Here is a 63,488-nt window from a genome sequence, read left to right on the forward strand (position 1 = left end):
ACTTACTAGGGTATAAATTTTTAACTTATTGATTTCGTTAGCGGTGCCGCGATTCGGCACCCTGTCCTCCGCGACGAGAGGCACTGACAGCTCAGGGTAAGTCGGCGGGATTATCCAATCAAGGTCACAGGCGTAGGAACGCTTCAAAAAGGGGGGTGCCAAGCTCAGGGCGCACTGCAGGATTTTTTGGACAGCAAGCCCGATGACCGGGGGAGGGGTAGAGATGATGGCTGTTACCGCTCTTCAGTTAAATGTCACTGCTGCTATGCTGGAATGCTGGATATGCATATGGATATGCTGGATATGCATCTAGAGCTATTTTTACTGTCGCGCAATCTTGCCTATTCGACTCATCTGTGTCATTCGGCAGATAAGGCTATCCCGCTTCCCGAGATCATTCGTCCATTTCAACATGTAATTTCCTGGGGACGCGAAATTCCACGCGTCGGTAGGCATGTTGGGTCATTGAGGAGGCATCCACCTTCACAGGGTAGATGCCAAAACACGGCCTGGACATTGGCTGGTGAGAATTTTAAACGTAGGTCGATTGTTCACAGTGCCACAGGTTTTTCATGCGCCTTCATTTCGTTGCTTTTCAAGAGATAAAGCTTGGCACAGCATTATAGGTGGAAATCACCAGATTATAAGATACGTAAAATCGTAATCATTATAAACACGTAAAACCACCAGATTTGTTCCATGTTATTGTGACTGACGCCAGCTTTCTTCATTTGCCATCATCATGTCGACCATGCGTTCGTTGAGGGGTCCAGTAGATTGGGCACTCAGGAGACCCCTAACGTTGCAGACCCCTAACGTATGGGACCCCTTTCGTGGACAGGGAGCCCCGTAAGTAGAAGACCAGGGGGCCTCATTGCCTTTCCCGGTCAGGGGTTAAAGAGGATTTCCGTTCCAACCCGCCACCCAGAAGCCCAGAAGCCCTGGGGGATGTGAAGTGGTTAATGTGCCTGTGTTAACCATAGCGAGTCTGAGAAAACACAGGTGCAGGGTTCGATTCCCGCGGTGCCCGCCCCTTCCGCTGGGATGAGAGGCTGGCGGCGCCACATAGCCTCAGCAGCAGAGTGCGTCATAAAGCCCCAGTGACACGCCTGTAATCTCGGGGGAAAAGGATAGCGATGACTCGGGTCACAGTTCTCGTAAAACCCAACAGCGTTGATCCCTGCAAGTAATGCCGGGGCGGGCGCCGAGCGCGCAATAAGGATCATCGGAAAATAAGGCTTCTGAATTTCTTTCGAAAATAATTCATACAGTTAGAGCATTACTCTGAGAGAATCTATTTTACAATCTTGAAGTTGTCCTCTGGACAGATTAATAGTTCCAGCAACGCGGAAAATAGAGATTTTACCTTTACTCTTTCTGTTTAACCACCAGACTACAGCACCACTTCGCGGTGTTGTAAAGACCAATGCGTTATCGTCATCAATTTAAAAACTGCACAGGTGAAATATACGTCAGGAATATCTCCAAATGTACCATGTGTTGTTCAACAGCATTCAAGGATCGCCTGTTCGCCTGTTCGCCACGGGCTAGTGTTGGATTTGGGGCCGACGCTGCGTGGCCAAAGGCGGCTGCCACGCCCGCGTCGAGGTTTTTGTTTCTACGATTTGGGAGCCCGCTTGCTCAAAGGTACGTTACATGATTTGTGCCACTTATCAATTCTGGTGTATGTTCAACATATCCAGGCCAAGAGGCTTGGCTATGTTAATCCAAACTATTCAACCATTTTTATCAAAGCTTACATTCGCGGAGTCCTCGCTGTCTTTGTTCAACCCAGATAAGAACTCTGACAAAGTCTCTGAGGTCTGTCGGTTTAAACAGAGTCCTCTGGACCATTTTAAAATAAAGAGCTCCAGCGATTTGCTTCATGTAGCCATTTAACGCGTGATGTTGCCAGTTGTTTACTATAAACTTAAGACAGAATCGATCTCGCGGCAGCGTCGGGCCTATAAGGTACCATGTGGTATGGAGGGCATAATGTGTGATCTATATATATATAATATATATATATATATATATAATATATATATATATATATATATATGTATATATATATATATGTTTAAAATTATATTATATATATATATATTATATATAATATAATATAAATTATATAATATATATATTATATATATATATATAATATATATATTATATATATATATATAATTATATAGAAATATATATATATATATATATAATATATATATCAAATATATATATATATATATATATATATATATGTATATATATATATATATATATATATAATATATATATTATATATATAATTATTATAATATATATATATATATATATATATATATATATATATATATATATATATATATATATATATGCATCCCTCCCTAATAAAACATGTCATCAACAAAAATGATCAGCATCCGAAGATTTTGTTCGGGGTCTTCTTCTATCATGGGGGCCCTTTTTTACCCTGTGCCCCTTGCCAAGATTCTACCTGCGCTCCTGGCTTCTGGCTACCATCATAGTTAAATGTAGATGGTAAAAATCAGAAATATAAAAACAGTTTTCATTAACAAATGGCCGTACTTGGTGCTTTTTTTTCTAGGAGAGAGGCATTTTACTACCGGGGGATCATTTGCCATGTGCCCCTCCCTTGCAAAGACTCAAGTTTTGCGCTTGTACTGAAACATAGGGGCCCATCGGTTTGGGAGGCCCTTGGTAATGTACCCCCTCTCTCATTCCAAATTCGGATGCGTCGTCTCTGGTGAAGAATACGGTATTTGCGTGATATGTCTTGTGTTTGAAGTACTCGTTACTGTAAACGTGGGGAGAATGTTCTGAAAGCAAGAGCTTGTTGTGAGCTACAGCAGGGGAGAGGGCGCGAGGCTTGGGGTGAAGTGTTGTAGAGGCGCTGAAATCACGAGCAAACCGCGATATCAGCGCCTCCGCGTCCCGCAGCTCGCAACCGATGCAACTAACATTGTGACTGTCAATGTGATTTACTTTGTGATCATCTGCTTTCTCAGTTTGTACCATGTTTATTGGTATGAAAGCCCGTGAAGGTTTTGATGAAATCTGTGGCTTTGCATGCGAAATATATCGCTATGTTTCGTCACTGAGTTGGCTGTGTTGTCATAATGACGGTCACGCGGCGTTGGTTGGCTGCGCTCGTAATTGCCTGATTTGGCAAATTAAAGTTGGGGCGACGAAGTTCGTGATTTTTCCAATCAACACAATCATAAACTCCCTCCAAGGCGTAATATTTATGCACCTTGTTTCGAAGGGTTGTTGGAAAATACTGCCGCCGTTCCAGTGAGTTTGGCTGGAGGGGAATAATGACCTTCCGTGAGGCTCCATTAGGGAAACGCAATGACGTGTCAGACTCCTTTATAGGCCCGCCCTGACTCTGTGACGGGCGCAGGTAGTGACCTGATGATTTGTGTAGGCCGCCAGGTCACGTGCCACTGTGACAGAGAGCAGCAGCACGGGCGGGGGGAGAGGATGAGCGAATCTCACAGGATTTCCGACTCAACATCACCCCTATGGCTTTGGACGCCAAAAAGCACCTAGTTTTCTTCCGCCCACATTGGTCACACGCTGACCCCGTCGCCGGCTTTAGTTGACCCGTTTGGCGGCCTCCACTGAGACGTGGTGCATGAGCGGGCTGGCGACCGCCATCAGGTTGTAGGTGTAGATGATGGCCAGGTCGACGTTGAGATAGGCCATCGTCCTGCCGCCGATCAGGTGGATGTACTCCTCCAACAGCTCGGTGGCGCCGTAGTAGCCGAACTCGCCTGAGCCCCAGCTGGCGAAGACGGGCGCAAGCCGCAGCCGCCAGTCTGTCAGGCAGGAGGAGGCGTTTGGTCTAGGCGAGGGCGGGCTGGCAGACCAGAGCCTGGCCATGTAGCCACACTGCTTGGTGGAGCACGTCCTTGTTTTGGTGTGTTTTGATGGTAATGCATCCAAATGAAGGGTGGCCCAGCTTTTTTCACGCCTCAATGGTACGCCTTTAACCTAAGCCTTTTGCTGCGCGAGGTGTTGGGAGAGCGTGTCGGAAGTCTTGTTTGTAGTTTGTTACATGGTAACGCATGGAAAGAACCGACTACAAAATGGTTTTTTGCACCGCACTTTCTGAAATGTTTGTTTCGTCTATGAATAGCAGATCTAAAGAGGATATGGACGCCGGAGTGTAGAGCTGTGCGTTTTTGCAAGCTGGTTATAATGCCCGTACCTACCTAACGCATTCCACTCATTAAACCGGATTGAGTTAAGGGAGATGATGTCTTTGGGTGGTGATGAAAGCTGATGTGATGAACTGATGCCGACAGCGACGTAAATGGTATCAAATGATTTCAAACCGGATTCAGAGTACGGAATGCGGTACGACTTCGTCAGTATTTCAGAATAGTGCTGCAATGTTAAGTATAGTTGTAAGTCAGTTTTGTTTTCATGTCCTGTTTATTCGAAAAATGATTTTAACATCCAACTCCGACGTCTTTTGGAGAAGATGCTCCGCGTCTTTCGTCCAGAAAAGAAATGGAAGAGAATGTCAAGTTTATGGCACTATGCGTAGGTATTCATCGGAAGACGCCTGCCATAACTGAGCACCAAACAAGGGATCCTCAGTGTAGGGTCCTCCGCAAATGGAACAAAAGGGAAAGGACTCCAGACCAACGTCGAGGGCCCCTGAGTGTCGAGTGCCTTGGTGTGTTAACTTATATGGACCCCAACAGCAGCGTGGGCACTTCCGAGCACGTGAATAGAACGCGAAACTAACGTGAAGGGCCCGTGATTTACCGAGAGTGACCCAGCAGGTAACCAATGGGTTCCCGGCAATAGTGTAAAGAGTCTTTTGGGCGAACGGCAAGAATCCGTGGAGGGCCCCTGACCGATCGGAAAGTTGACAATTAAGGCCTTGTAAAGGCGTGGGGCCCTCTGAGCAGATGCAAATAGACCACAAGGGCAACGTGGAAGGCCCTAAGCGATCGCATTGACCCGGTAAGCAGACATATAGTGTCAACGACAACAGCGAAGGGCTTGTGGACATCGTAAAGAGTTTCAAAATCTCACCAATGCTACCCTCTTATAAATGAAGAACTGCATTGGTCTGCTCATGGGCCCTTACTTTTGCTTGGAGCTGTTCTTGGTTGCCTGGAGGCTCAAAGTCGCCCAATTTTGTTCTGCTTTGTTTTGAAAAACTTGTCCGGCTGGTTATGGCCACTTTAGAAGGTTAAGGGTCCCTTTGGGCCAAAGAGGGTCATGACCTCGTGCCCCCTGAATCTGCCATTGAAGCAGTCCGACTCGCTTGATAGGTGCGCTAAGAAGGAAAAGACCGCGGCGCTCAAGAGTAAAAGTTTCATCCATCCAGACGGCACACCCTGAGTGGCTTTCTGGAGGTGGGCAACTCTTTTATGGGAAGCTTTATGTTGCATGACCACAGTGCCGACGAACGTCAGCTGCATTCATTCACATACCACAATCGGCACGGATTGCATCAGGGAATTCCCGTACACTTGTAAGAAACCTGCTACCGGGAAATTTCATCAGTCTGGGCACTTGCCATGCTGCCGTCACATGATGACCAGCCGTTGATAAGCCCGACACATGCAACGCACTACGGACCAGAGGTGCGCACACCAGCGGTGCATTGAAGTATAAACAATGGCTTATACAGACGTCATATCACTGGAAGCACCGCGCCAAAGCGCTGCGGAATCTATTGAGAGGATGGGCACAGAAACCCAATACAATACATCAACATAGATCCAACGCACAAATTACAGGCTTGACAGGCATCACTGTTAGCACAAACACAGGGCGCTTGCCTGAGAGGCTTGAAAGCATCTTTGTTGGAGACGGTTTTTTGTGCCGATATTTTTGTGGAAATGACTCGGTTTAGGTTCGAGATGTCATTAAAAAAGATTCCGTTGGTACATTGCACAAGCAGCAGCGCGTCTCTCCGTTGGGCATATGAAAATGAAAGCCAGTGAAAATGTGGCAGATACAAAGCTTTTAATGTCATGACCGACTGCACGCAGCCAGCGCCCATACGGCATGCGCATTCCAAAAACGCGGGTGACTGAGTTGTTTGACAGAATAGCAGCCTCAACCTTCGGGACGTAAATTTCTTTACCTACGGATCCAGCTGTCCAATACACACAATAGTCATGCACTAACTGAAAATACGGCCTTTACAAATGCAATTTCAGCTAGACTGTTATAGGCACTTGTTCGTCAACACGCCACGGCAAAGTGGCTTATGGGTGAATTAAGCCGAACAGTGAAGAGACTCCGCACCAGCCAAACTGCTCCAGAAGGCCGACGGACAGCGAGATCAGCAACCCCCGAGAACATGTTCAACACCTGCTGTGTCTCTCTAATCGCTTTGCAGTTTTGTCTTCTGAGCGCCTGGTAACAGTCTCCGGCTGGCCCCCACGTCTGCCATAGAAGAATGATGGACGCAATGGACGGGAACATTCGAGTGAACTGCGCTGTTTTTGTATACCCATATCACACAGAGCAGGTGATTACCGGCACAATGATTATAGTATGATATACGGCCGGCCAAATGCCGAAAGACCTGATTTGGGTTCTTCATTCAAGAGAACTCAAAACGGATTTAACACGCAAATGACAAGGGTCGTAGAAATATCTCCTCAAGTGCCTCGTATGTAGACGCTTAGATGTGCGTCTGTTTACCAACATGCACACGTCATCCAAGCAGCGCGGTACCTACTGCAGCGCATCACATCACAATGAAACACCTTTAAATTGAACGACTGCCCCTCCGCCTCCACCTCCGCGTCGCCCCAGACGGGGTCAGACGTCCGGCGATTAGGAGAGGTGGCCTTCGAGTCGACAGCAGCGCGCCGAGAGAGAAACGATTCGCTGAAGGATTTAGATCTGTGTTGCGCCCCAGCTTAAAATGCGAGTCACGAATCCCAAGCCTCTTAGCGCTGTCACGTGCTCGTCCGCTTTCGCTTCCAAAGCGGATAATCCCGTTCATAAAGAGCGAAGTGAAGACCTTGCACGTGGTCCGCAATCTCCACATTCGTCGCCTTCCGTAGTAAGCAGAAACCGTTGGCCGGTCAGCGGCATGGCTGGTATTCAAGTGAATTTAAAATTCACTTCAAATGTGCACCCATCCACCTGGTGGGCGATTATCTTTAGAGCATTAAGTAGATAATAGGCTTACGGCTGGGCACGTTAGTGCACCAAACTGATAAAGTCTTTGCACACCACGCACAGCCAGTGACACACTACTCAATGAGATTGCCGAGGATCCAGTCGATGTAGAAGGACACCTTGGTGTACAGTGCCGGGAAATTTCCAGGGTTCCCACAGCCACCGCCGGTGGAGACGATACCAATGAGCTGGTAGGAGGCGTCGGCACGCTGGACCATCAGCGGACCCACCGAGTCTCCCGACACGCGTCCCGTGGCTTGTCGTCGCGGCTGTCCGCGCGGGTCTTGGTACCTTGAAAGCCACCGGGAAATGTCATGTTGACTACCGGCGCCCTGCGGTAGGCGTTCTCACAGACGTCCTCGTCGACCACGCGCAGCGGCACCTCATGCAGCACGTCGGCCGTCTCGCCGCTGAACTCGACCAGGCCCCAGCCGGCCATCTCGACGTCCTGGCCGTGGTGTTGCGAGCCGGCCGGCGGCAGACAGATGGGCCGCACGGCGTCTGTCAGCTGCACCGGCGACTGCAGCCGCACCACCGCCAGATCCTTCTGCGAGACGTGGTACTGCGGGTGCCGCGCGATGCTGGTGATGTTACGCTCCTGGTGACGGACGTCCTCGAAGGTGGTGAGATCATGATCGCCGATGCGGGCGACCACGGTGGCGGCCTGCTCGGGCCGCATGCAGTGGGAGGCCGTGAGCACGTGTCGGTCGGTGATGAGGACGCCGCCGCAGAACCACTCCTGCCCGCCGGCGTCCGTCTGCCGGCGGGACAGCACCATCCACGGCCACTTACCGAGTAGAGCGTCAAGGCCGCCAACACTTTGTACCATAAACACAGGACCTAGGAAATCCTTGTCGTCCATCACTATGTCATGTGATGCAATGACTGTCGTGTCACGGCGGAAACGGATAAAGGCAGTGATTGTTCTGTTAGGGTCGCCGCATTCTTCGGGCAGCAGCTCTGTCGGGTTTACACGCTCCGGTGAAGTGGCTTCAGTAGACTCGCAGCAGATGAGTGGCGTCCGGCCCGAATTGGTCTTGTGTTGTTGGTGTTACGGCGCTGATCATTGCAAACAGTAAGATCACGTGACGCGACCAGTCCTCCATGTTAGCGATAGTCGCGTCGCCATCTCGCACGACCGCTGTCACCTACTCTCGTCGTCGCCTGGCCCGGCGCAGTGGAGCCATCTGGGCCAGCGGCAGTGCCGTGGCGGTCGTCATCAGGGGTGGGCCCACGCTCCACAGGCTTTCCGAACGGATGTCGCCGCACACATCGGATACAACTGCAGCCGACTCCCGCGGAATTCTGGTGTAGGCAGGCAAACAACAAGATAGCGGTCTCACCATTGCTCAGCGTGAGCACAGCGGACCTTCCCTGCAGGCAGCGGTCGTGGAGGTCGGCCAGCGGGACTTCTCCATACAGATAGCCTCATTGATAAGCGAAGTACAAGACCTAGATGGTTCAGGATCGTTGACATATGGCCTTATCTTGTTATGGCCTTTTCGCAAGGGCCATCCAACAAGCTGTCGGCGGCCATACCTTCAAAACCATTTCCGATTTAATCTTTGCTTCCGCGATCTTGCACAGCGATTTTCTCGCCCCATGCATTGCGCCGGCTTGCCAAAGCGAGTCTATGTTTTCTGGTCTCTACTAACATGGGCGGACGGCTCCACCTACCAACAAGCTGACCACTCCATTCACCTGTCCTTTCTAGTCCGCATATGTATGACCAGAACAATAACTGTGCCCCGTTTCCGCCCGTAAGCAAAAAGCTATTGAAGCACACGACACACTTCTGGAAGACACGGAGTTCTTAGGCCTTGGGTCCATCCAACAAGCTGTCGGCTGCTTCAACGCTGTTCCCGGTAAGTGGCCGTGTATGGTGCTGTTCGGCCGGCGGACGGACACCGGCAGGCAGGAGTGGTTCTGCGGCGGCGTCCTCATCACCGACCGACACGTGCTCACGGCCGCCCACTGCCTGCGGCCGAGCAGGCCGCCACTGCGGTCACCCGCATCTGCGATGATGACCTCACAGCCTTCGGGGACGTCGGCCACCAGGGACGCCACATCGCCAGCATCGTGCGGCACCCACAGTACCGTGCTCAATAATAATGCATCCGGTTTCCTGTTTTGCTCATCTGTATGTTGTCAGCAGTTAAACGGCGGAGGTGGAGTACCGTAGTTAAGGGCGAACCACCGTTTACCTGGAGACGGCCGTCCATGGTGCCCGATCGGACCTACATCCGCCAGTAGTACGTCGGTCACCACCTTTATCCTAGCCCTGTGGCTCGCAAGTGTGTGTTGATGTCGGGTGCACAGGAGTCATAACGAGCCGAGTCGTGCGTGTAATATCATCTGGCTCGTGTGACTGGCCCAATGAGCTGCGTCATTATAAATTGACTCTTGTGAGGGAGGCATGATAGGCGGCAGGCGGCGACGCAGAGCATCAACGCCGGTTTCTTCGCGAGTGCGACACAATAGCGATTGTGATGGCAATACGATGCATTCCATTGTTGCGGGCACAAATTGGTGACGAATCGTAATATGTATTGTGCGTGAAGGTCGATTGTTTGCGGGCACAAATTGGTGCGAATCGTACATGTATTGTGCGTGAAGGTCGATTTGTAGGAATAAATGTCCGACGGATCGGTTTTGTCAACGTCAGGTTTTAAATAAGCAACAAAAACCATTGAAAGGGCGGAAACGTGTCCCGTCGCTGATTTTCATGCACACTTTCGGGTTACTGAGTATATAGGTAGCCACAAGAGATATGCCATGAGCCCAACCACCGCAGGGGGTTTTGATAGCAAACGTGCTGGTGAGCGTTGCTGTGCACTGCTATTCGAAGAAGTGGTTTTCTTATATAACCAATAATTTATTTTTCTCGGAAGGACGTTTCCAACTCAAGACAAAGCGCTGGTCGCGCTCTCTTAAGGCGGCCACACTGGTCACAAGCCTTTGTCTTAAAACTCCTTCCAGTTATCAGCATGCCTGCTAAGGAACTTGTGTCAGTCGTGATGTACTATTACATGCAAGAACCGTCTATCAGTCTACACAAAACGATGTCCGTAAACTCTCGGCCGCAGGTACCGGGCCATGAAATTATCATTATCACTGTTTGTGGTTTTCTGTCTCGGACCACCATCAATGATGGATAAATAAATAATTATACAATGATAGTTATATAAATAATTGAGGGTAAATAACAAAACAATAATTTCATCGATCAATCAGGCTGCTTCACTAACAGATTGTTCAGTGAACAGCAATATATTCTACGTTTCTCACATAACTGCACCTGCACGTCAGCGTGCAATTGGCATGGCAATGGTAGTACAATGCAGTGCAATGGACAAACGATAGTGCAAAATGCAATGAATGCTTCGTCTAAGGCAAAGCTAGTATCCGAAACGAAAGAAAATATCTTTGGAACCCAAAGACGTAACATATGGAGGATAGATCAGGGAGATATCAGGTTTGGGGGTTAGCGAAGGTAGCCCTGTCGCGTTAGACCCCAACACCCCATCCCACCAATCGCTTTTTGACAGTGACACCAAAGATTAGAAGGAAATAAAAAATAGAAAGACAGCTTCGAAGATGACTCATATGAGAGGAAACCAACAGCATCACGCCCCGTCCGGTATAAGTTGTGTTTAAACAATGGCATGAGTTCCAACCATATGACTTGCAAGATCACGCTCTTGTCTATGCATGCATTATTGTGCATGGCTTCCATGAGGACATCAACTGCCACACAGCGTAACACCTAGGCCGTGCATTTGCTGGACGTCCCCGTTCGACGACGCAACCGCCCGCCAGTTCCAGGCGGTAAAATCCACGACTGAAATGAATGGCGGCAGAGGCGAATCCTGGTAATTATCCAGCCATTATTCACGCGGCAGATCAGCCAGTGACCTCACTCAGGATTTAAAACGGACAGCCTCACCGGCGGTGCAGCTCAGAGTGAACCAGCACACTATCCGCATACAAAAGACGTGTACGCAGCGCTGGCGGCGCTCGCTGGCGCCGCGCCAGACCGAGCGGACCAGCAGGGAGGCGCTGTGGAGCCACACAGACGGCCCCCACTGCGCCGGGCCAGGCGACGGCGAGGATGGAGGTGACAGCAGTCGTGCGAGAGGTGGCGCCGCGGCTATCGCTAACATGGAGAACTGGTCGTGTCACGTGACCTTACTGTTTTGCAATGATCAGCGCCGTAACACCAATCGAGTTTTTGGACCGGTCTTGTACGCTGCAGTGGTGAGGACCAACAGTGCACACCATCCTCGACTGCACCGCCTACAAGACAAGAGCGGACATCCTGAACAAGCCACCGACGCCCTGTGGCTTTTCGGGCCGGGACGCCGCTCATCTGTTGCGAGTCTATTGAAGCCACAACGTTGAAGCGTGTAAACCCTGAAACAGCTGCTGCTGGGGGAATGCGGAAACCCTAACAGAACAATCACCGTCTTTATCCGTTTCCGCCGTGACACGACAGTCATTGAAAAACCTGACCCACTTCCAGAAAACACGGATTTCTTAGGCCCTGGGACCATCCAACAAGCTATCGGTGGTTTTGACGCCATACTCGATAAGTGGCCGTGGATGGTGCTGTTCGGCCGGCGGACGGACGCCGGCAAGCAGGAGTGGTTCTGCGGCGGCGTCCTCATCACCGACCGACACGTGCTCACGGCCACCCACTGCATGCGGTCAGAGCAGGTCGCCACCGTGGTCGCCCGCATCGGCGATCATGATCTCACCACCTTCGACGACGTCATTCATCAGGAGCGTAACATCACCAGCATCGTGCGGCACCCGCAGTACCACGCCTCGCAGAACGACCTGGCGGTGGTGCGGCTGCAGTCGCCGGTGCAGCTGACGGACGCCGTGCGGCCATCTGCCTGCCCGCCAGCCGGCTCCCAGCACCACGGCCAGGATATCGAGATGGCCGGCTGGGGCCTGGTCGAGTTCGGCGGCGAGACGGCCGACGTGCTGCAGGAGGTGCCGCTGCGCGTGGTCGACGAGGACGCCTGTGAAGACGCCTACCGCCAGGCCGCCCGCGTTCAACATGACATTTCCCGGCGGCTTTCAGGGCACCAAGATCTGCGCGGGCAGCCGCGACGGACAAGCCACGGGACGCGTGTCGGGGAGACTCGGGGGGTCCGCTGATGGTCCCAGCTTCCCGACGGCTCCTACCAGCTCACTGGCATCGTCTCCACCGACGTCGGTTGTGGCAACCCCGATTTTCCCGGCATGTACACCAGGTGTCCTCCTACATTGACTGGATCCTCGTCTTACTGAGTAGTGTGCCACTACTGGCTGTGGCATTGTGTGCTAAGCCTTTATCTTTTTGGTGCACCAATGTGTCGAACCGTATGCCCAGGGTCTACTTGATGGTGTAACAACATACTGGTGATTGCCGACATACTGGTGGTTGTGTAGAATTCGAAATGACTCAAACCTGGCCGATATCAAGCTTGCTTCAACTTTCAATGTTTGTGTGGTACACGATAATCAACGGCGACGTATTTTTCTACAGCGCGTGGAGTTTAGTAGCTGAGAACATAAAAGAGGAAGTCGGAACTACACAAATAGCATGATATGCCACAACATTTGAGAGTAACGTAACGTTATCCAAACTCCTCTTTTTCTTCGGTGCGTTTAGGTCACAACCCATGAAGATCCATCTTCCTGTCTATGTGCGACGTAATTCATTGACGACCGTTTGCACGCGGCGGTGTATAATCCAAGCGAATCACGCAGACTGTGCGATGGTACAGCCGTTTTGACTTGGGAATTTTCTTCATCACTTGAGACAGGAAGAAACAGTTTTTACAATAGCTCTCAGGTTTTGAGCAGCATCCGCAGCGCACGCTTTAGCACAAAGAAGGCAGTCTAATGAGACGAATCTATGCATTTCAAAGACATATGGGTTCATTACTTATTCATTTAACCGAAGCGTCTGGCTGCACCCATACTACAATGCAGAGATGACCGTGATGTCCCGACACCGTGCAGATTGCATGAGTCAGCTTTGCCGTGCTGTGAAAAGTGATAGGGCAAGCCGAACAGTGAAGAAACTGCCGCACCAGCCACTGCTCCAAGGCCGACGGACAGCGAGATCAGCACCCCGAGAACATGTTCGACACCTGCTGTGTCTCTCTAATCGCTTTGCAATTTTGTCTTCTGAGCACTGGTAACAGTCTCCCGGACTGGACCCCGCCGTCTGGCATAGGAGGATGATGGAAGCATGGACGAGAACGTTCGACTGAACTGCGCTGATTTTTATAACCATATACTCACAGAGCAGGTAATTACCGGCACTACGATTATAGTATGATATACGAAAGGCTAAATGCCGAAAGCTCCTGATTTGGGTTCCTCATTCAAAAGAACCCAAAGCGGATTCAACACGCGAATGACAAACATTGTAGACTATCTTATCAAGTGACTTGTACGTAGAGGTTTAGACGTACGTCTGTTTACCAACATCACACGTCATCCAAGCAGCGCAGTACCTACTGCAGCGCATCACACCACAATGAAACACCTTTAAATTCGGTTACCATGCGTGTGAAACTCACACGAAGCATTAAACGGGTGTGAGCCAAAGACTGATTGTGACTGCGACTGTGACTGACCACACACAAACATGACCGACCTAAGGCAACGACTGCCCCTCCGCCTCCACCTCCGCGCCACCCCAGACCGGGGGCAGACGTCCGGCGATAAGGAAAGGGGGCCTGGGAGAGCGGCGGCGACCGCAGCGCGCCGGAGGAGCGATTCGCTGAAGGATTTAGATCTGCACTGCGCCCAGGCTTAAAACACGAGTCACGAATCGCAACCCTCATAGCGTTGTCATGTGGTTGTCCGCATTCGCTGCCAACGCGGGAAATCCCGGTCATACAGAGCGAACGGAAGACCTTGTAAATGGTCCGCAGTCTCTAAATTCGTCGCCTTCCGTTGTAAGCAGGAGCCGTCGGCCGGTCAGCGCGATGGCTGGTATCCATGTTAATGTAAAATGTTAATGCTCAAAACCGTTTGGAGTGCTATAGTGTTTCAGATAAGCCCGAAGTTCAAACGTGTTTGAGTACAGACACGACGTATTTATAAACAAGCTAACTTTAGATCTTTGTCGAAATTTCAAAACATCTCAATTATACAATACCTCTGAGACTGACGCATGTTTCTTTTGATACTCTGGCGCGGTTAAGGTGGATTTTCGAAAGATAAGACAGTGGTATTAACCTTATTTCTTGGCAAAAGCTTGGGATATGGATATAGTTAGGTTGATTTCGATCATACTGCAGTACTATGCCTTTCTCGAAACAGTAGCAGAAGACGTCTGCTGTGGTTTGGAGCAAGGCATGTTGCCAAAATAGCAGCCTAACTATATCTCTATTTTCCTGTCTTTCGAAGATAAGGCTTATACTGCTGTCTTATCTATGTCAACAATGCTCCTCGCTATTGCACTGAACAACTTACGCAATGGGTTTTCGAAATCATGACCGGCAGATGTGATCCAATGCAAGCTGGCATCTAAAAGGGTGAGCAAAACCCTGAAGTGTGTGCCAAACAACTGAAAGGGTGCATGAATTTTCACAGCCGTCTGGTATGTTCAATTTAAAACCTACCTGGCCTCAGTATATTTGCTTTCAGTCCTAGTCAAAACTATGCAAAGTCAAGTCTTTCTCTCCTGGCATGACATCAAACGTGGCCGTTTTTATTTGACACCTTCCACTGAACTAGGGCCCAAACAGACGTTACCATTTTTGGGACTGCACGCCCAACAGAGCGTTACCAGGAGGGCGGGGGGGGGGGGGGGGGCGCCACACATAACTTTTCTTGTATTTCTCATGCCGGCTGAGTCGAGAGCATCCTCCGCATGCTCACAGCGCAGCATTTGAACCGGGATTGCACGAACAGAAGTCAACGTCGTAGGCTGGCGTTGTCGAATTTCTTATCTATGTCCTCAGCTGTTTAGCTCTGAGCGCTGTGAAACAGGAATGCATTCCAAAAGATTTTCGTATAAAGCGCCCAAGTTGGAATACTGAGACAAGCTGGTGTAAGGTAGCTGTAATTTTCTTCAAATGTACACCCATCCACGTGGTTGGTGATTATCTTTAGAGCAGATGCTAGGTAGATACTGAGTAGATACTAGGCATGCGGTTGGGCACGTTAATGCACCAAACTGATGTGCTCTTTGCACACCATGCCACAGCCAGTGACACACTACTCAGTAGATTGCCGAGGATCCAGTCAATGTAGGATGACACCTTGGTGTAGCTGCCGGGAAATTCAGGATTGTCACAGCCGACGCCGGTGGAGACGATGCCAGTGAGCCGGTAGGAACCATCGGGCAGCTCGACCATCAGTGGACCCCCCGAGTCTCCCCGACACGCGTCCCGTGGCTTGTCGTCGCGGCTGCCCGCACAGATCTTGGCGCCCTGAAAGCCGCCGGGAAATGTCATGTTGAATGCCGCCGCCTGGCGGTAGGCGTTCTCACAGGCGGTCCTCGTCGACCACACGCAGCGGCACCTCCTGCAGCACGTCGGCCGTCTCGCCGCCGAACTCGACCAGGCCCCAGCCGGCCATCTCGACGTCCTGGCCGTGGTGTTGCGAGCCGGCCGGCGGCAGACAGATGGGCCGCACGGCGTCCGTCAGCTGCACCGGCGACTGCAGCCGCACCACCGCCAGGTCGTTCTGCGAGGCGTGGTACTGCGGGTGGTCGCACGATACTGTAGGTGTTGCGCTCCTGGTGATGGACGTCCCTGAAGGTGGTGAGGTCATGATCGCCGATGCGGGCGACCACGGTGGCGGCCTGCTCGGGCCGCATGCAGAGTGCGGCCGTGAGCACGTGTCGGTCGGTGATGAGGACGCCGCCGCAGAACCACTTCTGCCCGTCGGTGTCCGTCCGCTGGCCGAACAGCACCATCCACGGCCACTTGCCGAGTATAGCGTTCAAGCCGCCGACACCTGATACCTGAAACCCAGGGCATGGGAAATCCGTTTCGCCCATAACTACATCACGTGTTGCAATGACTGCCGTGTCACGGCGGAAACGAATAAAGGCAGTGATTGTTCTGTTAGGGTCGCCACATTCCTCCGGCAACAGCTGTGTCTGGTTTACACGCTCCGGTAAAGTGGTTTCAGTAGACTCGCAGCAGATGAGCGGCGTACGGCCCGAAAAAAACCACAGGGCGTCGGTGGATTGTTCAGGATGTCCAGTCTGGTCTTGTAGCCCGGACAACCGACGATTGGTGTGCACTGTTGGTCCTCACCATTGCAGCGTCCCGACCGGTGCAAAAACTCGATTGGCGTTACGGCGCTGAGCAGCACAAACAGTAAGATCACGCGACACGACCACCGCTCCATGCTAGCGCGAGCTGCGGCGCCACTTCTCGTACGACTGCTGCCACCTCCTCTCGCCGTCGCCTGGCCCGGTGGTCTGTGTGGCTCCAGCGCCTCCCTGCCGCGCCGCTCGGTCGGGCGCGGCGTCAGCGGGCGCCGCCAGTACTGTGCACACGTATTTTGTATGCTAAAATCCGCTAGTTGACTCGGAGCTGCTTTGCTGGTAGGCCTGTTTGTTTTATGCTGAGCGAGATCATTTGCTGATATGCCGCGTGCAAGGCTGGATCATTACCATTCCACAATCGACCCGCAATCGTCGCAGTCGAGTTTTACCGCCTGTCACCCTGGCGGACATCGACTTCGAAGAAATGTACGGCCTCGGGTGATTGCGCTGTGTGGCGGCTGGCGCCAATGCCAACCTGATGGTCCAGTACTGTTCGCCTCCTCTCAGGTGCCTTGCATTTTGGCCTTTATTTTTAATCATATTCATTTTGTTTTATGGTGTCACTCTCCATAATCGCTTGTAGGTGGGGGGGGGGGGGGGGGCTGATTTCTTTCAGGATTTCGTCCCCTGTAAGTTGTTTTCCAGGTATTCTAGCGTTTTTGTTTCGTATGAAACCTAATTTTGCTGCTGTCGAAGGAGCCATTTCATCTTGCACTCACACTTGGCCCTGCATTGCACTGGACTTACGCTTGTTTGCCGATTACGCGCCAATGTGAAGGTACAATTACGTGAGAAACTTATCAGCTGCATGGCTTGGTGTGATTGCTATCTGTTGCGGTTGATGTTAATTGATGCGTGGACAATAATGCGTGCAATAATAAGGAAAAATCACCTGACGCGCGGCGAACCGGATGCATGATGGTGCGACATGCGCAAATGATGTGGTTGTAAATAATTTTGTAATGAAAACGCAAAGCTACATAGCCTACGTGATGCTGGCTTCCTCTCAGAGGCTGAGCTGCTAAAAACGGTGAAATGGGGGGCGTGGGCAGCCGGCAGGGCATACCTAATCTGCTTTCAAACTCTGATTCCTTCCTGGATTTACGCAGGTGTCAGTTGCGTCCCAGGATTAAAAACACGTGCTATGAAGATAGTGTTCATTTCACATTGCAATGACAATTGGCCACTGTTTTACATCGCACTTGCCTTCGCATGCCAATTACACGCCGATGTGAAGCTGCAATCTGCGCGAAGCTCACAATGAGCTGTAAGCTACCACAAAACTTGGAAGTAAAACGGGACTGATTTATTCAATGAAAGTTGTTCTCGTTTATCGGTCATCGATTGTGGTCTGAGATCCAGAAACACCATCTTATTGACATGTAGATTGCCTGGCATCTGCGGCCGAGAGTTTACCGAAAACGTTTTGTGTAGTTCGATAGTAGGCTCTTGCATACAAGAGTACATCAGAACTGGCACAAGCTCCTCAACAGGCATACTGATAACTGGAAGACAGATGACAGACAAAGCAATGGCTGGCGACCAGTGAGACTGGTTTGAAAGATCGCGGTCGGCGCTTTGCAAGAGTTTAAAGTGTGTTTTCCAAAAAAAAAACTGTTGGTAATATAGGAATCGTCACGTTGAATAAGATCCAAAGCAAGCTTTATCACGTTGCAATAAAACACCCAGCGATGTGGCCTGCTGTATATCTCTTGCACTATATGTGGTCAGATGCCCAAGTTTGGCATGAACATCAGGGAGAGACACTTTCAACCTTCCAATGGCTTTGCTGCTTACCTATGTCGGGTCGCTGACTGTCCTCATCCGTTAAACATTGTTTTGACAAACTGGCATTTACGCAAAATTCAAACACAAGTCGCACAAAAATTGTGCAGGAAACGCTGGAACCATCCTATCGCATCGCAATTAGCCTTTTACCACGCGGAAAACCTATGGAATTTGTGATCGATTTTTGACCCACCCCAGTTATCCTCTCATGCTTTTATTCAAAGACAAACGACGTCTGATTGATAACAACGACACAATTAGGCAACAGGAAACTCGGCAGTTCGCGTAAATTTATGATTCGGAGACAGAATCTGGAGATGTGGGCTATGCCAGCTTGAAAAAACGAGTTCTAAATCTCAGACCTTCTTGGTGCGTTACGTGATCTTCCGCTTCCGCTTCCAACGCAAAAAATCCCGGTCATAAAGAGCGAACTGTTGACCTTGTACATGGTCCGCCATTCCGGCAGCCGTCGCCTTCCGCGTTCTTTCCGAAGCAGATTGCATACGTGCAAGTTTAAGAACCAGACGCCGATTTCAATGTCAGCTCTAGTCACTAGCCGACGGAGAACGCTCTGGCTATACCCCCGCGTACCCCGCTTTCAGCGCACCGACGATCGTCTCCATCCCCGCAACGTCAGCCGCATCCGACACAGCCACCCACCAGTGGCGGAGCGCAGGTGACGCTGCCCATGGCTAAGATTGGAGAGCAAGTGACGCTGCCTATGCTTCAGGACTCGCAGCAGGTGACGCCATCTAACGTCAGAAGCGTGCAGCAGACTGCGCTGGAGAACCCGCACGTCAGCGCCTGCGCACCATCAGCGGCATCCACGACCAGTCATAATCGCATGCCGTGTCAACCGATCTGGTCTTCTGACATGGGCGCCCCTTCAACATAACAGCGGGCAGATCATCTGGCGCAGGTGAAGGCAGCGTTAACGCGTGTGTTTGATACAGGCCCTGGACGGTGCACCACGGACATGCAAAGTCGTGGATAACATCCTTGCGCATGATGACGACTGCACTACTCATGTAGGCCAAGTATGGACAGTATTGGAGTAGTGTGATGAAAACGGCATCACATCGAGCCCTGCCCAGGTGGAGTTCGCCAAGACGGAGGTTGGACTTGGTCGAACGAAAAGAGGAGCGAGGCAAGTTACGTACTGGTCAAACATAGACAACGACATGGCCAACATCGTTAGCTCGTGTTGTGACTGCAGGCCACTACTGTCCGGGAACAAGAACAATAAATGTTTGACGGACCATCTACCAAGCAGTTTTCTTGTCTGTCTCAGCTGACTACTTTCAACATGCCGGCAAAACCTACCCTGTGTATGTGAATCGTTTATCCAACTGGTCCAACGTCACTGAGTGTCGAGGAGAGGCGACACCACGTCAGCTGGTCGAAGTGCAGCGTGACGTGTTTGCTGGGAACGGTGTGCCAACTGTGCTCCGAACTGACGCTGGTCTTCTGTTCAGAGCCAAAGGACGGGAGATTTTCCGTCCAGATGGGGGGGTGGGGGGGGGGGGGCCCTTGTCTTATCTAGCCCCCATCACTCACAGAGCAATGGACACGCCGAATCTGCAGTGAAGTCGATCAAGCGGCCCATTGTGAAGGCAACGTAGCACGTCGACCTCGACAGCAATACATTCGCCTCGGGTCTTTATTTGCCGAGCCTTTGTTCACCCCTCTACCTTCCCAAAAACATTTACGTCAATCGACGCCCTTCAAAAGACAACTTGTATTGACATTTTTAAAGTTGGATGACATCCATGTTCACAGTAAACGTTGGAAGAAGTTGTAAACTCAATGCATTACACATGACAAATGATAGCATTATGCAACGTCCCGACAGATCAGTACATGCTGGATCGTTACCACACAAGTAAGCGACATGGAATGACATACTTATCATCATAGGTGGTTTAGACAGAGGCTCCTATGAACACACCCGGGCTGCAAAGTAACTGTACGCACCTGCAAATCTTTACGCAAGGCCCGTAAGTCACCCGCGCGTCAGAAACTTCCGCAAGCTTAAATTACACATGACGTGCACGAATGTAACAACATCCACGTCGTTGAAGTTATGTTGCTGGTAGGTTATGTAAATGCGCCTTATGTTACCCGTGTGACGCATAGACATATAGACTGTCTGTGAGGCTGTGACAAAAGTACTTCCACACAAGATACCAGCCGGACGTGGACGTCTTACCAGTGGAGGCGTCAAGGCAACGGTGGGGTCGCCTTAGTCCCCAGTCAGGCCCGCCTCAGTCCCCGGTCAGGGCCGTCGCAGTCCCTGATCAGATTCGCCTCAGTCCCTGGTTGGGGCCGCCCCAATCCCCAGGGTCGCCTCTGTCTGTGGCCAGGGTCGCCTTGGTCCCTGGTCAGGGTCGCCCCAGCTCTGGTCAGGGTCGCCTCAGTCCCCTGCCAGGGCGGCCTCAGTCTCTGGTCAGGGTCGCCCTAGTCTCTGGTCAGGGTCGCCTCAGTCCCCTTCCAGGGCCGCCCCAGTCCCTGGTCAGGGCCCGCCTCAGTCTCTGGTCAGGGTCGCCTCAGTCCCCTGCCAGGGCCGCCCCAGTCCCTGGTCAGGGCCCGCCTCAGTCTCTGGTCAGGGTCGCCCCAGTCTCTGGTCAGGGTCGCCTCAGTCTCCTGCCAGGGCCGCCCCAGTCTCTGGTCAGGGCCGCCTCAGTCTCTGGTCAGGGTCGCCCCAGTCTCTGGTCAGGGTCGCCTCAGTCCCCTGCCAGGGGCACCCCAGTCTCTGGTCAGGGCCGCCTCAGTCTCTGGTCAGGACCGCCTCAGTCTCTGGCTAGGGTCACCCCAGTCTCTGGTCAAAGTCGCCTCAGTCCCAGTCAGGGTCGCCTGAGTGTCTGACTAGGGTCACCCCAGTCCCTGGTCAAAGTCGCCTCAGTCCCTGGTCAGGGCCGCCTCAGTCTCTGGCCAGAGCTGCACGAAATGACTTGGGTCGGCCAGCGAAGCCGCGGCGCTGTTCACCACAAAGATGGCGGCGGCTAGGGCGCGACGCACGGACTGCCAGAGATCGGGCCGCTCCGGCTGCTGGCTGACCTGCAGTAGCGTCGCTACAACGTCGGGGAACAGCACGCCGTTGTACTCGTGGTCCGGGTCTGTGCCGAGCACGGCGTTCTTGCCAACGCGGAGGCAGACGTCAGTTGCCTCGACACATGCTCATGTCGAAAGCCGCGTGCTTGACACATTGATACTGTGACGTTACCCAAGGGGCTGCCTTTAGGAGGTGACGTAATAACGGAGACCAGGCTAAGGCAGTGACGCCGCTCTAAGGAACTGGCCTCAGACAGCGACATCACTCACTGAAACGACTTCAGATGCTGACGTAATCGCGGGACTGGCCCAAGACGCTGACGTCATCCACGCTGACACTGACTGGCGCTGACTGAGCCATGGTAGAAAACAACGTGCGTCAATGAGGCATATAACGGTTACAAAACAACTCATCGAAACGCGTGGATATATCAACAGCCCATCAGAGAACAACCCATCGACGCCCTGTGGCTTTTCGGGCCGGACGCCGCTCATCTGTTGCGAGGCTATTGAAGCCACCATGGCATGGTAGCGTGCTCTCTGCAAGCCACAGATGTACCATATTGGCGATGTATATCTGTGCCTCTCTCAACTTCCTAACTGAGCTGTCTGACTTCTTGCTTTTCGCTTTACCACCTGAGAGCTTTTCATGATTTTACATGAGGGATATTGAAATCACTAACTTCTGGTGAAAGAACTTCCTGCCTGGTTCGTGGGGGCCATATTTTAAAGAAGTAAGTCATCTACAGGCTAAAATACCTGCTGCTTTATCTTTGTAACAAACAGTGCATTCCATCCTGTATCAAAACCCTGCCATTGTTTTTTTACATTTTCTTAACAAAGACAGGGTGTGTGTAACTGCGCAACAATTATAGTAGCAGGACTGTCGGTTGTACATTTTGCTAATACATTTTGGGCAGTGCTCTCCCAAAAGGTTATGGTAGGTTCCTATTTGTGCAGACGTTTTGAATTGGTGTTTCTGTGATTCTTGATATCATGCATCACTACATGGGAGCAACTAAGTGTGAAGAGGATAATTGTTATTGTTTTTTTATTACTTTTACTATGACTGACAGAAGAGAGCTCATTACAGTGTGAGATCTAGTCCTGTGAGAACTGCTCATTATCTGGGATCAGAAACGGATCTAGATGGCATGGAGGCTATATTTGGTTTGAACTATTCGCCCATACTAGTACCTTTCACCACCTAGATAGGTTAGCATTATGCACATTTCACAGTCTATTCTCTTGTTCAGTGCCATGACAAGCTTGCTACCTTCCAAAAAGCAGATGTGGATCATGTTAATCTTACACATGGTTGGAACTAAAACCTTGAGAAAAGGTCGACTATATGCCTCAGTCGCCATTTTGTCATTGCTTGCTTATTACCTTGTTCCTCTCTAATTTAGGCCTGAATTAAGGCTGCAAGAAAAACCCATGCTTTAAATATAAATATATATATATATATATATATATATTATCTTTGAACATTTAGATGGTTTTAACTATTTGGGCATGAATAATCTAATACGCGCTCGGGTGGCCTGCTGGATATCCTTCCCTCGGGTGGGGGGAGTCAATTTTACCCCCCCCCCCCCACCTGAGATCAGGAGAACTATGAGAGCTAGAGACATCAAATTCACGGGTATCTTGACCTGCACGTGACCTAACTTAGGTCAAGTTTGAGGTTTTAAGATCATTATCTTCGGGTCAAATGAGGTCAAACAATGTTAAATTCCAGGTTGGTCGCTAAAGTGATCCCAGAACCTAGATGATTGTTTCTAAGCAACCAAGGTGACACCCTCAATTAAGGTAAGTGATCTTGTTTGACCTTGTCAACCTCATGGTGACCAACTTCATACAAGACTGGTCTGAGTATTGCATTTGAATAAGTGACAAAGTTCAAGGTTAGACAGTATGCTCCTAAAGACCAAATGTTGACCTGAGTCACTATAGGCTAGTGACTTTTGCTGATCTTTAAGAAATCCATGGAAGATGTAGAGTGCTGCTCGTGCTCTCAATAAATCCGAAATGAACACCATAAACTATCCTACTCAGCAAGCCCTAGAGTAATAAAACAGGTTGGCATTGACCTTGGTCTGACCTCCATACCTGACCTTAGGTCAATGCAATTTACTCGTTCAATTGTTGCATTGTCTAAGAAAGCATTGCAGAAACGCATGGCTTCGTCTAACAGTCCTTTGGTGCACCAGATTAAACGATTCCCTGGAAATTGACTTCGTTAAAACCATAGCCTGACTTTGACCTGCCACAGGTCAGTGACCTTACAGGGTACCTTCAAATTTTTCGCCAAACGATCCACTATTTGCCTACAGCTGCACCAAATTTTCGATGAAAAAACAAAATAATAATCCAATTTAAAAATTCAATAATTTGAGCATGGCCTTGTCAGTTCTGGCTCCATCTCCAAATCACCTGAGATATAATTCAGCTAACCACAAAATTAGTTATCTCTCTGTACATTGATGAGCATAACGAGGATAGAACTTTTAAGCAGTGTCTAGTACAGCTACTCTTCTGGTGTTCCCTGTAGCCTTTTGCATTGCTTTCAGTCACAAGCAGTGATGCGAACAACATATAGTGACAAAACTGTGTAAAAAGGAGTCACAATCATTGATTTGGCTTGCTGGTGAATAATTACTTAAGGTAATGATCCATGGCCACTCAATGTATGTTTGAAGTAATGAGTTCCATTGTTTCACTGTTCACTACCAGCGGTGATCTTGATAAGCTACCCAATAGAAGGCTATCGGCTGGAGTGAAATAACGTTGTGTTCCTTGTTTGGCATGCTGTTTTTATCTGTTTGAGAACATCTACACCGACCTTTGAGAGCAAGTGCCCAGTGTCTTAATGCCAATGAACTTACTCCAAAATCTGACATCGGGATCGACGGTTTTTCTGGGTTCGTTACCATTCATTCAGTTTTCTCAGGTGGATGAAACGACAACCCGGGCGCCAGCCCGTTCGTCGCTACATTCCGGCATTTGCACGGAACGCAGGAGGAACATCGCAAGGCTGGGTCCCAATCAATCCTCACTGTGGGTCACAGTCGCTGTCGGCTTGGTACTGATGGCACGTGTAACACCGGCAGCACCGAGGTGCTCGGTATACTGGACGACTACCGGCCTCTGTGGTCGCCAATGCAGTTTGCTATGCCACCGTGTTCGTCGTCCGAGGGGCATTGGACAGAGCAGGCTGCAGCACCTGCTAAGAGGCACTGGTGAGCCGCCTGGAGCACGACGGCCCCACGTCCTTATGTCACCATCTGTGACTGAAAAATCGCAGTGGGCTGGTGAATCTCTCCGCAGCAGCAGTCGAGAGGTGCTCCTGAGTGCTGAGGAGGAGCTCCGCCTCTACATTGTGCAGCTGGACCGTGCAGCTGTTTACCATGCAGTACCCTAGCAGATGCTGCGGAGCGCGGTTTGGGAAACCACCGCAACGAGCTGATCAGAATTCTGGTGGTCACCTACCGACGGCTGTGTCTTCATCACCAGGGGAGGCTGCACAATGCACGCCTGCAAAGGAACAGAATCCACAGAAAAAAATGTCTGAAGCAGTGCTGTTTAGGGGACATTAGGCAGCCTGTAAGCTCCGATGTCCTGTCTTCCTCTGTCGGGTGACATGATAAGCAGATACCCTTTCCTGACATAATCTCACACTTTTCCGATAGACGGGTTCGTCCAGCCTATTCCCTGCTATCTGCTTAGGCTTCTGTTATACGTGAGGTGAGCTTTCGTAAGAAGAAATGTCCGTGTTTTGATGTACAGCGTAAAAATATATAAATTTGTGTGTGATGCCGTATAATTGTTAGTAATTTAATACAGTTCTACTGTCAGTTTCCAGGAAAGTGTGCGTGAATGTCAAACATTATTGTGAGAGGATGCTTGTGGCGCCTCGTAGCGGTCCGGTTTGTTGCCTGCTCGGGCGCCCCATATATCTGAGCGTGGCAGGTACTTGTGCCGGTCATCTCTCTGTGAAGACCGTGGAAATGGCGAACGCAGCGGTAGGCAAAATCACGCCCCGCATGATGCAGATTCGGCAACGACTTGTGCGTCGGCGCCACACTCGCGGCTACCGACCCGTGGACAACGGCAGCATCACCGCGACAACAGATGTGCCGACGTCCAACCACGGCAGTATCGAATATTGCACCCGTCGACGCCCACCACGGAATCCGCACAACGGCGGGTGTACCCTACAGCACTTGTCCCTCGAGCGCCAGATAGAACAGTAGTCTCGCCGATGCTTGGCGGAACCATCCAGGGCAGCGGCAGCGCCGAGGCGGTTGTCATCAGGGGTGGGCCCTCGCTCGACAGACTTTCCGAACGGATGTCGCCCGCACCCATCGGATGCGACTGCAGCCGAATCCCGCGGAATTCTAGAAGAGACAAGTAGACGGGAAGATAGCGGTCTCACTACCGCTCAGTGTGAGCACAGCGGACCGTCCGTGCAGGCAGCGGTTGTGGAGGTCGGCGGCGGGGATTTCTCCACACCGATAACTCATTGATCAGTGAAATACAGGACATAGATGGTTCAGGATCGTTGACATATGACCTTGTCTCGGTAAGGCCTTCAAAACCAGTTCTAGCTTCAATTTTTGCTTCCGCGATCTTACACAGTGCAGACGTCCTCGCCGCACGCGTTGCGTTGGCCTTGTCAGGACGAGTCTTTGTTTATCGTCATAACCAATATGGCGGCCGGCTCCACCTACCAGCAAGCGGATCACTCCATTCACCTGTCGTATCTAGTCTGTATATCCATCAACAAAACATTGACCGTTTTCCGTTTCCGCCGAGAAACGACCGTCATTGAAGCGCATGACACACTTCTGGAAGACACGGAGTTCTTAGGCCCTGGGTCCATTCAACAAGCTGTCGGCGGCTTTAACACTATTCTCGGTAATTGGCCTTGGATGGTGCTGTTCGGCCAGCGGACGGACACCGGCGGGCAGAAGTGGTTCTGCGGCGGCGTCCTCATCACCGACCGACAAGTGCTCACGGCCGCCCACTGCCGGCGGCCCGAGCAGGCCGCCACCATGGTCGCCCGCATCGGTGATCATGATCTCACCACCTTCAGGGACGTCCATCACCAGGAGCGGAACATCGCCAGTATCGTGCGGTACCCGCAGTACCACGCCTCAGTAACAGTACATCCGGTTTCCTGTTTTACCCATCTAAATATTGCAAGCATTTAAAGCGGCGGAGGTGGAGTACTGTTGTTAAGGGTGCACCGCCGTTTACCTGGAGACGGCCGTCCTTGGTGTCTGGTCGGACCTACCACCCGCCAGTACGTCGGTCACCACCTTTATCCTAGCCCTGTGGCTCGCAAGTGTGTGTTGATGTCGGGTGCACAGGAGTAATAACGAGCCGAGTCGTGCGTGTAATGTCATCTGGCTCGTGTGCTGGCCAATGAGCTGTTCGTTATAAATTGGCTCTTGTGAGGAGGCATGATAGCGGCAGCAGGCGACGCAGAGCATCAACAACTACAGTGCGGGACTCCTCCCCAGAGTCCCCCCTCGCACACGCGCACACACAGTTAGAAAGGGCTTCGATTGCCGTCAACCGTTGTCCAAACTATTGTACAACGATCGCCGACTGCTGTACAATGAGCAGTGGGCCGTGTCTAAGGCCATCAGTTGGTTCTTCGTGACCGGAATTTTCTGCGGAGGAGCGGGAGCTGGGACCACGTGCCATGGTTAGAAGGCAAGGGGTTTGAGACTCGTTTTTCAAGGTCGAACACATGCACGGTGTATTTATTTTCGTGGCCTTTCGAGTAAAAGATGTTAGATGTGGTATCATAACTATATATGCAAACTCTGTCACCGAATCACAACTTTACAAGCCTTTTGGGCTGTGACATGCCTTCGGTGCAATTGTTTAGGTATTGAGATTAATCAAGTATAACTTATTTTGCACGAAATCCATATATCTATACAGCACAAGAGATATGCTGCAGCAGACAAAGCTGGGATTTTGATAGCAAACGTCCTTAAGCTTGCTGTGCACTCTATTCAAAGAGGATTTTCTGATATAACCAACAATTTATTTTTCTCGGAAGGACGCTTCCATCTCAGGACAAAGCGCTGGCCACGCTCTTTTAAGGCGGTCTCACCGGCCACAAGCCTTTGCCTTAAAACTCCCTCCAGTTACCAGCACGCATGTTTAGGATCTTGTGCCGTTCTGTTGTGCTCTTACATACAGGAACCTTCAATCAATCTGCACAACACACTGTCGGTAAACTGCCGGCTGCAGGTACCAGGCCATAGAATTATCATTATCATTGTGTGTGTGTGTGTGTGTGTGTGTGTGTGTGTGTGTGTGTGTGTGTGTGTGTGTGTGTGTGTGTGTGTGCGTGTGTGCGTGTGTGTGCGTGTGTGCGTGTGTGTGTGTGTGTGTGTGTGTGTGTGTGTGTGTGTGCGTGTGTGCGTGTGTGTGCGTGTGTGCGTGTGTGTGTGTGTGTGTGTGTGTGTGTGTGTGTGTGTGTGTGTGTGTGTGTGTGTGTGTGTGTGTGTGTGTGTGTGCGTGTGTGTGTGTGTGTGTGTGTGTGTGTGTGTGTGTGTGTGTGTGTGTGTGTGTGTGTGTGTGTGTGTGTGTGTGTGTGTGTGTGTGTGTGTGTGTGTGTGTGTGTGTGTGTGTGTGTGTGTGTGTGTGTGTGTGTGTGTGTGTGTGTGTGTGTGTGTGTGTGTGTGTGTGTGTGTGTGTGTGTGTGTGTGTGTGTGTGTGTTTTGTCTCAGACCGCAATCGATGACGGGTAATTGGGAGTAATATGCATTGATTAATCAGGCTGCTTTAATTGGATGTTCAGTGAACATGTTCAGTAAACTGCAATACATTCTTCGCTTTCTACATAATTTCACCTGCATATCAGCTTGTACTTGGCGCGGAAATGCCAATGCAATGCAATGCAATGGACAAATGGTAGTTGCAAAATTAAATGGATGCTTCGTTTAAAGCAGAGCGGGTTTTGGAACAAAAGAAAATACATTTGAAACCCCAAAAGTAGCATATAGGACATAAACCAGAGATATATCAGGTTTTGCGGGCCTGTCGGGAAGCCCTGTCGGTTCAGATCCCACATCCATACCACCAATCGCTTTTCGGACAGTGACACAAAAAGACAAAAAGAAAGTGGAAAATAGAAAGGCAGTTTGGAAGATGACGCTTCTGAGAGGAAGCCAACAGCATCACGCCATCCGGTTATAAGTTGTGTTTAAACAACGACATGAGTTCCAACCACACCACTTGCAAACATCACGCTCTCTTGCATGCATACATTATCGTCATGGCTTCAATAGACATTACCAGCCACACAGGGCAATGAGCTAGGCCGTGCATTTCTCGGACGCCCCCGTACCGCGAAGCAACCGCCCGCAGCGCCAGGCGGTAAATCCCGACTGAAATGATTAACGGCCGAGACGGAGCTGTAATTATCCAGCTATTATTCACGCGGCGGATCAGCCAGTGACCTCGCTCAGCATAAAACGGACGAGCCTAACAGCGGTGCAGCTCCGAGAGAACCGGCACACTATCCGCATACAAAAGACGTGTGCATAGCGCTGGCGGCGCTCGCTGGCGCCGCGCCAGACCGAGCGGCGCAGCAGGGAGGCGCCGGAGCCACACAGGCGGCCCCACTGCACCGGACCAGGCGACGGCGAGAGGAGGCGACAGCGGTCGTGCGAGAGGTGACGCCGCAGCTCGCGCTAGCATGAAGCGCTGGTCGTGTCACGGGATTGTGCTGTTTGCGCTGCTCAACACCGTAACGCCAATCGAGTTCTTACACCGGTCGGGACGCTGCAGTGGTGAAGACCAACTGTGCACACCAGTTGTCGATTGTCCGGGCTACAAGACCAGAGCGGACATCCTGAACAAGCCACCGACGCCCTGTGGCTTTTCGGGCCGGACGCCGCTCATCTGTTGCGAGTCTACTGAAGCCACCTCACCGAAGCCTGTAAGCCTCACACAGCTGCTGCCGGAGGAATGCGGCAACCCTAACAGAACAATCTCTGTCTTCCGCTTCCGCCGTGACACAACGGCCATTGAAGCACATGGCTCACTTCGGGAAGACACTGACTTCTTAGGCCCTGGGACCATCCAACAAGCTGTCGGCGGCTTTAACGCTATACTCGGTAAGTGGCCGTGGATGGTGCTGTTCGGCCGGCGGACGGACGCCGGCAAGCAGGAGTGGTTCTGCGGCGGCGTCCTCATCACCGACCGACACGTGCTCACGGCCGCCCACTGCCTGCGGCCCGAGCAGACCGCCACCGTGGTCGCCCGCATCGGCGAACATGATCTCACCGCCTTCGACGACGTCATTCATCAGGAGCGTAACATCACCAGCATCGTGCGGCACCCGCAGTACCACGCCTCGCAGAACGACCTGGCCGTGGTGCGGCTGCAGTCGCCGGTGCAGCTGACGGACGCAGTGCGGCCCATCTGCCTGCCGCCGGCCGGCTCGCAGCACCACGGCCAGGACGTTGAGATGGCCGGCTGGGGCCTGGTCGAGTTCGGCGGCGAGACGGCCGACGTGCTGCAGGAGGTGCCGCTGCGCGTGGTCGACGAGGACGCCTGTGAAGACGCCTACCGCCAGGCGCCCGCGTTCAACATCACATTTCCCGGCGGCTTTCAGGGCACCAAGATCTGCGCGGGCAGCCGCGACGACAAACCACGGGACGCGTGTCGGGGAGACTCGGGGGGTCCACTGATGGTCCAGCTTCCCGACGGCTCCTACCAGCTCATTGGCATCGTCTCCACCGGTGTCGGCTGTGGCAACCCCAAATTTCCCGGCATCTACACCAAGGTGTCCTCCTATATTGACTGGATCCTCGGCAATCTTATTAAGTAGTGTGCCACTACTGGCTGTGACATTGTGTGCTAAGCCTATATATATTTTGGTGCACCAATGTGTCAAACCGTATGCCCAGGGTCTACTTAATGGTGTGAACAACAGACTGGTGATGGTTGCGCAGGATTCGAAATGCCTTAAGCCTGGCTGATCAAGCTGGCTTCAGCTTTCAAATGTTTGTGTGATACACGATAATCAACGGCGACGCATTTTCTACAGCGCGCGGTGTTGAATAACGGAGGACATAAATGAGGAAGTCGGAACTATTCAAAATGACCTGCTTTGCAACGAAACTTGGGAGTAACGTAGTGATGTCCCATTTCCACTTTCTCTCGGTGCATTTAGATCACAATCAGTCAAAATCCATCTTCCTCTTCATGTGCGATGTAATTCATGGACGACCTTTTCCGCGCGGCGGTCAATAATCTAAGCGAATCACGGCGACTCTGTGCAGTGGTACAACCCTTTTGACCCGGAAACTTGCTTCACTTCGAAACTTTACAGCAAGGTGAGCTGTTAATGGAATCACTTTTGTCGGCTGCAATGGTGCCTTTGCACAGCACACAATAACAAAATGATCTGAGCATTAGCATACTGATCAGGCAAAGTACTGTGACATTTTTCAGAAAGTTTGCTTCCTTAAAAGTGTGACCTATGTGGAGAGAATTTATTTATTATGCCATATATCTTAACGCTGGATATAAGCAAAGGTCACCTGCTCTTTGATGTGGTCACACAGAGATAATTCAGTATACCGACGACACCCACGTGCAAGTAGGTAAACTGTGGACTGAGCGGGTTCACAGGGCCAAATTGTCCGCATCGAAAGCAGCTCGTGCCTATTGATTAATGGTTCTGCGCTGTTGCCTGTTTCGCAGCCTCACTTGAGATAGGCAGAAACAAAACCTAACAAAAGCTTGCAGGTTTTCAATATCATGCGCGTCATGCACGCTTCAACACAAAAAAGCGGCAGAATGAGAGGACTCTATGTATTTCAAGCCACATGCGGTCTCATTACTTGTTCATCTAACCGAAGCGTCTGGCTGCATCCATACTATAATGCAGAGATGACCGTGATGTCCCGACACCGTGCAGATTGCATGAGTCAGCTTTGCCGCGTTGTGAAAAGTAAAAGCTCGCAGTGAGTTGCAGTAGGGTAGAAGCCGCGAGGTTCGGGGTTAAGTATTGTAGAGGCGCTGATGTCGTGGTTTAGTCCTGTCTGGTAGCTCTCAACCGATGTGCTATAATATTGTGACTGTGAATGTTGGTTTCTTTGCGGTGATGTGCTCTTTTGGCTTGTTTGGTGATAACTGGAGCTAAAACCTGTCATAAGATTGGCGAATTTTGTAGCCTGGTATATGAAATATAGCGTTAGATTTCGTGACTAAGTTGGCTGTGTTGTCATGATGACGGTCACGGTGTTTGTTGTTGTCCTCGTAACTACCTGATCTGACAACAATGACATTGACGGGAAGAGGTCTGTTTTTTCCAAACATGGTGCAGAACCCCGAGAGACTCTGAAAAGGAGGAAATCGGTGCTGATGAACTCCTCCATACGTCATCTGATACCCTTTTTGGGGATCAGATGACGTATGGAGGATTACGATACCCTTTTTGGTAAGAAAGGGTGCAGGCGGCACACCGCTCAATAAAGGACTTCCGGAGAAAAGGCACTCCGAAAAATCACCACATTTGGCCCGTCTTATTCTGAGGGGTGACAGCTTTCTTCATTTGTCATCATCATGTCGGCGAATGTGTTCGTTGATTGACCCAGTAGACTGAACACTTAGGAGAACTCTTACATTTCGTGGACAGGGAGTTCCGTAAGTAGAAGGCTAGCGAACCATTGCCTTTCCCGGTCAAGGGTTGAAGATCCACCCTGGTCGATCAGGAGGGTCGCAGAGGGATGCATCATGCATCAGTCCCCTCCCTGGCGTAGAGGGCCCTCAGACCAGAGCATTTGACTCCGGATGGACTCAATGACGCCAAAGGACCGCTTACCGACACGGGAGTCCAGTAATTGGCGGCTGACTCCAATTCGGTTTTGTCAGGCCCTGGACCGAAATGAAGTGAAAGCCCGGAACCATGTTCGCTCTCGGGCCCGTGTCTGACACAAGGTCTTTTCATTGTCTCAATATAAACCTTTTCATTGTCATTTATCTCATCTCCTTTCAGTATTAGCCGGCCCGGTCTTCATAAGAGGCTGCCTGACATTCCGGGCTATGTTCCTGTCTCTATTCAGAAAACTGGACCATGATCGACTCGGGGCGCTTGCTAACGTAAGGTCTCCTGTTGGGCGTACTGTAGCCCCCTGACCAACACAACGGTCTCTGATTGCCTTAGGGATCCCAACCAATGCAAAGGATCTTCTGACTGACAATCGCAGACCCCAGGATGGTTCCGACTTTGGCAATGGGCCTCATGCCACCACGGGGCAGACTGTTCAAAATTCATGGTCGCGGATCAACTAACGGGCCGTCATTGCCCCAGGGCCCCCTAATCGGCGCAAGAGGCCCTCTGATGGACATCTGCCAGCTGGGATTCCTTTGATGCAGCCTCTGGCCAGCTCTCCAGGCCCTCTAGTCGGGCTCTTTATCGAGGGTGGTAAAACCTGCTGACTTGGTGGATAAAGTCGGCGATAAAAATGCACACATCCACACAAAGCTTGGCGTCAAAAAGGTTTTTAGGCAGCAAATTTTGGGTGACACCCAAGACGAAAAAAATACAGCACACTATAAAACATAACTGGAGGTCTCCATACAGATATCATGCCTCCATGGTAAAACATTTCGTCACACAACACAAGCGAACGTTTACGTAGACTTGACCGGCTCTACGGCGCCCTGGTATCTTTTCTAGATTTCGTTCCAACCCGGCCACAAAAAAATCCTACGATTTTTAGTTGGTCGATGCACTCGGTGACAGATCGGCGACATATCATTATATTTCCTATGGCCCGGCCTTCTGTGGCTGGTGAGAATTTTAAATGTAGGTCGATTGTTCACAGCGCGACAGATTTTTCACACACTTTCATTTCGCTGGCGGCTTTTCAAGAGATAAGGCTTGGTGCAGCGTTACAGGTGGAAACGGATTCTTAAGCTTGAAACTGCCAAGAACAATGTGACGAAAGCCACAACATTGGAGATTCTCCTTTAACAGCAGGTCACAGCATGAAGCCCTCCTGTCATACATTCCTGGTCTGAGCCCTGCTCCCGTCCGCCGTCGCCGCCCACCGCCCGGGCCCGGCTGTCTCCCGCATGACTGATTGCGAACTGGTCGTATGGCTGCTTTGCTGCTTGTCTCTGGATCAGCATTGCTATTGTTGGTGTGTAAAACAAGTTCGACACTTGCAACAGCATCTTTTTCCCGAATTATCTTCCCTTACGCCACACCAACCCAGAAAAATCCTCCGGGAATCTGCTTGCCTTAGGTACGAATTGACCAAACGGATAGATAACTGCCCATCATTTAATGTAGACGACTTGATTTGCTTTTGTGTTTAGGCGGAGACGCTGCCAGCCTTGCTAAGGGGGAGCACAGGACTGGCAAATGCCCCACTTATGGTTTTCTCCAAGAATCCCCGGAAAAAGCTTACTTTAACATGGGGTTCGGTTTTGTTCATTTCATTGCTATTTTTACCTCGCAACCAGAACACAAACCAGGAGCTAGCGCGAGATCAATTCTGTTTAATTTTTGAGGTCAATTAACTGCAGAAATGCGGCGTTGAGCGACTGATGAAATAAATCACCGTTGCCTTTAATGAACTGTGGGGTTAAATGGCGTTAAGTGGGCTCCTTGTAAACCGATAAAACTCAGAAACGTTGTCAGAACGCTTCATCTAGGCTCTGCAGACATTAAGCATCGCGAACGTCGACTGTAGATCGATATGTTTGATGACGTGTCCTGATTGGAAAACAGTGACGCCGCTGCGGGAAGTTTGGCTGGAGAGGGATAATGAACTTTCATGGGACTCCATTAGCACAACGCAATAACGTTCCAGTCGCTTTAAAACGTCCGAGCTGTGACTGTGACTGGTGCAGATAGTGACCTAATGATCTGTTGCAGGCCGCTGAGTCACGTGCCCATTGTGACCGCGAACAGCACCACGGGTGGGGGGAGAGATGGTCGAATCTCCTAGCATCTTCAGACTCAACATCACCTCTATGGCTTTGGACGGGAAAAAAGCACCTAGTTCCTCTTCCGCCCGCGTTGGTCGCACGCTGACCCCGTTGCCGGCTTCCACTAACCCGTTTGGCGGCCTCCACTGTAACGCGGTGCATGAGCGGGCTGGCGACCACCATCAGGCTGTAGGTGTAGATGATGGCCAGGTCGACGTTGAGATAGGCCATCGTCCTGCCGCCGATCAGATGGATGTATTCCTCCACCAGTTCGGTGGCGCCGTAGTAGCCGAACTCGCCTGAGCCCCAGCTGGCGAAGACGGGCGTAAGCCGCAGCCGCCAGCCTGTCAGGCAGGAGGAGGCGTTTGGTCTAGGCGAGGGCGGGCTGCCAGACCAGAGCCAGGCCATGTAGCCACGCTGTTTGGAGGATCACGTCGTTGTTTTGGTGTGTTTTGACGGTAATAAATCCAAATGGAGGGTGGCCCAGCTTTGTTTCACACCTGAATGGTGCTCCTTTGAATTAAGCCTTTTGCTGCGCGAGCTGCTGAAAGAGCGTATCAGAATTCCTGTTTGTAGTTTGCTACATGGCAACGCATGGAAAGAACTGACCAAGAAACTGATTTTTTTGCACCCCACTTTCTGAAATGTTGGTTTCGTCTATGAATAGCAGATCTAAAGAGGATATGGATGCCGGGGCTTAGAACTGTGCGTATTCGCAAGCTGGTCATAATGCCGTACCTACCTAGCGCATTCCACTCATTAAACCTCATTGAGGCACTTGAAGTGATGTCTTTGGGTGGTGATGAAAGCTGATGTGATGAACTGATGCCGGCTGCGACGCAAATGGTGTCAGAGGATTACAAACCGGATTCACAGTACGGAATGCCGTACGACTTCGTCAGTATTTCACAATAGTGCTATAATGTTAAGTATAGTTGTAGGTCAGTTGTTTTCATGGTCTGTTTATTCTAAAAAATGATTTTAACATCCAACTCCGACGTCGTTTGGAGAAGATGTTTCCCGCCTTTCGTCCAGAAAACAAAATGAAAGAGAATGTCAAGTTTATAGCACTACGCGCAAGTATTCATCGGGAGACGCCTGCCATAACTGTATACCAAACAAGGGATCCTCAGTGTAGGGTCCTCCGCAAATGGAACAAAAGGGAAAGGACTCCAGACCAACGTCGAGGGCCCCTGAGTGTCGAGTGCCTTGGTGTGTTAACTTATATGGACCCCAACAGCAGCGTGGGCACTTCCGAGCACGTGAATAGAACGCGAAACTAACGTGAAGGGCCCGTGATTTACCGAGAGTGACCCAGCAGGTCAACCAATGGGGTCTCGGCAATAGTGTAAAGAGCCTTTTGGGCGAATGGCAATAATCCGTGGAGGGCCCATGACCAATCGGAAAGTTGACAGTTAAGGCCTAGCAACGGCGTGGGGCCCTCTGAGCAGATGCAGAGACCACAGGGGCAACGTGGAAGACCCATAAGCGATCGCATTGACCCGGTAAGTAGACATATAGTGTCAACGGCAACAGCAAAGGACTTGTAGACATCGTAATGAGCTTCAAAATCTCACCATTGACTACCCTCTTTATCAATGAAGAACTGCATTTGTCTGCTCACGGGCCCTTCACTTTTGCTTGCAGCTGTTCTTGGTTGCCTGGAGGCTCAAAGTCGCCCAATTTTATTCTGTTTTGTTTTGAAAAACTTGTTCCGGCTGGTTATGGGCACCTTTGAGGCACATGGGTCCCTTTTGGCCAAAGAGGGTCATGACCTCGTGCCCCCTGAATTTGCCACTGAAGCAGACCGACTCGTTTAATAGGTGTGCTAAGAAGGAAAAGACCGCGGCGCTAAAGAGTAAAAGATTCATCCATCCAGACGGCACACCCTGAGTGGCTTTCTGGAAGTGGGCAACTCTTTTATGGGAAGCTTTATGTTGCATGACCACAGTGCCGACGAACGTCAGCTGCATTCATCCACATACCACAATCGGCACGTATTGCATGAGGGAATTCCCGTGGACATGTAAGAAACCTGCTACCGGGAAATGGCATCAGTCTGGGCATTCCGCCATGCCGCCGTCACATGACGACCAGCCGTTGATCAGCCCGACACATGCAACGCACTACGGACCAGAGGTGCGCAGCACCAGCGATGCGTTGAAGTATAAACAATGGCTTTATACAGATGTTATATCACTGGAAGCACCGCGCCAAAGCGCTGCGGAATCTATTGAGAACATGGGCACAGAAACCCAATACAATACATCAACATAAATCTAACACACAAATTACAGGCTTGACAGGTATCACTTGTTAGCACAGACACAGGGCGCTTCCCTGAGAGGCTTGAAAGTATCTTTGTTGGAGGACGGTTTTTTTTGGTGCCGATATTTTTGTGGAAATGATCCGGTTCGGGTTCAACATGTCATTAAAAAAGATTCCGTTGGTATATTGCACAAGCAACAGCGGGTCTGCCGTTGGGCATATGAAAATGAAAGCCAGTGAAAATGTGGCAGATACAAGCTTTTAATGTCATGACCGACTGTACGCAGCCAGCACGCAGCCCATACAGTATACGCATTCCAAAACGCGGTGACTGAGTTGTTTGACAGAATAGCAGCTTACTTCGGGACATAAATTTATTTACCTACGGATCAGCTGTCCAATACACAAATATCATCACTTACTAAGCATACGCCTTTACAAAGGCAAATTTCAGCTAGACTGTTATAGGCACTTGTTCGCGACACTACGCGGAAAATAGGGCTTATGGTGGATTAAGCCGAACAGTGAAGAAATTCCCGCACCAGCCACTGCTCCAAGGCCGACGGACAGCGAGATCAGCACCCCGAGAACATGTTCGACACCTGCTGTGTCTCTCTAATCGCTTTGCAGTTTTGTCTTCTGAGCACTGGTAACAGTCTCCCGGGCTGGACCCCGCCGTCTGGCGTAGGAGGATGCTGGAAGTATGGACGGGAAGATTCGCGTGAACTGCGCTGTTTTTTTATACCCATATATTCACAGAGCAGGTGATTACCGGCACAGTAATTATAGTATGATATCCGGTCGGCCAAATTCCGAATGCTTCTGATTTGGGTTCCTCATTCAAAAGAACCCAAAACGGATTTTAACACGCGAATGACAACATCGTAGAAAAATATCCTCAAGTGCCTCGTACGTAGACGCTTAGACGTGCGTCTGTTTACCAGCATCCACACGTCATCCAAGCAGCACAGTACCTACTGCAGTGCAACACATCACAATGAAACACCTTTAAGTCTGGTCGCCATGCGTGTGAAGCTCACACGAAGCATGAACAGGTGTGAGCCAAAGACTGATTGTGACTGCAACTGTGACTGACCACACACAAACATGACCGACCTAAGGCAACGACTGCCCCTCCGCATCCACCTCCGCGCCAACCCAGACCCGGTCAGACGTCCGGCGATAAGGGGAGGGAGCCTGGGAGAGCGGCGTCGACCGCAGCGCGCCGGAGGAGCGATTCGCTGAAGGATTTAGATCTGCGCTGCCCCCCAGCTTAAAATTCGAGTCACGAATCCCAAGCCTCTTAGCGTTGCCACGTGGTCGTCCGCTTTCGCTTCCAAAGCGGATAATCCCGTTCATAAAGAGCGAAGTGAAGACCTTGCACGTGGTCTGCAATCTCCACATTCGTCGCCTTCCGCTGTAAGCAGAAAACCGTTGGCCGGTCATCGCCATGGCTGGTATTCATGTCAATTTGAAATTAACTTCAAATATGCACCCATTCACATGGTGGGCGACTATCTTTAGAGCATTAAGTAGATACTAAGCATACGGTTGGGCACGTTAGTGCACCAAACTGACATAGTCTTTGCACACCATGCCACAGCCAGTGACACACTACTCAATGAGATTGCCGAGGCCAGTCGATATAAGAAGACATTTTGGTGTAGATGCCGGAAAAATCGGGGTTGCCACAGTCGACGCCGGTGGAGACGATGCCAATGAGCCGGTAGGAGCCATCGGGCAGCTGGGCCATCAGTGGACCCCCCGAGTCTCCCCGACACGCGTCCCGTGGCTTGTTGTCGCGGCTTCCCGCGCAGATCTTGGTGCCTTGAAAGCCGCCGGGAAATATGGTGTTGAACGCGGGCGCCTGGCGGTAGGCGTTCTCACAGACGTCCTCGTCGACCACGCGCGTGGCACCTCCTGCAACACGTCGGCCGTCTCGCCGCCGAACTCGACCAGGCCCCAGCCGGCCATCTCGACATCCTGGCCGTGGTGCTGGGAGTCGGCAAGTGGCAGGCAGATGGGCCGCACTGCGTCCGTCAGCTGCACCGGCGACTGCAGCCGCACCACCGCCAGGTCGTTCTGCGAGGCGTGGCACTGCGGGTGCCGCACGATGCTGGTGATGTTACGCTCCTGGTGATGGACGTCCTCGAAGGTGGTGAGATCATGATCGCCGATGCGGGCGGCCACGGTGGCGGCCTGCTCGGTCCGCAGGCAGTGGGTGGCCGTGAGCACGTGTTGGTCGGTGATGAGGACGCCGCCGCAGAACCACTCCTGCCCGCCGGCATCCGTCTGCCGGCCGAACAGCACCATCCACGGCCACTTACCGAGTAGAGCGTCAAAGCCGCCAACACCCTGTACCTTAAACCCAGGGCCTGGGAAATCCGTGTCGTCCATAACTATATCATGTGTTGCAATGACTGTCGTGTCACGGTGGAAACGGAAGACATTGATTGTTTTGTTAGGGTTTCCGCATTCTTCGGCCAGCAGCTATGTCGGGTTTACAGGCTTCGGCGGGGTGGCTCCCGTAGACTCGCAACAGATGAGCGGCGTCCCACCCGAAAAGCCTCAGGGCGTCGGTGACTTGTTCAGGATGTCCGCTCTGGTCTTGTAGTTCGGGCAGTCGAGGATTGATTTGCACTGTCGGTCCTCACCACTGCAGCGTCCCGACCGGTGCAAAAACTCGATCGGTATTACGGCGCTGAGCAGCGCAAACAGCAAGGTCACGTGACACGACCAGCGCTTCATGCTAGCGCGAGCTGCGGCGCCACCTCTCGCACGACCGCTGTCACCTCCTCTCGTCGTCGCCTGGCCTGGCGCAGTGGGGCCGTCTGTGTGGCTCCAGCGCCTCCCTGCTGGTCCGCTCGGTCTGGCGCGGCACCAGCGGGCGCCGCCAGCGCTGTGCACACGTCTTTTCTATGCGGATAGTATGCTGGTTCACTCGGAGCTGAACCACTGGTAGGCCGGTTTGTTTCATGCTGAGCGAGAACATTTGCTGATATGCCTCGTGCAGGGCTGTATCATTACCACTCGCCCATGGACTCACACCTGGCGGACATCGACTTCGAAGAAATGCACGGCCTCGGACGATTGCTCTGTGTGACGGCTGACGTCATTTCCAACCTGATGGTCCAGTGGTGTTTGCCTCCTCTCAGGTGCCTTACTTTTTAAACTTTATTTCTGTTTATCATATTCTTTCTGTTTTATGGTGTCACCTTCCAGAAACGGCTGTGGGGGGGGGGGGGGGGGGGTCTGAGCCGACACGGCTACCTAGCCTGACCCGAAACTTGATTTCTTTCAGGATATTGTCCCCTATAAGTTGTTTGTCAGGTATTCTAATATTTTTGTTTCAACTCAAAGCAATTATGCTGCGGTTGAAGGACCCATTTCATCCTGCACTCACACTTGGCCCCTGCACCGCACTGGAATTTCATTTGTTTGCCGATTACACGCCAATGTGAAGGTACAATTACGTGAGAAACTTAGCAGCTGCATAACTTGGTGTGACTGCGTTGTGTTGCGGTTAACATCAATTGTTGCGTGGACAATAATGCAGTATATAATGCACACAATAATCGGAACAAATCACCTGCTGCGCGGGGAATCGAACGCGCGATGGTGCGACATGCGCAAATGATGCGACTGTAAATAATTTTGTAATGAAAACGTAAAACTACATGGCCCGAATGGTGATGGCTTCCTCTTAGAGGCTTCAGTTGCTAAAAACGGTGCAATGAGGCGCGGCAAGGGAAGAGGGGTCGGGCTGGTATCAGCCGGCAGGGCTTACCTAATCTGCCTTCAAAACCTGATTCCTTCCTGGATTAGCGCAGGTGTCAGTTGCGTCCCGGGATTAAAAACACGTGCTATGGAGGTAGCGTTCATTTCAATTAGCACTGACACTTGGCCACTGTTTTACATCGCACTTGCCTTCGCGTGCCAATTACACGCCGATGTGAAGCTGCAATCTGCGCGAAGCTCACAATGAGCTGTAAGCTACCACAAAACTTGGAGGTAAAACGGACTGATTTATTCAATGAAAGCTGTTCTCGTTTCTTGGTCATCAATTGCGGTCTGAGATCCAAAAACACCATCTTATTGACAAGTAGATGGTATGGCACGTGGTGCCGAGAGTTAGCGTATATTTTTTTCGTATAGTTCGATAGTAGGCTCCTGCATATAAGAGTAGTTTTGTGTAGTTTGATAGTAGGCTCCTGCATATAACGGTACATCAGGACTGGCACAAGCTCCTCAACAGCCATACTGACAACTGGAAGACAAATCACAGATAAGGCAATGGCTGGCGACCAGTGAGACTGGCTTAAAAGAGCGCGGTCGACGCTTTGCAATAGTTGAAAGTGTCTTTTCCAGAAAAAACTGTTGCTTATGTAAAAATAGTCGGTTGAATAAGATTCAAAGCAAGCTTCATCATGTTGCGATAAAACACCCAGCGATGTGGCCTGTTGTATATCTCTTGCACTATATGTGGTCAGATGGCCAAGTTTGCCATAAAATCAGGGAGAGACACTTTTCAACCCTCCAGTGGTTTTGCTGCTTACCTATACTGGGCCACAGACTGTCCTTATCCGTTCAACCTTGTTTTGACAAACTGGCATTTATGCAAAATTCATACACAAGTCGCACGAAATTGTGTAGCAAACACTCGAACCATCTTATCGTTTCGTCATTAGCCTTTTACCATGCGGAAAACCTGTGGCATTTGTGATCCACTTTTGACCTACTCCAGTTATCATCTCATGTTTTTATTCAATGACAAACAACGTCTGATTGTCAACAGTAACGACACAGTTAGGCACCAGGAAACTCGGCAGTCCGCGTAAATTTGTGATTCGGAGACAGAATCGGGAGATGTGAGCTATGCCAGCTTGACAAACGAATACTAAATCTCAGGCCTTCTCGGCGCGTCACGTGATCGTCTGCTTCCGCTTCCAACGCAAAAAATCCCGACCATAAAGAGCGAACTGATGACCTTGTTCATGGTTCGCCATTCCGGCAGCCGTCGCCTTCTGTTGTAAGCAGAAATCGTTGGCCGGCCAACGCCATTGCTGGTATCTACGTCAATGTCAGATGCGAATTATCAACTGAACTCGCGCAGCCTTCCGGCGTTCTTTCCGAAGCAGACTACATGCGCTCGAGTTTAAGAAACAGACGCCGACCTTAATGTCAGCTCTAGTCACTTCCCGACAGAGAACACTCTGGCTATGCCCCGCGTACCCTGCTTTCAGCGCACCGACGATCGTCTCCATCCCCGAAACGTCAGCCGCATCCGACACAGCCGTCCACCAGTGGCGGAGCGCAGGTGACGCTGCCCATGGCTAAGACTGGGAGCAAGTGACGCTGTCTATGCTTCAGGACTCGCAGCAGGTGGCGCCATCTAACGGCAGAAGCGCGCAGCAGACTGCGCTGGAGAACCCGCACGTCAGCGCCTGCGAACCATCAGCGGCATCCACGACCAGTCAAAGTCGCAGGCCGTGTAGAACAGTCTGGTCTTCTGACATGGGTGCCCCTTCAACACAGCAGCGGGCAGATCATCTGGCGCAGATGAAGGCGGCGTTAACGCGTGTGTTTGATGCATCCACACTCCGCAAGACGGCAGGCAGGCCAATGAAAATACATACTCGGTGCGGCGCGAAGCCAGTTAAACTGACCACTGCACGCAAGATCCCGTTCGTGTGGCCAGACAATGTAAACCGGCAGCTGGACCGGCAGCTAAACCGGATCTCGAGGCCAATTGTATTATCGTTCCCGTGTATGAGCCTAAAACGTGGTGTCATGCCATATTGGTTGTACGAAAGAAGAACTGTGAATGTGTTCGCATCTGTTGCGGCCTGACCAAGCTGAACACGCACGTCAAGAGAGGGCCTCATCCAGTTTGCCCAACGTACGATGCCTGGGGTTTTCGTTTTTCGAGGCTTTGCTCATCGCTCTATCTCTCCAAAAAACATTTACGCAAATCGACGCTCTTTAAAAGGCAACTTGGCAACAACATCGGAAAAGGCAACACAATTGATAAAAAGGCTGAACACTTCCCAATAAGTGCTTTCGTTGCGAATCTTTTTATGGCCCTGGTCAGTGGGCTGCTCAAATAAATCACTATTTGCTAACTAACTCAGAAGTATACAACATAAAGCTTGTTTGATCAATTTTAAAGTAAAATATAAAGCTTGCCTTTCGTAAAACTGGAATAGACCAACTCCATTCCGACACGCTTTTAAAGAGGGCTAGGTTGTTGGGCTTTTGTTCAGCCCTCTCTCTCCCCAAAACCATTTACACAAACTGACGCCCTTCGAAAGGCAACTTGTATTGACACCTTTAAAGTTGGATGACATCCAGGTTCGCAGTAAACGTTGAGAGAAGTTGTAAACACAGATGCATTACAGATAAGAAATGCCTGCATTATGCAACGTCCCGACAGATCAGTACATGCTACACCGTTACTATACAAGTAAGCGACATGGAATGATATACGTATCATCATAAGTGGTTTAGACAGAGGCTCCTATGAACGCACCCGGGCTGCAAAGTAACTGTACGTACCTGCAACATCTTAACGCAAGGCCCGTAAGCCACACTCGCCTCAGATACTGCCGCAAGCTTAAATTATGCATGCTTGCACGTATGTAATGGCATTCACGCCGTGGAAATTACGTTGCTGGGAGCTTATGTAAATGCGCCTTGTGTTACCCGTGTGACGCATACACTTACAGGTTGTCTGTGAGGCTGTGACAAAAGTATCTCCGCACAGGATGTTAGCCAGCTTAGCGTCGGATTTTCCCTCTTGCCAGTGGAGGCTTCATGGAAAAGGTGGGGTCGCCTTAATCGCCACTCAGAGCCGCCTCAATCCCCGGTCAGGGCCGCCGCAGTCCCTGACCGGATTCGCCTCAGTCCCTGGTCGGGGCCGCCTCAGTCCTCATCCAGGGTCGCCTCCGTCTTTGGCCAGGGTCGCCTCAGTCCTCATCCAGGGCCACCTCCGTCTCTGTCCAGTGTCACCTCCGTCTCTGGCCAGAGTCGCCTCAGTCCCAGTCAGGGTCGCCTCAGTCCCTGGTGAGGTCCGCCTAAGTCCCCAGCAAGGGCCCGCCTTAACTCTGGTCAGAGTCACCTCAGTCCCAGTCAGGTCGCCTGAGTCTCTGGCCAGGGGCACCCCAGTCTCTGGCCAAAGTCGCCTCAGTCCATGGTCGGGGTCGCCTGAGTCTCTGGCTAGGGTCACCCCAGTCTCTGGTCGAAGCCGCCTCAGTTTCTGGTCAGGGTCTGGTCTGGCTCAGTCTCTGGCCAGGGCCGCACGAAATGACTTGGGTCGGCCAGCGATGCCGCGGCGCCGTTCACCACAAAGATGGCGGCGGCTAGGGCGCGACGCACGCACTGCCAGAGATCGGGCTGCTCCGACTGCTCGCTGACCTGCAGCAGCGTCTCTACCACGTCTGGGAACAGCACGCCGTTGTACTCGTGGTCCGGGTCTGTGCCGAACACGGCGTTCCTGCCAACGCGGAGACAGGCGTCAGCTGTCTCAACATATGCCCATATCGAAAGCCGCATGCTTGACACATTGATACGGTGACGTTACCCGGGGGGCTGTCGTCAGGAGGTGACGTAATAACTGAGACCAGGCTAAGGCAGTGACGTCGATCGAGGAAGACGGGTGGTGACGTCATTCACTGGCACGGCCTCAGACGCTGACGTCATTGGCGGGACTGGGCTCAGACGCTGACGTCATCCACGCTGACACTGACTGGCGCTGACTGAGCCATGGTAGAAAACAACGTGCGTCAATGAGGCATATAACGGTTACGAGATAACTTATCGAAACGCATGGAATTATCGGTTCCCGTGTGGAAGTGTGGTACAGCATCGCTTAGCTCACCGGTTTTGTTCATCGACCAGAAGACCGTTTGGATCGACAAATGATCTCTCGACGCCGACCATCTGATCGTTGATCTGTCGAAGCTCCAGATCACTGGAACACGTGAAGGTGAGCTGTGAATTGCCAGGGGAACATGTTTAAATCCGATTAGGTGTAAATGAACATAATATTTTACGAGCGAATCTTCCGAATAATCTGCAAAAACATTGTCGCTGAGCCTGAACACCAGTGGTACACCGTTCGGAGGGAGTTAAAAGCGCACATGCATTCACCTTTCCCATCTTCACTCGACGTCATCAAGTGGTGCAGACAGTGCAGGGAGGGGGGTACAGCGGCATCTGCCCCCCCCCCCCCCGCCCGCCCCTTTAGGTCTCGAGGGGTCCTCGAGACTGGCGACTGAGAGCCCGGTTTCTGGGCCTGAGGGGCTGGCCGGAGGTCGTATTAAGGGTGATAGCCCTGCGGGCCGGGCTCCCAAATTTAAATCAGAGGCCCCTTTGCGCTGATTACGCTCTTCCCCCTGAGTAGGTGAGGCCCACTTTGTCGACCAGGCATTATCAGTACCGAACTGTCGGTTCCGATTCATTCTGGGCCTGAAGGCCCATTTCCCAAGCAGGGATAAGGATAGGACCCATGATTTACATTGACCGTTGTCGCTCAGTAGGTGAGAGATATCCCGTATCGGCCAAGGCCCACAGTGCCTCACAGGTGGCCCTATGCTGAAAAGAAACCTGATCGGACCAGGGACAGTGTTTGGAGAGTCCTAGAGGCCCCTCAGTATGGACGATTCAGGGCCTAATTTGGAAGCTGAAGAGTCAAAAAGGCTGGCTGTAGGCCTCATTAAGGGTTCCGGTCCGTTTGGCCGGGACCACATTTACGCCATTTACGAATCACGTAACTTGTTCAGTGCATTATGGATCGTGTAAACGACACCATCTGTTATGTCAGTGTCATATGGCAAGCAGCTTCTTTCATAACCAATGCATTTATGAATAATAACGCGCATTGGTTCCGAAAATAAGTATGAATACCAAGATTTGCTTTCAATGGTCAATCTCAGCCATAAAACTTTAAAAAGCAGATCGTTTCCATTCAACATTTTGACCGAACGGCGGAATGCAATACACGTAGCCCTCAAAAAACGCCGTCGGATGCACCTACCTATAATCGGTGCGTGAGATGATCTTCTTGTGAAACCGCTGTGCTGCAGTCACGTACCGCTGCACGGCCCGCTCCAGACCGCCTATGAACACGCCGAGACATCAATCACTGGCTGGACAGGAACATTCCCCACTGACCGCATAGACAGGTCAGTTGCTGGCTGGGCCACCATCAGCCACTGGCTGGGCAGACAAACCAGTTAATGGTCCGGCCGCACATCAGTCACTGGCCGGACAGACAGACCAGTCGCTGGCCGGGAAACACATCAGCCACTGGGTTGACGGACAGAGGCCGGACCTCTGGTTGCCTGTTTTGTACCTATCAACGATACAACTGAGCCAGCAGTGTCAACACCCCACACCCTGAAGCTCCGACAACCCAGCTTACCCGAGTTCGACGGCATGATTCACTCATCACCGGTCGCTGGCTGCGGGCAGGCTCAGCCAGCGTTACCCACCGAGCGACACGTTGTGCCGGTCCATCAGCTGGCCGTAGCTCCGTCTGATGTGGTCAAGGCCCAGCCGGAGAGGCTTCTCCACGTCGCGCACGTCTATGGGCAGCAGCGGCTGCTGGGCCAGGCGCTGGGCCAGCACGGCCCACAGCCGCCCCAGCGCCTGGTGATACACGAACTCCGGGTCCAGGTGCGCCATGGCCGAGAACGTCTCGTACACGGTGTGGTAGAGCGGGAAGTCGTTCCAGCTCCAGCGTGCCTGTCCATGCGGGTCGGAGCCGCGGGTGAGTGGTCGCTCGGCCCACGCTCCCACTCTGCCCGGCCCAGGTCTCCGGCCATGCAGCGCATGCTGCCGAGGTAGTTTGCACATCTGGCCGACGCCGACGCAAACACAGCGGTGCTGGTGAGCTGACATCATAACTGACATCTGGATTCCACCTGACATCGAAATACATGCTGGTTATTAAGCCCAGTTGTGATAATGCCATGGCGTGCTGGAACAAGTGTGCTCACACTAGTCCTCATCCACCGAAAAATGTCCAAGGACCAAGGGGATTTAAAGGGCAGAAAACCTAACTAAACGCAATGTTATCTGATGTCCATATCAGAAACACAATATCAAGCAATTTGGGGTTTTATGCCAACCAAAGACATTTTCTGTGTGTTGGTTCCAACAAGAAACAATAAACATCTTACATTCATGTTCCGGGCGGCGCAATGTAAGACAGTAAACCTGTCATATGTAAACCAATGGCGTTAGCTCAATGCACCACAACCCTATGTGATAATGCGATATCACAAAAACATGCCGTGTATGTGCTACACGCATTTAACGAATGCTGTCCACCGAAAACTGCCAAGCAAGCTACTACCAATATGCTTAATTCCGACAATGTACAACTCGAGCGTTTACTCGGGATTCCGAAACGTGTTAAGCCTTTCAGTTTAATAGTCCACGGTGAAAACGGCTGCCTTGCAGCCGTCCCGCCTCACAGTACGTACCGCAATTAACAGACGCCTTTGATTATTACTCATACTGCATCTGACGCCCAGCTCCATTTGCAAGTGCTTCGCGAGCCGCACATCGGGCTTACAAAGTCGATTTCCCACATCATGTAGACGATGGGCGTGCCGAGCATCTGGTAGAAGGACCAGTGCTCGCTGGGTGAGCCGAGGCTGTAGCTGAAGAGGTTGCCCTTCTCGCGGCCACGCCAGTGGTCGTACAGCGTGCTGAAGCCGAGAGCCGGCTCCGGGGCGGTCACCTGCGGCACGGCCGGTACCGGGTCACTTACCGGACACCAGCCCCGACTTACCGGAACAGCGAGCGCGGATCTGGGGCGACTGCGGGATCTGACAACAGGTCGGGTCCATCACGCCACATCTGCAGCTTGGACCTGACATCCTGACACCAAGTCCGGTCCGCCACTCGGTGTCAGCAGCCTGGACTATCCCGGTCGGTGCCACTCAATGCCAACGACTGGTAGCCGCACAGAAAACGCGTCGGTTATGTCTCCGTTTGTTGGTTTCGCGACAGTTGCAATCAGTTGGACGTACAGCTTCCAGTCGCTCTTTTCTCACCAGGTCCTGTAGTAATGTGCGTAAGGTGTTGCATCGTTGTTGCGGATCCGCATGCATGGTTAATACGTATGTCGTTGTCGTATCAAGTCGCGCGATTGCCGTGACGCATAAATTAACGGCAGCTGTCACGTGACCTTGTCACCCAGGCCGTGCATTCCTTAAATAGTGGACGCTCCCGTCCCACGAAGCATCCGCCAGCAGTGACAGACGGTAAAACCCCGACAGGAATGGCTGGCAGCCGAGAAGGAACGGGTTTTATCTAGCCATTTATCTCGGCCTATCAGCGAGCGCTCTCGCTCAGCGTGAAACGAACAGGGCTACCTGCGACGCACCTCCGAGCGAACCAGCACACTATCAGCATACAAAAGACGTGTGCACAGCGCTGGCGCGTCGCCCGCTGGCGCCGCGCAAGAACGAGCGGCGCAGCAAGGAGGTGCTGCTCATTATTTGGGATCAGAAACGGATCTAGATGGTCTGGAGGCTATATTTGGTTCGAACCATTTGCCCATACTAATACCTTTCATCACCTAGATAGGCTAGCATTATGCACATTTCACAATCCAATCTCTTGTTCAGTGCCAAGACAAGCCTGCCACCTTCCAAAAAGCAGATGTAGATCATGTTGATCTTACACATGGTTGGAGCTAAAACCCTGAGAAAAAAATCGACTATATGTCTCAGTCGCCATTTTGACATTGCTTGCTTATTGCCTTGCTCCTCCCTAATTTAAGCATGAATTAAAGCTGCAGGAAAAAAACATGCTTTAGCTACATATTTCAGCCTTTTGAACATTTAGATGGTTTTAATCATTTGAGCATGAATAATTTAACATGCGCCCGGGTGGCCGGCTAGATACCCTTCGCTCGGATGGGGGGAAGTCAATTGACCCCTCCCCCCCCCCCTGAAATCTCGAGAACTATGAGAGCTAGAGACACCAAATTCACAGGGCATCTTGACCTGTACGTGAACTAAGTTAGGTCAAGTTTGACCTTCCTAGGTCATTACCTTCGGGTCAAATGAGGTCAAACACTATGACTTTCTATAAGCAAAAGGTCACATGCACATTTAAGGTAAGTAATCTTGTTTGGCCTTTTGAAGGTCATGGTGACCAAAGTCATACAAGACTGGTCTGAGTATTGCATTTGAATAAGCGACAAAGTCCAAGGCTAGACAGCATGCTACTAAAGACCAAATGTTGACATGGGTCACTTTAGGCTAATCACTTATTCTGACCTTTAAGAAGTCCATGGAAGATGCAGAGTGCGGTTCGTGCTATTAATTAGTCCGAAATGAGCACTAGAAACTATCCCATTCAGTGAGCCTTAGAGTAATAAAACAGGTTGGCATTGACCTTGGTCTGACCTTTAAACCTGACCTTAGGTCAATGCAATCTGCTCACTCAGTTCTTGCACTATCTAAGAAAGCATTGCAGAAACGTATGGCTTCGTCTAATAGTCCTTTGTTGTACCAGATTAAGCGGTTCCCTTGAAATTGACCTCGCTAAAGCCATGGCCTGACTTTGACCTGCCATAGGTCAGCGACCTTACAGAGTACATTCAATTTTTTCACCGAGCGATCCCCTATTTGCCTACAGCTGTACCAAATTTGGGGCGGCTATGCCGCGCCGTTTGGAAACCATTTTGGAAAAACCTTGGGGGGGTGAATTTGACACCCCCCACCCGAGCGCGAGTTAGTAAAGGATTTTATCATGCAAATAAAACTGCCCATATGCTTAAATGGTTTCTTTCAATAACTTGACCATGGTTTTATCAGTGCTGGCTTCATCTCCGAATCACCTGAGATATAATTCAGCCAACCATAAAATTAATTATCTCTCTCTACATTGATGCGCATAACAAGGACAGAACTTTTAAGTAGTGTCCAGTAAAATTACTCTTCTGGTGTTCCCTGTAGCCTTTTGCCCTGCTTTCAGTCACAAGCATTGATGCGAGCAACATATAGTGACAAAACTGTGTAAAAAGGAGTCACAATCATTGATTTGGCTTGCTGGTGAATAATCACTTACGACAATGATTCATGGTCACTCAATGTACGCTTGAAGTAACGAGTTCCATTGTTCCACTGTTCACTACCAGCGGTGATCTTGATAAGCTGTCCATTAAAAGGCCGTCGGCTGGAGTAAAATAACGTTGTGTTCCTTGTTTGGCAGGCTGTTTTTATCTGTTTGAGAACATCTACACTCATTTTTTAGAGCAAGTGCCCACTGTCTTAATGCAAAGTATTAACTCCAAAATCTGACATCGAGTTCGACGGTTTTTCTGGGTTCGTTACCGTTCACTCAGTTTTCTCAGGTGGATGAAACAACCCGGGCGCCAGCCCGTTCGTCGCTACATTCCGCCATTTGCACGGAACGCAGGAGGAACATCGCAAGGCTGGGTCCCAATCCATCCTCACTGTGGGTCACAGTCGCTGTCAGCTTGGTGCCGATGGCACGTGTAACACCGGCAGCACCGAGGTGCTCGATATTCTGGACGAATTCCGGCCGGGGCTGTCTTCGTGGTCGCCAACGCAGTTTGCTATTCCACCGTGTTCGTCGTCCGAGGGGCATTGGACAGAGCAGGCTGCAGCACCTGCTAAGAGGCACTGGTGAGCCGCCTGGAGCACGACGGCCCCACGTCCTTAAGTCACCGTCTGTGACTGAAAAATCGCAGTGGGCTGATGAATCTCTCCGCAGCAGCAGTCAAAAGGTGGTCCTGAGTGGTGAGCAGGAGCTCAGTCGCTAGATTGTGCAGCTGGACGCGGTTTGCTATGCAGTGCCCTAGTGGATGCTGAGGAGCGCGGTTTGGGAAAGCACCGCAACGAGCTGATCAGGATTCTGATGATCACCTACCGACGGCTGTGTCTTCATCACCAGGCGAAGTTGCACAATGCACGCCTGCAGTGGAATAGGATCCACATAAAAAATGACTGAAGCAGTGCTGTTTAGGGGACAATAGACTTCCTGTAAACTCTGATATCCTATCTTCCTTTGTCGGGTGACATAACTAGCAAATACTCCTTTTCCCTGCTATTTGATTAGGCTCCTTTTATGCGTGAGCTGGGCTTTCGTAGGAAGAAATGGTAATATTCTGATGCGCAGTGTTGAAGTAAATCAATTTTTTTTTTGACGTTTCATCAATGTTTCGTATCAGTTATCTGTATAATTGTTCGTAACTTAATTCAGTTTTACTGTCAGTTCCCAGAAAAGAGTGCGTGAATCTCAAACATTATTCTGAGAAGATGTTTGTGGCGTCTCGTGACGGTCTGGTTCGTTGGATATTCTTTTTCCTGTTATTTCTCCGATAATCGTTGTTGTGCAAGTAGCTAGCTGGCCTTGAGTGCTCATAACGATGATTAGAAACTGGTTGAAAAGTCCCTGACCTGGCCGGGTGCCTGCTCAAGCGCTTAATTTATCTGAGCGTGGCAGGTACTTGTGCTCTTCATCTGTCTGTGAGGACCGTGGAAATGGCGAAGGCAGCGGTAGGCAATATCACGCCCCGCACGATGCAGATTCGGCAACGACTTATACGTCGGCGCCACACTCGCGGCTGCCGACCTGTGGACACCGGCAGCATCACAGCGACAACAGATGTGCCAACGTCCATCCCCCCCCCCCCTCCCCCACAGCAGTATCGAATATTGCACCCCTGGAAACCCGCTACGGAATCCGCACAACGGCGGGTGAACCCTACAGCACTTGTCCCACGAGCGCCAGGAGGAACGGTAGTCCCGCCGACGCTTGGCGTGAGCGCGGCGGAGCCATCTGGGCCAGCGGCAGGGCAGTGGCGATCGTCATCAGGGGTGGGCCCACGCTCCACAGGTTTTCCGAACGGATGTTGCCGCACACTTCGGATACAACTGCAGCCGCCTCCCATGGAATTCTAGAGTAGACAGATAAACAACAAGATAGCGGTCCCACCATCGCTCAGTATGAGCACGGCGGACCTTCCCTGCAGGCAGCGGTTGTGGAGGTCGGCGGCGGGGATTTCTCCATACAGATAACTCATTGATAAGCGAAGTACAAGACCTAGATGGTTCAGGATCGTTGACATATGGCCTTATCTTGTTATGGCCTTATCGCAGCGTCCATCCAACAAACTGTCGGCGGCTATACCTTCAAAACCATTTCCATCTTTAATCTTTGCTTCCGCGATATTGCACAGCGATTTTCTCGCTCCATACGTTGCGACGGCCTTGCCAAAGCGAGTCTATGTTTCTGGTCGACGAACATGGCGGACGGCTCCACCTACCAACAAGCGGACCACTCCATTCACCTGTCCTTTCTAGTCCGCATATCTAGGACCAGAACAATTGCTGTCCCCGTTTCCGCCGTAAAGCAAAAGCTATTGAAGCACACGACACACTTCTGGAAGACACGGAGTTCTTAGGCCCTGGGTCCATCCAACAAGCTGTCGGCTGCTTTAACACTATTCTCGGTAAATGGCTGTGGATGGTGCTGTTCGGCCGGCGGACGGACGCCGGCAGGCAGGGGTGGTTCTGCGGCGGCGTCCTCATCACCGACCGACACGTGCTCACGGCCGTCCACTGCCTGCGGCCCGAGCAGGCCGCCACTGCGGTCACCCGCATCTGCGGTGATGACCTCACAGCCTTCGGAGACGTCGGCCACCATGAACGCCACATCGCCAGCATCGTGCGGCACCCGCAGTACCGTGCATCAATAATAATGCATCCGGTTTCCTGTTTTGCTCATCTGTATGTTGTCAGCGGTTAAACGGCGGAGGTGGAGTACCGTAGTTAAGGGCGAACCACCGTTTACCTGGAGACGGCCGTCCTTGGTGTCTGGTCGGACCTACCACCCGCCAGTACGTCGGTCACCACCTTTATCCTAGCCCTGTGGCTCGCAAGTGTGTGTTGATGTCGGGTGCACAGGAGTAATAACGAGCCGAGTCGTGCGTGTAATGTCATCTGGCTCGTGTGCTGGCCAATGAGCTGTTCGTTATAAATTGGCTCTGGTGAGGAGGCATGATAGCGGCAGCAGGCGACGCAGAACATCAACGATCGCAGCGCGCGGACCTTTCTCCCTTTTTTGAATTTTCTGCGGTAGAGGAGGGAGCTGGCGACCACGTGACCTAGTTAGAAGACAAGGGGTTTGAGACTCGTTTTTCAAGGTCGAACATATGCGCGGTGTATTTATTTCCGTACCCGTTTGAGTAAAAGATGGCGGATGTGGTATCATAATTCAATATGCAAACTCTGTCGCCGAATCACAACTTTACAAGGCTTTTGGGCTGTGACATGCATTCTGTGCGACTGTTTAGTCCTTGGGATTAGTCAAGTATAACTTATTTTGCATGAAACCATTGATATTGATTGTGATAGACGAAAAACGGATGCCGAAGCCAATTTCTTTGCGTGTGGGACACAAGAGCGATTGTGATGCAATATGATACTTCCATTGTTGCTGGCACAAATTGGTGCGAATCGTAATATGTACTGTGCGTAAAGGTCAATTTGTAGGAACAATGTTCAACGGATCGGTTTTGTCCAACGTCAGGTTTAAATAAGCAACAAAACCGATGGAAGGGTGAAAAATGTCCGTCGCTGACTTCATGCCAAATTTGGGTTACTGAGTATATATGTAGCACAAGAGATATGCTGCAGCCCACAACGCTGGGGTTTTGATAGCAAACGTGCTGTGAAGCTTGCTGTGCACTCTATTCGAAGAGGGTTTTCTTATATAACCAACAATTTATTTTTCTCGGAAGGACGTTTCCAACTCAAGACAAAGCGCTGGTCGCGCTCTCTTAAGGCGGCCACACTGTTCACAAGCCTTTGTCTTAAAACTCCTTCCAGTAAGCAGCATGCCTGCTAAGGAACTTGTGTCAGTCGTGATGCACTATTACATGCAAGAACCTTCTATCACTCTACACAAAACAATGTCCATTAACTCTCGGCCGCAGGTACCAGGCCATGAAATTATCATTATCATTGTTTGTGGTTTTCTGCCTCGGACTACCACCAATGATTGAAAAATAAATAATTCAATGAATAATTGAGGGTGAATAAAAAAATAATTTCATCGATCAATCAGGCTGCTTTACTAACAGATTGTTTAGTGAACAGCAATATATTCTACGTTTCTCACATAACTGCACCTGTACGCCAGCGTGCAATTGACATGGCAATGGTAGTACAATGCAGCGCAATGGACAAACGATGGTGCAAAATGCAATGAATGCTTCTTCTAAGGCAAAGCTAGTATCCGAACGAAATAAAATATATTTGGAACCCAAACACGTAACATATGGAGGGTAGATCAGGGAGACATCAGGTTTTGGGGGCAGCGAGGGCAGCCCTGTCGCATCAGACCCCACAACCATCCCACCAATCGCTTTTTGACAGTGACACCAAAAGATAGAGGGAAGTGAAAAATAGAAAGACAGTTTCGAAGATGACGCATCTGAGAGGAAGCGAACAGCATCGCGCCATCCGGTTATAAGTTGTGTTTAAACAATGGCATGAGTTCCAACCACACCACTTGCAAACATCACGCTATTGTGTATGCATGCATTATTGCCATGGCTTCCATAGACATCAACTGCCACACAGCGCAATCAGCTAGGCCGTGCATTTGCTGGACGTCCCCGTTCGACGACGCAAACGTCCGCAGTGCCAGGCGGTAAATCCCGACTGAAATGGATGGCGGCAGAGGCGAATCGGTACTTATCCAGCCATTATTCACACGGCCGATCAGCCAGTGACCTCACTCAGGATAAAACGGACGAGCCTAACAGCAGTGCAGCTCCGAGTCAACCAGCGGACTATTGGCATACAAAATACGTGTGCACAGCACTGGCGGCGCACGCTGGTGCCGCGCCAGACCGAGCGGCGCGGCAGGGAGGCGCTGGAGCCACTCAGACGGCCCCGCTGCGCCAGGCCAGGCGACGGCGAGAGGAGGTGACAGCGGTCGTGCGAGAGGTGGCGCCGCAGCTCGCGCTAACATGGAGCACTGGTCGTGTCACGTGACCTTGCTGTTTGCGCTGCTCAGCGCCGTAACAGCAGTCGAGTTTTTGGACCGGACTGGACGCTGCAGTGGTGAGAACCAACAGTGCACACCAATCCTCGACTGCGCGACCCACAAGACCAGAGCGGACATCCTGAACAAGCCAACGACGCCCTGTGGCTTTTCGGGCAGGACGCCGCTCATCTGTTGCGAGTCTATTGAAGCCACCACGCCGAAGCCTATAATCCCAACACAGCTGCTGCCGGACGAATGCGGAAACCCTAACAGAACAATCACCGCCTTCATCCGTTTCCGCCGTGACACGACAGTCATTGAAAAACATGACCCACTTCTAGATATTACGGAGTTCTTAACACCCCAACAAGCTGTCGGCGGCTTCGACGCCATACTCGGCAAGTGGCCGTGGATGGTGCTGTTCGGCCGGCGGACGGACGCCGGCAGGCAGGAGTGGTTCTGCGGCGGCGGCCTCATCACCGACCAACACGTGCTCACGGCCGCCCACTGCCTGCGGCCCGAGCAGGCCGCCACCGTGGTCGCCCGCATCGGTGATCATGATCTCACCGTCTTTGACGACGTCATTTACCAGGAGCGTAACATCACCAGCATCGTGCAGCACCCGCAGCACCACGCCTCGCAGAACGACCTGGCGGTGGTGCGGCTGCAGTCGCCGGTGCAGCTGACGGATGCCGTGCGGCCCATCTGCCTGCCGCCGGCCGGCTCCCAGCACCACGGCCAGGACGTTGAGATGGCCGGCTGGGGCCTGGTCGAGTTCGGCGGCGAGACGGCCGACGTGCTGCAGGAGGTGCCGCTGCGCGTGGTCGACGAGGACGCCTGTGAAGACGCCTACCGCCAGGCGCCCGCGTTCAACATGACATTTCCCGGCGGCTTTCAGGGCACCAAGATCTGTGCGGGCAGCCGCGACGACAAGCCACGGGACGCGTGTCGGGGAGACTCGGGGGGTCCACTGATGGTCCAGCTTCCCGACGGCTCCTACCAGCTCATTGGCATCGTCTCCACCGGTGTCGGCTGTGGCAACCCCGATTTTCCGGGCATTTACACCAAGGTGTCTTCCTACATTGACTGGATCCTCGGCAATCTTATTGAGTAGTGTGCCACTACTGGCTGCGGCATTGTGTGCTAAGCCTTTATCTTTTTGGTGCACCAATGTGTCGAACCGTATGCCCAGGGTCTACTTAATGGTATGAACAACATACTGGTGATTTCTGGCATACTGGTGGTTGTGTAGAATTCGAAATGACTCAAACCTGGCTGATATCAAGCTTGCTTCAACTTTCAAATGTTTGTGTGATACACGATGATCAACGGAGACGCATTTTCTACATCGCGCGGAGTTTAATAGCTGAGGACATAAAAGAGGAAGTCGGAACTACACAAAATAGCATGATATGCAACAACATTTGAGAGTAACGTAACGTTATGCAAACTCCTCTTTTCCTCGGTGCGTTTAGGTCACAACCCATCAAGATCCATTTTCCTATCTATGTGCGACGTAATTCATTGACGATCCTTTGCACGCGGCGGTACATAATCCAAGCGAATCACGCAGACTGTGAGATGGTACAGCCGTTTTGACCTGGGAATGTTTTCATCACTTGAGATAAGAGGAAACAACCTTCACAAGAGCTCGCAGGTTTTGAGCAACATCCGCAGTGCACGCTTTAACACAAAGAAGGCAGTCTAATGAGACGACTCTATGCATTTCAAAAACATGTGGGTTCATTACTTATTCATTTAAACGAAGCGTCTGGCTGTACCCATACTATAATGCAGAGATGACCGCGATGCCCCGACACCGTGTAGATTGCACGCGTCAGCTTTACCATGTGCTGAAATGTAAGAGCTGGTGGTCAGCTGCAGTGTGGTAGAGGGCGTGAGGTTCGCGGTTAATTATTGTAGAGGCGCTGATGTCGCTGTTTAGTCCTGTCTTGCAGCTCACAACCGATGTGCTGTAACATTGTGACTGCGAATGTGAATAACCTTGCAGTGATGTGCTCTCTTGATTTGTTTGATGATGATTAAAGCTAAAACCTGTCATAAGATTGGTGAATTTTGTGGGTTCGTATGCAAAATATAGCGTTAGATTTCGTGACTAAGTTGGTTGTGTTGTCATGATGACGGTCACGGTGTTTGTTGGCTGTGCTCGTAGCTACCTGATTTGACCACAATGACATTGGCGGGAAGAGGTCTGTGCTTTCTAAACATGGTGCAGAAACCCGGGGACTCTGAAAAGGAGGAAATCGGCGCTGAAGGACCCCTCCATACGTCATTTGATACTATTTTAGGGTATCAGATGACGTGTGGAGGATGACGATGCTCTTTTTGGTAAGAAGGGGTGCAGGCGGCACACCGCTTAATAAAGGGCTCCCGATGAAAAGGCACTCTGAAAAGTCATCCGATTTGGCACGTTTTATTCTGAGGGGCACCAGCTTTCTTCATTTGTCATCATCATGTCGACGAATGCGTTCGTTGAGAGACCCAGTAGAATGAACACCTAAGAGAACTGTTAGCTTTCGCGGACAGGGAGTTCCGTAAGTAGAAGGCTAGGGAACCATTGACTTTCCCGGTCAAGGGCTGAAGAGCATGTCCGCATGTTCCACCCCGCCATCCGGGGTACTTGCCGGCTACTATTTTGGAGGCACGGTGGCTGGGCACCCTGGTCGATCAGGAGGGCCGCAGAGGCATGCATCATGCATCAGTCTCCTCCCTGACGTGGAAGGCCCTCAGACCAGAGCATTTGACTCCGGATAGACGCAGGGAGCCTCATTGACGTTAAGGGATCGCTTACCGACACGGGAGTCCAGTAAGTGGCGGCTGGCTCCAATTCGGTTTATCAGGCGCTGGACCGAAATGGTGCGAAGACCCGAGGCCATGTTCGCTCTCGGGCCCGTGTCTGACACAGAGTCTTTTCATTGTCTCATTATAAACCTTTTCATTGTCATGTATCTCATCTCCTTTCAGTATTAGCGGGCCCGGTCATCTTAAGAGGCTGCCTGACATTCCGGGCTATGTTCCTGTCTCTATTCAGAAAACGGGGCCATGATCGACTCGGGGCCCTTGCTAACGCAGGGTCTCCTGTTAGGCGTACTGTAGCCCCCTGACCAACACAACGGTCTCTGATTGCCTAGCTCTCCAGGCCCTCTAAACTGGCTCTTCATTAAGGATGGTAAAACCTGCCGACTTGATGGATAAAATCGGCGATAAAAATGTACATACCCACACAAAGCTTAGCGCCAAACATGTTTTCAGAAAACAAATTTTGGGTGACAGCCAAGAAAAAATACAGCACACTATGCAAAATATAACATGAGGTCTCTATGCAGATATAATGCCTTCATGGTAAAACATTTCGTCGCACGACACAAGCGAACTTTTCCGTAGACTTTACCGTGCTCTACGGCACCATGGTATCTTTCCTAGGTTTCGTTCCAACCTGCCGACAAAAATATCCTATGATTTTTAGTTGGTTGGCGGACTCGGCAACAGGTCAGCGACATATTTTAGTTGGTTGGCGGACTCGGCAACAGGTCGGCGACATATCAGTGTCTTTCCTATGGCCCGGCCAGTCTGCCGTTCGGCTAATTTTAGCAGCCGACCTTCAGTGTCCCGAACTAGACCATATAGAGTACTGCAAAAATCTAGATACGGAGATTCATCTGGCCGCAAGAGCATGTTTCAGTCATTGCAATGCGACCGATAAGCGTTGGGCGGTGACTTTCAATGCACTGCAGTTTTGCAAGTGGCATTCGCATTGTAGTGTCATGAATACTAACTAGGGTTTAATTTTTGACCTTATTTATTTCGTTGGCGGTGCCGCGATTCAGCATCCTGTCCTCCGCGACGAGAGGCACTGACAGCTCAGGGTATGCCGGCGGGATGATCCAATCACGGTCATAGACGCAGGAACGCTTCAAAAAAGGGGGGCAAGCTCAGGGCGCACTACAGGATTTTTTGGATAGCAAGCGCGATGACCGGGGGGAGGGGTAGAGATGGAGGCTGCTACCGCTCTTTATTCAAAAGTTAGTGCTGCTATGCTGGATATGCATCTAGAGCTATTTCTCACTAGTGCGCAATCTTGCTTATTCGACTCATCTATGTCATTCGGCTAATAAGGCTATCCAGCTTCCCAAGATCATTCGTCCATTTCAACATAGACTTTCCTGGGGACGCGAAATTCCACGAAATTTCCATTCTACCTTCACAGGGTAGATGCCAAAATACGGCCTGGACATAGTCTGATGATAAATTTAAATGTGAGTCGATTTTCCACAGTGCGACAGATTTTTCATGCGCCTTCATTTCTCTGACTTATTTTTAAGAGATACGGCTTGGCGCAACATTATAAGTGGAAACGGATTCTTAAGCTTGAAACTGCCAAGAACAATGTGACGAAAGCCACAACATTGGAGATTCTCCTTTAACAGCAGGTCACAGCATGAAGCCCTCCTGTCATACATTCCTGGTCTGAGCCCTGCTCCCGTCCGCCGTCGCCGCCCACCGCCCGGGCCCGGCTGTCTCCAGCATGACTGATTGCGAACTGGTCGTATGGCTGCTTTGCTGCTTGTCTCTGGATCAGCATTGCTATTTTTAGTGTGTAAAACAAGTTCGACACTTGCAACAGCATCTTTTTCCTGAATTATCTTCCCTTACGCCACACCACCCCAGAAAAAAACCTCCGGGAATACTGCCCACCAATTAATGTAGACGACTTGATCTGTTTTTGTGTGTAGGCAGAGGCGCTGCCAGCCTTGCTAAGGGGGAGCGCACGACTGGCAAATGCCCCACTTATGGAAACCCCCCAAAAATCCTCGGTCATGGCTTACTTTTTAACATGGGGTACGGTTTTCTTTGTTTCATTGCTATTTTTGCCTTGCAACCAGAACACAAAGCAGAAGCCAGCGCGAGATCAATTCGGTTTATTTTTGGAAGCAAATAAACTGCAGAAATGAGGCGTTGAACGACCGATGAAATAAATCGCCGATGACCTTGGATGGACTGTAGATGGATATATTTGATCGAAATTCGATGATGAAAATTTGATCGTAGATTGAGTGGTCAATAACGTGCATATGACCGCACCATGTTTGCCTGAAAATGTTTAACATTCAGTCATAATCGATAACTGACGCAATTTATGTCGCGTTATTTTTTGACATGCGTGCTCGCAGATCTTAGCAACGAAAACATCGATGCCAGGCGTTGCAGTCTTCGTAGGCCGAGCGGCGTTGACCAATCAGCTAATATTGAGCCGTGGCCAACAGGTGGACAACAATTATTACGCTTCTGAAAGAAGTATCTTTGAACGCTTCAGGAGATCAAATCTTACATTTAGAGGGCCGTCTGGGCGCATCGTTCACGTGTGCGATTTTTAGACCGATAATGAGAACGGATTGGCCCTTAAAGCACCGCGAAGTCGCGCTGAAATCTGGCGGTGAAACTGAAAGAGTAAGGGTAGAATTTCTATGGGTCGTGTTTCTGTAACTATCAATCTGTCCAGAAAACAGACTAACAAGGTTCTCGCCGTCTGGTGGCACTTGCAGTGGCCGACGCCGTTCGGTTTTACCGAATCTACATCCCAGGCCATCGCTGTCCTTGCTCTTGAGGCTGCGGACGGGCATGTTCAAACCTTTTGATGTAATTTTTTTACTAATCCATTCTAAAAAATGAACATTCCCAGACAAACATGGGATGACCATGTTTTTTTAAATTCATTTCGACCCACTCTTTCATCAATGAGAGCCCACTAATCAACAATAATGAGACCCCTTATTTCCTTCCGGGCAAAGAGTTCCTCGAGTAGAATACCAGGGGCATATTACTGGTTCCGATCAAGAGCTGAATGGCCATTCCATCCCAAGGCGAAGTGCTTTCTCGCTGTCGTTCTGGCGACACGGGGCGGGATCTCCTGGTCGATCCCGGGGCCATTAAAATGATATATCATATCATATCGTTCCTCTCCCTGACACGGGAGGTCCTCTGACTCGCGCAGTTGGCCCCGGATCAGCATAGGACCCCTCATTGATGCAACAACATGCCTGATCGCCGCAGGCCAGGTCGCAGGTGGTCTAATAATTGTCACACAGACCATAGTGCTATGTTTTTCTGTTCTTCAGAAGTACTGAGAAATACTGAACGTATATTGTAGATGAAATGCTGTCTCAAATTTAAGCTGACGTGGCTAATTCAGGCTCTTCTTAAAATGTTCGAGATTCAGTCAGAATTGATTACTGATAAAAAAAAACTACGCAATATGCTTTTGAATATGCGCGCTCGCAAGTTACAGCAACACCAGCCTCGAGGCCCGGCGCTGCAGTCTCCCTAGCCCGCGAGGCGCCGGCCTGTGGCTGTGGCATTACTAACACTGCTGGCCCCCCACCTTGAAAAGTGGGGAGGCCGTGACCCCCTGCCCCCTCCCCCCTGTTCCTACACCCATGATCAAGGTAGAAATTGACCCGTGATTATCCAAACCGCCTTTTCAATGCACCAAAAAGGCTGTTGACTCGCTGAAGCGGTCACAAGCAGCCACCCTCCTTCCCTTTGAAAAGAATCGTGGGTTTGATGTTGAAGTCTGATGGCATTCCTCATGAAGCGGTAATAAGGGGAGGTGTTGATGGTTCTGAAATGCCGGTTTATGCCACTTGTGTTCTTGTCCTGCTTGAAAATAGTTACCAGTCACCTAGATCGTTATATCAGGGGTGTTCCTACTTTTGTACTCAGTTCCGGGCTCCAACCCTCCCACTAAGTTTGTGAATGAGCGGGCTAAGCTGGGAGGCATCCATATTTTGGGGGTACGTGGCATAATTTATTCAATGCTCACGATCCTACCGTCAAAAACCATGTCTCCGTTTCAGATGCAATTATTTCATTAATGTTTTCATAGCATTTAAATAATCATTCACAGTGCAACCTTTTGCCTACATGAATCTTGGTTGCTAGAAATTTATGATAGCCGGTGATGTAGGCCATGGGAAGGCAGTGAAAGTGAGAAGTGGGTTGGTGTGGCAAATGCGGACAATGATGAGGGGGGGGGGGATTTACAGGTTTCATTGCCATCTCCCCCTTCAAGAGTTTTACTTCAAATAGCATGATATTCTATGGTATTGTGGCCCAACTGTCCTATGAGGTCAGTGAAGGTTGGTATTTGGCTGTCTCTGAGGACAATGTTGGCTGTTGCATGACGATAGCACCACTTCTGTCACAGGAAAGATCTGAAAGTCATTCATTCTGCATTGTTCATTCATATGCATGTCTTCTTTGCACTTGTGAGCATGGTACCACGTGGATCCAAAAATAGTACACTTCATTACTCTTTTTGCTAGCAGCGAATTGTGAAATTGTCCTGATGGAACCATTAGCATAATCAATGTATGCATATACATACAGGTTGTGAAGGCTGACATTCCATCTTATACGCAGCTTACATTGATAGTAAAATCGATATAGTTTGTGTGATGGTGGCAAAATGACATGATTGACAATTTTTTATGCATGGTCAGGGGAGGTACCAACCCACGGAACATAGCCAATAAATAAAGTCCAGAGCAGATGGTTTTGGGCTGTAGTCATCTTTTTCTGATAGTTTTTTTCACAGATTCCAGCTAGAAATGTTGGTTGGGGGTGGAAAAATCGGTTTTGAGGGGGCCCGACCAAACATAGATATCGTATAGTGTCCCAGAAATTAGCTTGAACCGATACTCCTGTATGATACATGACAAATATCATAGATAACCTTAGATGGGTATGCTACATGCATGTAAAAGACAATTTTGGCTCGCTGATTGAATTCTACCAATGTTTGGATGTTGGTAATGAAGTGCGTCACTCCGGTGTAGCAGTTGACGCTTTTATGATCAGAAATGCGGATTTTTAAACCAGGATATTTAAAATAGATAAAGAGGGATGACAGGAAGCAATTTGAACCCTTACCCCCATTCGCCACTTCTTTAACGCGGACAGACGAGGGGAGAGGGGATTCCTTAACAAACGAAGGTTTTTGCAAACGAAGAAAGGTAAAGCCTCGCAATAAAAAACAAACAAATAAACGGTCAGTTGCCCCTGTTGTTAACTGATCCCACTAGATCAAGTCGAAAGTCACATTTTCCTGATAACCAAACATTCGTTTGCATCTTCAGATATTCGAAACAGCATGGTGACATGGAACATAAAGATGGCGTGTCCCTTGTTTATAAAGAGTGCAATGGCATGTAGTTTATCTGTTTCGAGCCTAAATTTGAAATGTTGGGTTCGTTGATGTATCAGCGCCAACGCTCCACGCGCGGTACGCAAAATCGTCGTTTGTCCCCGCCGCACCCGCTGGTCTTGAATCGTCCTGCAATGTTCGTAAAGAAAAACATCGTTAATCTGAAACAGAATCGCTAGGGCAACTCCTTGTGGTGTCCGCACGCGCGCAATGGACGCTCCAGAGGCTACCAAAGATTTGAGCGAGACTACACAATATACCGCATGGAAATCGTAGGGGGTCCGCATCGCTCCCTACCCCATCCTGTTAGGGCGAGTAACTTGTTCAGAAAGGGCTGGCCGCCCGATTTGAAGCTATTGACAAATTTCGATACAGTTTACTTGCTGGGGCACGGCGAAACACGCCCACCAGTCAAAACATGTCGCGCCAGGCTTGGAGCATGCCCAAGGTATAGTCGATAGTTTGATGACGGTTGAGATGGAACTCGAAACGCGCGCATGATTTTCATAAGGGGCATGACCTCTTGGAGGCCGCCATATTTGACGTCATTCCGAGTGTCGCTTGGCACTAGTTTGAAATCTGCCACCCACTCTGTTGTCCTAGCTATTAAGGTCCTTCGTTATTTTTTTGCAGTCGATGACAGCAAAACAACCA

At 50.8% G+C, this 63,488-nt stretch overlaps 5 protein-coding genes across 5 annotated transcripts; 2 read left to right on the top strand and 3 right to left on the bottom strand.

The window, feature by feature from the left end:
- Positions 1–14,032: 14,032 nt before the first annotated feature.
- On the bottom strand, positions 14,033–16,120 carry LOC119096210 (putative serine protease 29). Its single transcript, XM_037219012.1, has 3 exons — positions 15,920–16,120; positions 15,419–15,632; positions 14,033–14,064 (listed from the first exon to the last, which is right to left on the bottom strand). Exons 1-3 carry the CDS (start codon positions 16,118–16,120, stop codon positions 14,033–14,035), a joined length of 447 nt encoding a protein of 148 aa, XP_037074907.1.
- Positions 16,121–28,980: 12,860 nt separating this feature from the next.
- Positions 28,981–31,676, top strand: LOC119096236 (venom protease). The gene has a single exon (XM_037219046.1). It carries the CDS (start codon positions 29,046–29,048, stop codon positions 30,180–30,182), a length of 1,137 nt encoding a protein of 378 aa, XP_037074941.1. The 5' UTR covers positions 28,981–29,045; the 3' UTR covers positions 30,183–31,676.
- Positions 31,677–34,006: 2,330 nt separating this feature from the next.
- On the bottom strand, positions 34,007–43,132 carry LOC119096216 (proclotting enzyme-like). Its single transcript, XM_037219024.1, has 5 exons — positions 43,124–43,132; positions 38,557–38,839; positions 38,258–38,488; positions 34,430–34,644; positions 34,007–34,027 (listed from the first exon to the last, which is right to left on the bottom strand). Exons 1-5 carry the CDS (start codon positions 43,130–43,132, stop codon positions 34,007–34,009), a joined length of 759 nt encoding a protein of 252 aa, XP_037074919.1.
- Positions 43,133–43,679: 547 nt separating this feature from the next.
- On the bottom strand, positions 43,680–52,261 carry LOC119096228 (putative N-acetylated-alpha-linked acidic dipeptidase). The gene is made up of 6 exons (XM_037219034.1): positions 52,154–52,261; positions 47,148–47,315; positions 46,060–46,312; positions 45,603–45,684; positions 44,445–44,537; positions 43,680–44,060 (listed from the first exon to the last, which is right to left on the bottom strand). Exons 1-6 carry the CDS (start codon positions 52,259–52,261, stop codon positions 43,817–43,819), a joined length of 948 nt encoding a protein of 315 aa, XP_037074929.1. The 3' UTR covers positions 43,680–43,816.
- Positions 52,262–55,345: 3,084 nt separating this feature from the next.
- LOC119096202 (transmembrane protease serine 6) lies at positions 55,346–55,586 on the top strand (the record flags this gene model as incomplete). Its single annotated transcript, XM_037219001.1, is given in 1 exon segment — positions 55,346–55,586. A coding segment is annotated over 1 exon segment (225 nt), but the record flags the coding sequence as incomplete, so codon positions are not given.
- Positions 55,587–63,488: the final 7,902 nt, after the last annotated feature.

This window comes from Pollicipes pollicipes, unplaced genomic scaffold (genome assembly GCF_011947565.3).
Source record: "Pollicipes pollicipes isolate AB1234 unplaced genomic scaffold, Ppol_2.1 Scaffold_1916;HRSCAF=2245_pilon_pilon_pilon, whole genome shotgun sequence".
Lineage (NCBI taxonomy): Eukaryota > Metazoa > Arthropoda > Thecostraca > Pollicipedomorpha > Pollicipedidae > Pollicipes > Pollicipes pollicipes.

Coding starts and splice junctions, on each gene's coding strand:
- LOC119096216 (XM_037219024.1), bottom strand. Junction 34,645..38,257: donor CTCCACCGGCGTCGACTGTG/GCAACCCCGATT, acceptor CCTGCCTGACAG/GCTGGCGGCTGCGGCTTACG. Junction 34,028..34,429: donor CAGTGGAGGCCGCCAAACGG/GTTAGTGGAAGC, acceptor TAATGTCTGCAG/AGCCTAGATGAAGCGTTCTG.
- LOC119096228 (XM_037219034.1), bottom strand. CDS start 52,261: ATGGTGGCCGACGTCTCCGAAGGCTGTGAGGTCATCACCGCAGATGCG. Junction 45,685..46,059: donor CCGGCACAACGTGTCGCTCG/GTGGGTAACGCT, acceptor GCGTGTTCATAG/GCGGTCTGGAGCGGGCCGTG. Junction 44,061..44,444: donor CTGGTCGATGAACAAAACCG/GTGAGCTAAGCG, acceptor CCGCGTTGGCAG/GAACGCCGTGTTCGGCACAG.
- LOC119096236 (XM_037219046.1), top strand. CDS start 29,046: ATGAAGCGCTGGTCGTGTCACGGGATTGTGCTGTTTGCGCTGCTCAAC.
- LOC119096210 (XM_037219012.1), bottom strand. CDS start 16,120: ATGGTGCTGTTCGGCCAGCGGACGGACACCGACGGGCAGAAGTGGTTC. Junction 15,633..15,919: donor AGCGCAACACCTACAGTATC/GTGCGACCACCC, acceptor GGCGGCTTTCAG/GGCGCCAAGATCTGTGCGGG. Junction 14,065..15,418: donor CCTCGGCAATCTACTGAGTA/GTGTGTCACTGG, acceptor CCGCGTTGGCAG/CGAATGCGGACAACCACATG.